Below are 53,624 nucleotides of genomic sequence, written 5' to 3' on the forward strand. Positions count from 1 at the left end.
TTATTATACATATGCAAATATTTGAAACTAAATTTAATTAATCCCTCTCTATTCTCGATACATTGAAAAATATATAAAAATATATAATGGATGAAAAGAAAAGTGATGTAGACAGTGTATGGTTGAGTGGATATAATTGGAAAAAAAAAAAAAAAAGAATGCTGGCCAATCATTTGTGAAACAGTACATAGATATATAAATCAGAGTTGCAGCATTGATATATGGAGAAACTATAATATATATATATATATATAGATTATGCATGACATGAAAATTAAATAAAATTAAGAATTGGGCAAATGGAAGGTGACAAATGAATTAATATTTGATGAGGAGATACTTGACTTCAATTCACTGCCAACCCTCACTCTACCATTTATTATTATTATTATTATTATTATTATTATTATTATTATTATTATTATTATTATTATTATTATTATCCAATGAGAAGGAAATTGATTTAATTGATGTAAAATTTTCCAACAATGGTAATTAATGTTTTTTGCTCCATGCATGGCTAACTTAAATGAGGGTTTGGTAGGGTATAGTAGTTGTGTTCATATTTTGTGTATAGATAATTATTATATATAATATTTTAAGAAGAAATAATGTATTTCTATAGAAAACTATAATGATTGTATAATTACACTGTTACAGTACAGAAATTCATTTATTTATTTTTCTGTGGGCAATTTTGTTTTGTCCAACGGCAAGTATTTCTTATTTGACTAAATATACTTGTCATTCCGTAAATATAGATACAAATGGCAATTTTTACTCACGGTTTAGTATAAAAATGTATTAATTAAAAATTAAAATTACATTGAATGCAATATACTACTTTGTTTTTCACCAATGCATCCACCATATATATTATTCGATGGGATCTATAAAATATTATTGTTGATCTGGAAAATTTTGTTTTTTTGAAAAAAAAGACAGAATAAACTAATTAAAAAGTAATATTAGTCAAGAAGGGGTTGGTTGCTTCAGGCCTAAGATGTGCAAAATATTGCATGTGCCCTGTGTCTGCCCGCTCTTTTACCAATACAACAACAACAACAACATTAACAAGCCACATTATTAAATTAATTAATTAACTTTATAAAAGTAAAATAAATAAATATATATATATATATATGTGTGTGCAATGTCCAAAAAGGTAATAATCACTTGCAAATATATGTAGCAATTCTGATTTCTGCCTAGCTATATATAGCTAGCCGTGACAAAGCCCCACCGTACCAATTCTGATTCCGCCGCCGTGGTGGCGGGCCACGTACGGTAGCATGTATGTCAGTCAGATTGATAGATTAATTAATGGGGACGGCGGCGCGTGCAATATTGCAGATCAGTTCCGGCGACGGGGACGTTTACTAGTTGTTGAATAATTGAGAAAGAAACAAGTTAAGGATCAATGGCGTACATGGACCCATTGGACTATTTCCAAGAGTTGTTACCAAATTAAAATTAAATTATAAATTAGATGGAACTACTTATACGACGTCGTCCTTAGGATTATTATTATTAAATTATAATTTTCCATTTGAATATTGACCACCGTTTTGTATTGAAAGCATAATTGAGAATTACGGAATCACGCCATATATCAAATGTGTTGTATGGTTTGGGGTTGGGGTTGTAAATGAGATTCCTAAATTTTACCTAAAATGGAGATGCATTTTGATTGATGATTTTATTTTTGTTTCAAAAAAAGAATAAAAATAAAAAAGATAGGTAGGGGGACAGGGTCTGAGGTATGGTGGGGCCATGTCCATAGTTTTGAGTGGGGTTGGGGGTGGGGGAGGGGGCATTCCAATTTCCCATGATAGCTAGCATAACCCACATGTGCTTGCTTACTTCCTTCTCTCTCTTGCAATTGCATGCGCCCATACGACGCCGTTTTGGCCAGCTGGGTCTCCTCAACGTGCTCGCCAATTCTCTCCACTCCATCCCGCCCCTCATCATCACCACCATCATGCCTCATATCATCTGCGTGCAAATTTACGCTTAATTCTTTTATTTTATTTTATTTTTCATAAAAAAAAACATTTAAAATTTTGTAAATTTACGAATCACTAAAAAAATCACATCATAACAAAATACCTTCTCTAATTAACCACATGTAATATGGCAAGCGATTGAGTATAAATAGACAACATAATAGTACAATATATAAATCAATACCATATGATATTACAATTATACTATATAAGAGTTTGAGTGTATTTAGGTTTAGTTATTTAATATAATTTTTTATTAAAAAAATTAATTTTAAATATGATTATATATATTTTTTTTATTGATAATATAAAATAAAAAAATTCAACGAACCACCTATAATTACATATATATCTGTAATAATAATAATAAGATAGTTTTTTTGATGAATTAATGCATAGGACTACTGCACGCACGCACGACTACCTAATTTGTATTATTATATATATACATTGATGTTATAGAAATAATTACTGCAAGAAACCGTAGGTAATTGTAGATAAAAATAAATAAAAAGCCTAAAAAGTAAAATGTTCGGGTCGGATCCGGCTGGGTAGAGAGAGAAGAGGGTTTGGGTGGGGCCCATACCCACCGCCCCACGCTGTCGTCTTCTCACATTAAACCCAACCCTCGATCTGATCTCTTTCTCCTTTCTTTCTTAGCTCTTCTTTCAAATTCCTCTCTCTCTCTCTCTCTCTCTCTCTCTTCGATTTCAATTTAAGAAAACCTAGCTAGCTTAGCTTGCTCTCTCCTCTGAATTTGATCCTCCCTCTGGACCTCCTTCCAGATTCTTCTTCTTCTTCTTCCTCATCTGCCTGCAGTCCGTCGTCAATCAACAATTGGCGCAGGCAACAGATTAATCAATCAGGCAGCTGAAGTGATCGGAGAAGGAATTGATAAAAATGGATCAGCTCACCCACGGCCGTCCTTTGCCACCGCCGTTTCACGCCAGCGACCTCCAGCTCCACCACCACCACCAGTTCCACCAGCTTAATCCGGCGGACGACGGCCAGAGTGCAGGCACCGCCACCAACCCCAACCGGGGAGCCCCCCTCAAGCGAGATCTCGACACCACTTTCGGCCTCCCGACCACCCCCACCTCCGACGGCGGCAAAGAGCTCGTCCCGGGGGACCAATCGGAGGTCACGAGGAGGCCACGTGGCCGCCCCGCCGGCTCCAAGAACAAGCCGAAGCCGCCCATCATCATCACCCGCGACAGCCCCAACGCCCTCAGATCTCACGTGATGGAAGTCGCCAATGACTGCGACATTCAGGAGAGCGTTTCGACCTTCGCCACTCGCCGCCAGAGAGGCGTCTGCATCCTCAGCGGAAACGGCGCCGTTTCAAATGTTACCCTCAAGCAGCCCTCCGCCCCCGGCGCCGTCGTCTCCCTGCACGGAAGATTCGAAATTTTGTCTCTATCGGGTTCTTTCCTCCCACCGCCGGCTCCTCCGGCGGCGTCGTCGCTGACCATATACTTGGCCGGCGGGCAAGGGCAGGTCATGGGGGGAACCGTCGTGGGCCCGCTAATGGCCTCCGGGCCGGTCGTCCTCATGACGGCGTCGTTTGGTAATGCAGCTTATGAACGGCTGCCGCTGGAGGATGAGGAAGCGGCGGTGACAGGAAGCGGGCCGCTAGGATCGCCGGGAATAGGCAGCGGCGGCGGCGGCGGCGGCGGGGGACAACAAGGTCAGCAACTTATGAGTGATCCAAACGCCGGACTATTTCATGGGATAAATCAAAATATGATGAATCCAGGATTACCAGGTGAGGCAGCGTATTGGGGGAGTACAGGTCGGCCTCCATTTTGATGAAACAACCTAAGCTGAGATTGATTATGGGGACTCGTGAAGCCATTAATTTTCTTCTGATGACATGATGATGATGATGATATTTTCAGTTGAATTCTCCTCCTTGACGTGATCCATCCATTTCTTCATGTAAGAGTAGCAGTGCTCGGTTTTTTTCCTTTTTTTTTTTTAATTAAAATAATTAGTAGTTTGTGGAGTTCTTGCTTTCTATTTAGGCTTGCTCGTGAATTCTGATTGAAAAATTTAAGGGTTTGTACAAATTGACCATCTTCTTGGATTCGTCTATGGTGATTTAATCTTAATCTAATTATATATATATAGAGAGAGAGAGAGAGGGTGATCGAGTTTGCTGTTCAACTTGGCATTCAAATGATCGATATCTATAGGCACACACAATAATCTTAATTAGCACAGCTTAATGGAAATCTTAACAATAAGTCATTAGTCCTTAGTCCATATATATATATATATATATATATACACGTCTTCTTCTTCTTCTTCTTCTTCTTCTTCTTCTTCTTCAGGTATAAATAAAGAATTAATTTGAGTAGTGTGCAGTGTAATTGATTTATGGTGTAAGTACAGTATAGTATGTAGTAGCGGTTGCTTGTCTGACAATCATATGTGTATATATGCATCACTTGCTGCTGAAGAAAGAATTGAGCCTTTAGGTGACTTTCTGTTCATTTGTATTTTAGGTTTCCTTATTCCTGTATGTATATATATATATATGTGTGTGTATTTTGCTACTGCACCATATATCCCAACCTTATCTACCTCCCTCTCTCTCTCTCCCTCTCTCTCTCTCTCTCTCTCTCTCTCTCTCTCTCTCTCTCTCTCTCTCTCTCTCTCTCTCTCTCTCTCTCTCGTGTCATAAAATGTTAGATATATATATACATAAGTTTTTTTAGAGAATATATATGTGTTATATATAATATACTCTCTATATGCATGTATATATGAATATGTGTGTATGATAATCTGGCACAGAATATTAACTAATATCCATTTTTACAGTAGTATATATGATTTGTATCTTTTTGCTGCTGCTGTTGTTGTTTGTACACTCAACTTCAAACTTTTCCCATTTCCTTCAATTTCCTTCTTTATCTTTCATTTTTATATATATAGATATATAATTTAACCTTTATTGTTACTGTACTAAAGTTAAAGATTCAACAAGCAAACATTTCTGTCTGATACTGAATGGGTGGGTGGGTGCATACGTAAGACAGTGAAAGAAACCACCATAGATATATAGCTGTATATATAAAAATAGGTTTTTGGTACTGGAAATTAAGGTTTGTTGTGCATGGAAAATGGGGTTTTGCATTGATGAGTGAGAGGGGAGGCAGAGAGGTATGGGCATAACATAGAGCCTCGATTTCTTGATTTTGACTGCAGCAGACAGGCGACACCATGAATTTCGAGGACTGTGTCACACGTGCACTGCCTCTCTCTCTCTCTCTCTCTCTCCCTCTCTCTCTATCATATCATATATATATATGTATATACCCTTTTCTCTCTCTCTAGCTACTTCTGCAGTACTCTCCAAATCTACCCACACCTTAACATACAGCATATATATGTATGTATAGGTAACCGTACAGTTGTGTGTGTTTATGGGCGGATGAAGTTGAGAGTTAGAGTTAGAGTTAGAGTGAGAGTGAGAGTGAAGGGGGATGAGTGAGAGAGGACCCACAAAGGAGGGAGCTGGGGGCTGAGGCGAGGGTTTATGTCCAGATTCATGATCAGATAGAATCGGTTCAATGAACTAATTAATTTGACATATATATATATATATATATTTTTATGTACTACTATCTTACAACCTAACATCAGTCTCTCACTCTTCTTTCTAATCCTACGCATGCTCTCTCTCTCTCTATATATATATATACATATATGTATATATGGATATGTGTTCTTTTCTTCTTACTTTCTGGGCATATATAGTTTGAAGCCCTATCTTATATGACATGTAATATGATTGCAATCTATTTATCTTCATCTTAAATTAATTAATTGATACTTTATCTCAAATGTATAGGTATGTGTTGGTAAGGAGTTTTGCATTTTATATATCTTTGTACATTATCTTGATCTTGTCTTCTTCTTATTCTTCCACAATGCATGGTCTTCTTAATGATTAAACATACCCTATATTAATTAATAGTGATATTTTGAATGTAAAATTAATATTTAAATATGATATAAATTACAAAACAAACATCTAATTTTAATTTTTTTAGACAATTTTTTAAAAAGAATAATAAAAATTAAATAAAATCGCTCAAAGGAATATAGTTTATAATAATTAATTGTTACACGTTGCTTACAATTTTCTTTTTTTTAATCATTTTACTGCTTTAATTTGTAATAGAACTTTTTGACACACACACTCATGTAGATAGATAACAACAAAGGAACTTGTTTTAATCCCACGACAAATTAGTATTGTTTTGATGAATTTTACACAGGAAAAATTCATAGAACCTGGGAAATTAAGGTGGGCCTAAATGTTCCTAGATAAAATATGTATGTGATGTGCAATTTAGTAAAGTTCCTATCTTCATTTATTTTGCCATAGAAATTTCTTACAATACATCATGAAGTGCCTTAAAATAACAGTCTTGTGTTAGAATTCTGTGCACCCAGAAAGCTGATTGTATTCTTAGGAAATAAGGGTTGAAGTATTTAAAACTTAACATGTACACTATGACAATTGACATCAAATGTATACACTCAACAAAAAGTAGACAGACATATATATATATATATATGTACCTAACAAGATTCAAAAAAGACATGAGAAAGGCAAAACCTAATCTGCAACAGATTCAGAATCTATTCGGAGTTGTATATTTTCGTCCAAGATTAGGGATTCAAATAATCTTTTATCTGATCCCTTATCTTCAACCAGTTTTTAATATTTGGACTAATATCATTTGCTGGGCTTTGTTAATTTTCATTTGGGATGTTTTATTTCATTCCCATATGTCTTCTAAATACCTTAATTGATCTATCCACCATCTCTACAAAATGAACTAATTAATGGTAGTGATCTGGTGAGGTTGAGTAATTGAGGGTTTTGCTTTTGAGGTTACAAGTGAATTTGGCAAGTGCCTTAACTAATTAAGCCATAATTAATTTGGGTACAAAGGTTGAAATTTGAAACATTTGAGGGATTACGTTAACACTTACCTCAAAAATATATATATAATCAATCAACAATGGCAGCTGCAGATTAGCTTATAGCATTGGTTTGGAGGTCATTGTGTTTGTCTGTGAATTTTAGTTTTTTTATTTAAATTTTTTAATATTAAAAAATTAAATTTGAATAATTATCTGATATTTTTTTCGTTCGGCACGGAATTTAAAGATTATTGATATTATATTGGTAGTGAGTAAAAAGTATGGATCTTGTGAGTGTATTAGTGTAAAAAGTAGTGGCAATTGTGTGTAAAAAGTAGTAGCAATTGTGTAGTAATAATAAAAAAGTAAAGGTAATTTTATAGTGATATGATTATTTATAAAAATGATACTATTGTTTTAGGACGGACAAAAATGGTAAACAAGCCTATTGTATTGGAACATAGAGGAAGTATAATATATCAAATATTTAATATGATATTTTGAATGTAAAAAAAGCAATCCAATAAAACCGACATTAAAAATTCCAGACAAATAAATTGCTTCACCAAATATTCACATCGTGGCGAGTCTTTATATACAAAACAAGAATTTGGGCAGGAGAATATAACTTAAAATCTAAGAAAGCATCATATATAACCTTTATATATACTACAGCACTCCAAACAAAGATGCTGCTGCTGCTTCTTACAAAATTTCATGTACATATCTATTCTGAACTAGTCGACTCAGAATCCTCCTGGGCATCCTCGTCGTCGCTGTGTTCACCATCAGACAACCTGTGGCTGTCAACTGCCTCAGCATCGGAGGCTTCGATGTTATCTTTATCACTGCAGTCTTCGGTGTCTGAGTTTGAGGCTGTCGCAGTGGCTGTGTCCCTCTTGTCCCAACTCCGGTTATCACTTCCAACAGCACAGCTGAACTGCTCCTTCAGCTCGGGAGCTACAATGCCTATCATCTCACTCAACGCTTCGCGCTCTCGTTTACGCCTAGCAGCAGCTTCTGAATTGGTTGATGATGGGACGTGCTGGCTCTCTGCAACCACACTGCCAGAATCATGGGCAGGTACAGTCTCACCATTGTTCTCGCCATGGACTGAGGGAGCCGTGCTGCAAGCCCAGCTACCGGCAACTTCTGAAGCCAGAAGATCGCAAGTTTTGATAGTTTTTCCATCTTCTGTGTCTTCCATTGCATCCTGAGCCTCGGGGGCGCGATTTGATTGTGAATTATGCGCTGTGTCGGGATAAAGTGGTTGAGCATCTTCCGGAGCTTTTTCCGGGGCGACAGAGTTATCATCAGCTTCCATTGTATCATCATCTCCGAACTGATGCAGTCCAAAGTTGTTGGTGTTGAGACGTACTGGGCTGGTGCTGTCGACCTGCATTTCATCCATAGCCGGAGTATCAAATTTGTTCAAATCTATAGTATTGTCGATCTTTACCCCAAGGCCTTGAGTCTCCAACACTTGTTCGGTTTCACCATCTCCTTCCAAATTCTGGGATGACACCACATCCGCGAGCAGTGACAGATGAGAATGTGATGTGGCTTCGAGTCGGGCGCCAACAACCTCTGTATCAGGCACTTGCTCGGTCCCAACAGTTTCCCCAGCCAAAATGGGTGCTGTGCCGACACCATTGACATCGGAGCCAAAGCCACCATTAAATTCTACCTCTTGTGTATCATCATTATTGTCTTGGCTTTTGGAGTTGCAGTCATGCTTCTCTGTTGCACTTGCTGCGTCGCTCGATGACTGGTTCATGTTTTGGCTGCCAGATCCGGCCTTGGCAATGCTCTTGCTTTGATGATCCTTTTCCTCACCTCTAACTGCTGACCTGTTTTGATTGTAATCAGCATTCAGATCGATGTCTATTGAGGTATTCTCATAATTCTCTTCATCCTCGAGGGTCTTTTGCATCGACTTGAGTTGTTCCTGCTGTTTGGCGAACAAAACTGATATCTCCTCTGTCGTGGAATAGAATGCGCGGAGCTGAGTTTCACTGCATCAAGATCACTGATATTTTACTGACCACCGATTCATCTAATTAAAATATGATATCCCATCTAATTCTCAGAATAAGTGGCATCCATCATATATATCTGCCCTTACCGAAGCATAATTCTTTCCCTAGCACCTTTTAGCCTGCGCCTTTCGAAATCAAGATCTCGCATTGCAGCACTGATCTCGAGCTCAAGAGCAGATACCTTTGCCCATGCTTCTTCCCTTGCAGCCTGCTACAGCAGAAATAGAAATCTCAGTTTTCAATGTAAAAACTATGCAAAGTACCATTGTCTCATTTCCAAATAAGAAGATAATATAGGGTCATCCAGGGTGAGACGAGAGTTTTGCAGAGCACTATACATACAGCATTCCTACCTTTTCATTCTCAAGTTCTTTCTCCAGCATTTTCCGTTCGTGCTCAAGTTCTTCAACCCTCTGAAAATACAAGGAATCAATGACCAGCACATCTCAAAACTAATGACAGTTGACCGCAAGTAGGGCAAGTATAAAAGACAAACTTAAAATTACTTTTCTACTACAGGTAGAAGCTTGCTGCTCCTGGTGTATTTGACCCTCCAGTAAACGGACTTTGTATTCGGAATTGACCAACTTTTGTCTTGTATCCTCCTGCCATAAAAAGAACAGGGAAACATAAAGACCATGACCAGACCACACATACCAAGAAAACAAGGATAAAGCATCATACCAATTTGGACCTCAAAACTTCGACCAGCGAACACCTTTCCTTTTCTACTTCCTACAAAACAAGTCATATTAAGTGCCTGAATATAAAAAGGATTGATGATAGACCAAAGTCATCTCATTTACCTGAAGTTTATGTATCATTTCTTGCAATTCATTCTCACGTCTTAAAGCACTATCGGAGAGCTGTTTTATTTCCTCTGCAGCCTCAGCTTGAACCCGGTGTATAGCCATTTTCATGTCTGCAGAAGCCTTGTCACGCTCTTCTCTCCTTTGATCACGCTCTTCATCTAATAAAACCTTCAGTTCAGATATAGAGGCCTTCTGGCTGATCAAGGAAAAATGCATTAATATATTTACACATCTCCAAAAAAATATGAAATCATCAAACCGGACTTATGCATACAACCCTTTACGTGCAAGCAATGCAAATTTAAATAACAACCTCAAATGACCACTCCCACTAAAAAAAAGGACAAATCAAGTCAGTTGAAATTAAGAGTTCAGCCTCAAAATGCACAGCGCTTAATTTTACCTATAGAAGGGAGTAGAGCCCAAATAATAGCAAATATTACAGTAAATCCCATCCCTCAAGAAAGAAAGAAAAAAATCCAATGCCAATATACAGAAAAGCTGATTTTGAAGAGTGCACTGCCTTAAGGGATTTGATAGAGGCAAAAATTAGTTGGTACCTATTAATTATTTCATTTGCTTCATGACATGATTGCGTTGATGCACTAAGTCTTTCTGTAAGGTCCTCGATCCCATGTTTTTGCTCAGCCAATACTCTATTGAGCTCCGATAGTTCCTTTTCTTTAGCCTCCAAAGACTGTTTCAGCTCAATGAGTTGATCATGATAAGATTTTGAAACTGATTCTTTTAACTCTCTCATTTCCTGCGGATAAAGACATCATTAATCCTCACAATAATAAGCATGTATAAATATTACAAGCTTCAGGTGTGACAGCCAACATTGGAAAGGATATTATTAACATAACCATATTCTTGATTAGAGATACTCATTAACACTTTCACTTTACAAAAATACAATGGTTATAAAAAGATCCACAAAAGCAAGCTTGTTGTTTATAATAGATGAACTACCACTTGAATTAGGTTAAATAACAAGTTAACAACTAAAATATATTATTTGTATTTTTATTCAGTCTTATTTGTTCAAGTACACTTTCTTTTCGTGCATTAATGCACTGGCAGTTCTTTGTTCTAAATCCCTTAACTCGGAATTTTGTTTAAAAAAAAAACATCGTAGTGATTTTTTCTAATATGGCAGCCCCTCTAATACCATGATTGAAATAAAAACAGCACCCTAGTATTAACTGCGTTATTACAAACCTAATTATATAGCAGGTCCAATACAATAAATTAGCCTATACAAGGAAGATGAAAATTCTGTATGCATCGCTCCCTCTCAAATGGGAGGGTGTGATGCCCTTAATTTATCCCTAGATGCGTAACAAACAGCTGTCTGGTAAGCATCAAGTGGCTACTAAACAGTAGGTCACCATTAAATCACAAGCATTTTGAACTTTGAAAAAGCCCCTTTTCATAACTATGGATCACATACAGGGTAAAAATAATGAATTTATCACATAGGAGATGCAAATGACGAACAAAAGGTAAAGCACACTTAAGAAATCATTGACATTAGAGATCTTAAGGTGTAACCATGGTAAGACAAGTTCCATGATATAGAAAAAGTGACAAGAAAGAGGACTGATGTATGACAAAAGCAATACATACAATTGCATGTTTCTCGATTGCAGCACGACTATCACTGCGCAAGGATTCAACAGTCGCAACCTGATTTTCCAGAGATTTTCTCAGTTCCTATATAAACAAAATGCGTGATGAAGAAGTTATCAAAAGATGTAAACTAAAAAGGAATCTCTAAGTAGACGATCCCAATATGTTGCAGAACTGACAGAATATTTGGTATTTACAGTATTGAGACAACCCATAAATACCTTGTTTGATCGTTGAAGGCTCCTGAAATCATCCAGAGAAATTGGACCTTCAGAAGCTCCGATGCCAATTCCTTTCAACCTCTTGCTTTCAGTGCCACCTTGTTCTGCAAGAAATGGAAAAAATTGTACACAAAAAGGTCAAATAAATCTTAACCAAAGCAAAACTTAATACACTATTCATGCACTATTTAACGAGTGCAACTAGAACTTTTTCTCAGAATTATCTAACCATCTTGAAATGTCATAAAACTTCACATATACTGAACCATTTTCCCTTCTTTAGACACAGTTTCATTTCAATGATTTTAACCCTGTATTATGAATTCAAACCTAGTATATGCAATTGCATAATCCAACCATTTATGATGTAATAGTTAACTAGGGTATAAAAAATGCAACACGTATGCAGATGCAGCAGATTTTAGTGTTTTTATCATGTAAACTTGCCATCAGGTGTATAACTGTATATCATTTTTACTTTCAAAAGATGAAAAGGAAGAGAGAGAAAGAACAATTAACCTGATTTCCTCTTTAGAGATCCATCATCAGGTATACAAGAGGACTTTTGAACTTCACGATAGACAAATGCATATGCAAGAGCTGCAAACATGGACAAGAAGACAGGTTATAACACAAGTTTGATAACTGTCATTTCCTGCAAAAGTTGCTTGCATAGTTGTACACACAATAAGCAACAAATGAACACCATAAATTGAAAATAGGAACAGCATATGACACCAATATGTCTTAATAAAATAATAATTTGTCAAAATTATTTAAACATTTGTGTTGCTTCAGTGCAATGCACTAAAAAATCGATACATCTACATAAAACAGGACATACAGTGTACGGAAGGCTAAGCTACATGAAAAAAATAAAATTTACTAAAAATAAAAATAAGAAATCAGGCACTAATTCTACCATGGTGTGGAGCATATGGTAGTGAGATAATGTCTCCATGGTTCAGCTTTTCCTCAGAGCCACTCTTGGTCAACTTTTTCCAGTTCAAAAATGACCCGTTTGTGCTGCCAAAAGAAAACCACCAACACTCCTTATATATCAAAGTCCATCACTTCACACTGAAACTCATAAACAGCTAACCTAGTATCCTTCAAAAACACAGAAAAATTGTCTGATAAAGGTTCTGCATCTTCAGTAGTAACTTTCGTCCGAAAAATTTTACAATGGCTACCACTAACTGCAGTTTCCAAAATCTGGAACCGAGAATCATCTACCAGCCGACCGATGCAGTGTTCATCTTTAGTCAAAAGCAAATGCATGCCCTGGAAATCCAATTCATAAATAAGCAAGCTTCTAATAACATGCAACATTAAATAAGTGCTTCCAGAATATCAAAGGATAATGCCTTGAAGATACTAGAATCAAACAAGCTGAACAGAGTAAACACTTTAACATTGTTCAAATCAAACAAACTAAACAAGGTAAACTAACCTATGAATTGGAGTATAGGATAACTTTTTCAATAATTTGGAAGTAAGAACTAAAACAAAAAGAGAAGTCACCCTCACCCTCAAAAAGACTAAAGGAAAAATACAACATTGATGGTTATAATTATCATTCGACAAAAAGATGCAAGAATGTAAAAATTAGTCAACAAGACATGACTGTTTAATAAATGCTCAATATTAACGCAGAAATCCAGTATTCTAAACAAATCATGGCCCACCAATTGATAGTGTAAGATACATAGACCAACTCTAAACCTTGAAGAATAGTATGATATATTTCTGAAAGACCCAGCATGATCTCAATTCTTTCACAAGGAAAACAGTTAAAAACGCCTTTTTGGCATCAAATTTTGAATTAAATGAATTCAGAATATTTGGAAGCTTATTTATCTACCAGAAGTGCATAAAAATGAAAGGATTTCAATGCCTATCAAAATCATCTACATCGAAGTTGTATTTGAAAAAAAAAAAAAAAAAAAAAAATTGAGAATCTCAAATTTAATTTGATGCAATGTTAACCTTACCGACCAATTGCAGCCCCTCCTAAGAAAAAATAAAAAATAAAAATATTTCACAAGTAACATTTCTCCAGAATTTCCATTAAAACGATGAGCGAAGCACATTATGAGAAGAGCACAAAATAAAAGCAATGGGAATTCTTGAAAAGAAAATGCTATTAATAAACTTGGGGGGGGGGGGGGGGGCGCGGCGGAAGCATTTCGCAGTGATAAACCTGGTTGCGCTTGCGTGCTTTATCCGATATAGCAGTGAGCACGCCCCAAACAAGGGGATCAGCAAACGAAATCGGCTGAGCCACCATTTTCGCGGCAACCGAGGATATGAACTTCGCTGCACCCTGCGGATTCTTTGTCGACATAGAGCTACAGTCGTCGCCCCCATTTTGGGACCCAGCGCCGGCGTTGCTAAGAGACTTTCTATCAGAAATCAAGCCGGAACTGCGGTTGGCAACCTTCGGACACTGCTCATTATCTTCTTCCTTCTCCATTCGCGCGGGATTCGTGTGAACAGGGTTCTGAAATGGCGGGGATTTCGAACCCTAGATTTAGCGAGTAGCGTGTGGAAGAAGCTGTACTCCTTGTTAATTCGTTTTACTTACAGATAAACTTTTTTAACTGAGTAATAAATTCCTTACTACGGTAATAGCAGATTCATAGGTTTAGGTCTTGGCCCATGTTAAGAGACCTGAACCGCAATTTGTGGGCCGCTGTCCGTTATAAGTGGGCCTTATGATGGGCTCGTTATAGGGGCCTTATTTATGTGGCCTTTTGTAAATGGACAATGTGTTGTTGATCTGTTCTCTGGGCCTACAATTATGGGCCGTAGTGTATGAGCCCTGGACTATTGTTATTGGGCCATTTTACTGGACTATATTTTTGGGCTTATCTGCTAACCATAATTGGGCCTATAAATGGGCTAGACATTTATAATTGGGCTTGTGTCTCATTTATAGCAATTTGGCGATTACCAGAACCAGAAGATTCATTCATTGCACAGCTTACTTCGTACACAGCTACGCTCCTACCAAATTGTGGCGGTTTATACCATGCCCTTTTGAAATACTAGAATTCTCCCTCCGTCGTTCTGCTCTAAACCCTAAATTCGGTTCAGACAACGGCGTTTTCCGGGCAATGTTTGGCGGAGGTGACCAGCGGCGAATGTCCGTGGACGGCGAATCGCCGAAGCCGGTTTGATTTTTTCCGCCCAGTCTGTTTGATTTAATTTTTCGCTCGTTTTGCCTCATGCTTTGGTGTTTTGGGGTTCGTTTAAGCTGCGTTCGCATGTGTCTTCGAGGATATGCGTGCCGTTAATTTTGTATTGAAGGCCTTAGACATAGAGCGAGACTGCAATTTGGGTAGAATTGGAAATGTATATGATGAACGTGCAATTATGATCTGTTGACAAATTATCTTGCTTTGATTCTTTGCAGCTGTGTGCTTTTGGGAATGCATTTTCATTCAATTTCTTGAAATAAGTTCAATAATTTATTTAAAAGGATTTAGGTACTAATTTTAGGGTGCTGCATGTCTATAAATTTGATAGCTTCTCTAAGATCCAGTGGAAAATATGTTTGTATGTTTCTAAACTAAAATTTTCAGTTGTTAATTTTACATCTTGCACGCCTCCATATGTGAGGCTTGTTTAAGTGTGATTAACATGGTGTTTGTCTTTTTTTACTTTAATTTGTGTATCCAATCAAGCTGACTGAAATATGGGTTATTGATGTTTAATGGATCCAAAAGTCCTATAATTAAGCTGCCAATTTTACTTTGGAATATTATCTAATTGGTTTTTGCCATAAACACGGTCTCTTTAGTTTATTAAGACTATGGAAATTGATTTGCAACGAAAATGCCTCTGACACTGTTTCATTATCTATAGCTGAAAGAAACTGTTAGACACCCACACATGCAGGTTCCTAATAAGCGTGGGCTTTTGAGAGTTCTACATTTCCTCAAGGTTGAACAGTGTTTATTTTTTGTTATGCCAGTTGCCAATCAACTATGCAAGGCCATTGGTCATTGCTGACCCCTCAGCAGGACAAAGCTCTCCTTTTTCAAGGGAGAACGTGGACCCTGAATCAATTGCAATCCACTCTAAGGTTTTTCATTACATGGCTTAGCCTCTTTTTAAGATGTATCACCCATTTTCTTGGCTCCTTTAGGATATGATTCTTCTTGTTGGAGCTGATACATTTACAGGCTTCATCTGTGAAAAATAATGACATGGGTTGGTGTAAATGTTGCAGAAACTTGAGGATGGTTTGAAGGAACTGGGTGCAAAAATTAAGCATCATGAGCAAAATGTCAAATTTCTGAAGTTTCAGATAAGCAAACTGGACGATGATATACTTGATAAACGAGGTTTCTGTATTTCCAATTTCTGCTGTCTTTTCAGCAATCTTGAAATTAAGATTCAAAAGAGTCTTCATCCTAGCCTTGTTGCTTGTTACTTGCACAATACATTATTTCCTTGTTTCATGGATCTCCTTCATATGTTTGGGATTTATCGGATTCTGAGCTGCAGAAATGTGAATGAATCATTCTTTGTTCCTATCATGGTCACATGGTGAGAAATTAATATTCATATGGCTATCCACCTGCTTTTGTCCTTTCAGCTTCTATTGGGAACTATTACACAAGTTTTTCTAAAGTGGAAAATGAAGACTCCTCATGTTTGCAGAATGAGGAAGAGACAGCTCAATCTATTCTCAAGTATGAGAAATCTGTTGCTGCCATTTTCTATAGCCTGAAAACTAAGCCTGAAGGTCAGGCTTCTAATCATCCATGGATGAAAGATGTGGTTGGTGTTGTTGCCATGCTTGGAAAGGTTAATGATGCTAACCTTAGCAGGTTAGCCTAATGCTTCTACTTTTTTCCTTTTAAACTTGACAAAATTATTACTGTCATAATATCCATGGGCATACCCTTTGCTGCCATGTATTGGGACTCCTAGATTTGCTCAAAAAATGTTTGCTATATGCAACCAATGTTTACTTTCTTCCAAGGATATAACTGCCTACATGGTGTCAGAGATCATCAAGTATATTAAATATTCTATTCTGCAAGTGATTCACTAGTTTGTGAATAATAAATTGAAGCTAAGGTGCAGAAAAGGAAAAGTAATCTAGTAACTATGGCTAAGTGTTTTGCTGTTCACTTGTGTGCTAGGCTTCTTTCAGATTATCTGGGCCTAGAGACCATGCTAGCAGTGGTCTGCAAGACTCACAAAGGTGTCAAAGCCCTAGAAGCTTATGACAAAGATGGTTCCATTAACAAAGGTTTAGGAATTCATGCTTCTGCAGCATCTATGGGCAAGTCTTTGGATGAACGATTTCTTCTTATTTGTCTTGAAAATTTAAGGTGTGTGTTCCTATGTATGAGTTCATTGTTTTTGGTTTTGATCAAGTGGCTTCTAATAATGACTTCCCTTCCATTGAAATTTTATTGTGGGTGTTGTAGACCATATGCAGGTCAGTTAATAGATGGAGATCCTCAACAACGGCTCGATCTATTAAAGCCAAAAACTATAGATGGAGAATCTCCTTTGGGGTTCCTTGGTTTTGCTGTAAATATGATCTCTATTGATCCCAGTGACTTGTATTGCTTGAACAAAACTGGACAGTGTCTACGAGAGACACTATTCTATAACCTCTTCTCAAATTTGCAAGTGTACAAAACAAGGGAAGACATGCTAAAGGCTCACCCCCTTATAACACATGGAGCTATATCTTTAGATGGAGGGGTGATCAGAAGTCCTGGGGTATTCTCCTTGGGTCATCATCGGTAAGCAGTTTGGCATCACATATTGTCAGTTGTTTTAGATGACTGGCAATCTCAATATGTCAATTAGACATCTTATTGTGTTGAGCAAAAGCATGATTTGAAATTCCTATTATTTTCATAAAACATCTGATGTTAACTTTGTTTTCTCTCACTTAGGCATATCTTATTTTGAAGTGAATATTATTATTGTTTCAGGGGAGATGTGAACGTAAAGTTTCCGTTTGACTCCAAAAAGGCTTGCCTTCCTGGGAACTATTATGAGGTTGACAATCAATGTAAAGAAATGAAATGGAAGAAGGACCGAGCAGCGGAAGATTTACAGAGAGAGCAAGAACTATTAGATCATACAAGGTTCAAGTTTGAGGCAGTAAGGCAAGAATATGTCCTGTTTCTTGCCGAAAGCTCAGCACAGTTTGCCAAGGTTATACCTTAGTCCCCTGCTTGGTCTATTTGGTGTTACTGATTATAGTTTTCTTTTCTGGTCAAGCTTCTATAGAAATTTTTGTGGCTAGAGATTATATAGTTTTGTACATTTCGTGATGTTGCTGCTTGCAAAAGGCAGTTTTCTATTTTAACAACTTGCTGCAGCTTCTTGATCCCCACAGCCTTTTGCAAAGGGAATGCAAGGCCTATGCGACCTTTTCTAAGGAAATTTTAAATTTCCGCGGCACCCCTTTTTAGTCGTCTTAACATGTTTCTACAACCTAAAGATGGTTTATGAGTTTATAATGCCTAACTTTGGACATTAGGATGTAGTCTTTGTTTCTCAATTTATGAAGCACATTCACTAGTTTCTTTTCCTATTTAACTGTCTATTCTATTGTGTGTCGTATCAGCTCCAGATGCCAGGGCGAGGTTCAACCCCAAGATGATCGTGGAAACAAATCAGTAGAGTTGGAAATATATGCATCCTTGGCTCGGCGTGTATATGGATGTATTGTTTTGACAATCTGTGAAGGTATTTGTAGATGTGTTAGCTGAGAAAAAATTGCCAGCACCGATTAGCTTTTCGAGGCGGTGTTGTGATTCAATGGATTGCTTGCAATTGTATTGCTGGTAAGTAAAACTGTAGCACAGTTATGACATTGTAGTTTGGCTGTCTTTGCTGGATTATGGGCCCTGCCCTTTCTGCTACCAAATTAATAAAATTCAATACACAAATGCAACCGGATGGATTAAGGCCTAACATGAAAATACACTTTCCTAATATATCAACATGAGAACGACAGTTATTGTGCTAATATACAAAATTTAACACAGTAGAAAGACAAGACAGACAGTAAAATAAAGACAAAACATAAATTGACAGTACACAACATAGTAATATATTGTTTAATTATGCCAACATGAGTTATTTCAGAGGAAGACTATCACAGAGCAAACATTGTGAGTTAAGGACAAAATTGGTGACAAGTTTCAGGCAAATTCTTCAGAATCGGCTGGAAAAGGCAACCAATAATGAAAGTTGACTTCATTTTTTCAATCTGAGATGATAGAAAGTTATACTCTCTGTCGGGTACCTCCCAACATGCCCAAGTGTCTGCTTGTCTCATGAATTACATCAATCTTACTTTTAGAGCAACTAGCCAGCAAGCGGGTTAGCATGTATTGTTACACGATTGATCCTGATCTCCATAAGAGGCCGGTCCCCTGGTCCTGTTTGTGCCTGGGAAAATGCAAGCAATGTCGATTAGAATCTAGTGTAATTAGGGAATATAACAGCTTAATCATCAACAATTTTGTAAATATAATAGGTACATTTGTGCTACAGAGACATATGGAGAAATCGAGAAAAACTATGGGCCAATTGAATCATAGAATTTCTTAGCTAACGACAGAATGGGGTCGAATCCATGAGGCATTACCTTCTCCATTATATCAAGAACTTCAAAGCCATGAATCACTTTGCCAAAGATGGTGTAGAGCCCATTAAGATGAGGTTGCTTTGCGTAAGTAATGAAAAACTGGCTTCCATTAGTATTAGGACCACTATTCGCCATGGACATTATACCTCTAGCATTGTGCTGGAAAAAAATCAAATTTTGAAATGAATAATCAAAATGTATACAGTACATACAAATCATTCAGCTGTGTGTTAATGAATATGATGCCAAAGTACTAAGATAAATTATCAATTTCAATATTTGGCTACAGAATCAGCTAGGAAAAATAAACATGTAGCTGCAGGTTTTTAGATCAATAAAATGTAGTTACAATATACTACGGCATTCCTGGTTTATTATGAACCATATACAAACATATACATATATCTTATTAAAGTGGATGTTGCAAGACACAATATCCTCTTTGTAGCCAATTTTGGTGGCTCTATTCGCTCTTTCTTAACGGGGAAGAATGCATATCAATACAATGTAGGCACAATCAATGAAGATATTCCTGGTCTATTCACCCTTTTTAGATCAATACAATGTAGTTACAATCAATGAAGATATTCCTGGTCTATTATGAACCATATACAAACACATATATATCTTATTAAACTAGGTGTTGCAAATTCACTCTTTCTTAATGGGGAAGAGAGAAGGTGGATGTATATAAGCTGAATTACAGTCATTTGAGCTACCATCCAAGTAGCAGAATTTAAATATGATGCCATAAAGTTTTTAAAATGAAAGAAAGATATGAAATAAAAGATCAAACTACCTTAAGTGACTCTCGTATCTCATCATTGAACTTCTTACCCCATATACTCGTTCCACCCTTGCCTGAGTTAGTTGGATCACCGCCTTGTATCATGAATCCCTTAATATTTCGATGAAATAAGGTTCCATCATAATAACCACTTGCACATAGTGCCAGGAAGTTCTGCAAAACAATTGTAGCAGTTCAAAGTCTAGCACTGACTATGTAATGTAAATAAGCTTATTTTCCAAGAACATCATCCAAATTGGCATTGCAATTCGCAAATTGCTAGGACTAGCAATAAAAGTAAGAACACGCATTTAGAATGATAATGCACACGAAAGTAATAGTAAAACGAAATAAACAGCGTTCCCCTCCTCGGTTAGCAAATGGCGAACCGAGAGAGCTTTCCTTGAATTAACGCACTAACTGCCAGAAATTTAAATAGAACAGAACGGAAGAATTCCTCCCCCAAAATAAAATTTTTTAACAAACATAAGCCATGACATAAGCACGAGCACGCACTTCAGCGGTCTTGGGAACTTCATCGCAGAAGATTTCGCACTTGATGTCTCCCAAATTTGTGTGCAACGTCACAGACTGTAAAATTCATCATCACAACAGTAACTTCACAAACTCTAGCAAATTAATACAGATAACTTAAACTGCTTAATTAAGCTCCACACCGGAGGCAACATCGAAAATTATACTCACCATTGAGTGTGTAGCTACAGATATGTCGGGAACTCAAAGAGCTCTGCAGAGATCGTGGTTGCCCTTGCGGTGAAAAGATAATCGATTCCTCGAGATTTTTTACAATTTCCTCTTCTGCAATTTCCTCTTCTGCAATTTCAAGCAAATGAATTTTTTATAGACGCGAATGTGAAAAAAGATTCGAGCTTGAGCGAGAGGGAAGCGTAATTACATTTTACTACATAAACTCTCTTTAATATCTTTTTCATCCCCTTATATGGCGAAACTTTCCATATGCTCCGTATATTTTAAGTAATTACACTTTTCACCGCATAATTTATTTAAATTACCTATTCGGTAAACTAGTTTGGTAGTGTCCAATATTTGTTCTTCCATTTCAATTTTCCAGTCAAAAGTCGTATTCATAATTTGAATATTCTCCTATAATACAGTGTATATAGCAAATAGTTTAATATTTTTGTATGCCCAATACAATAGTCTTATTTTTATAAATAACTATATCACCATAAAATTATACTTATTTTTTTATTACACAATTGTCACTACTTTTTACATTAATACACTTACAAGGCAAAAACTACCAATATAATATCAATATTTTTTAAATCTCGTGACCAATCCAATTAAAATTATATTTATGGGACGAAGGGAGTATTTCAACTTTATTTTCATTAAATAATGACATTATATTAATATATGTTTATAGTAGCAAGTTGGTATTAATATTCTATAAAATAATGTAGTATTACATTAAAATACTACCATAATAATTTAATCGAATATGCTACTTCATTTTAATATTTTTGCTTGTGTTATTTAATAATTTTCATTCTTATTTTTTATATGTAACGTAATTTTATAAATTCTATTTAAAACAAAATTTACAATAAGTATAATATATTTTAAATAAAAAATAATAATAATTTTGAGACTCTATAAAAAAATTTGAATTATTTTGTTTGAATTGAAAAGTCATTATTTGACAATGTGTTAGCTAGCAATTTCATATATTTAGTTCACTTGATTATATGTACATGTGCCTATTTGCCATAAGATGATTCAGCTTCGTGATCTTGTTTGATATTTGTCTGATGATTGTATTAATATTTTGTATGTTACCATGTTTTTTTTGTATTTTTTTTGATATATTTTATTATTATATATAGTATTATAGAGATTAAATAACTATTATATTTCGTATATATGAAAGAAATATTGAGCGTGACTATTTTATAAAAATTACTATTGAGTAAATAAATATACAAACTAAAAACAAAGACTGCCTCCGTTGTTTTATTAATAAATTGTGCACTTGTATCGTAAATATTTTATTTTATCTTTAAAACTTTAGATGAAAATAATGGTTAAATATGTAAAGCCGTAGACACAGGTAAACAAAACTGTCTTAATCCTCCCCTCCAAAATATAATCTCACCTCAAAGGAAATTTTTAGTGGAATCCATTACAACGGATAATCTGGTGGTGTAGGAAATGAACTTATAACCTTGAGGTCGTCTTAGAGGTTTATCTGTCAGTTCGTCTATTGTAATTTGTTTTATCGAACAACATATCTGCTCAGTACATTTTTTATAAAATATATATATATATATAATAGTAGGTGGGATGGAGTAACTATAATATATATATATATACACATTAATACTATATATAATATATAGTATATTTTATTAATAGACAAAAAGTCAAAAAAAAAGTTAAAAAAGATTATTTTTTTATTTCATCAACATTTCAAGATTGTAATGGTGTATATTGTAGGAATAAGCTTGTAGTATAAATTGAAAACTACAGTTTTCATGTTTGTCGGAGGGGCTTTCTTCTTATTAGCTTGATCAGCTAGTCGGTAAAGTAATAATTTACCAAGGCGATGATCAACAGTGGTGGTTCGAGAGGATGATCAGTCAATGTATTATATGTTATTTTACTTTATTTTATTTTATTTTAATTACATTGATACCAATTTTTTTTTTTTTTCTTAATATATTGTGTAGAAATTAAAAAAATAATAAATTGAAAAATATTTTTTAAAACAATAATAATTGGTCCCTCCATATACCTGTTGTGTCTGCATAGCCTTTCGTTTTACCTTTATCCGATAAGGAAACTGTTCTGATCAGAGCTGCTAGGTTCCATTCCATGGCCGCCGTGCGTAAATCCATCACCGTCCTGGAAACCTGTCTCGTCTCACCGCCGGCACACGGCCCCACGGCGGCGGAGCAAATTCTGCACCTCACATATTTGGACCTGCCATGGCTGCACTTCCACCCCACCCAGCGTCTCCTATTCTACCAATTCCCATCTTCCACAGCACATTTCCAGGAAAACATCGTTCCAGGTTTCACAAAATCTCTCGCCCTGGCGCTCAAACATTTCTATCCTCTCGCCGGGAATTTGATCTATCCAGAAAACTCAGACCGGATTCCTTATATCCGGTATGCTCCCGGCGACTCGGTTCCGGTCACCGTCGCGGAGTATAATGGTCAGAGTTCGGATTTCGATTACCTGACGGAGAATTATCCCCGAGATGCCGATGAATTCCACGCTTTCTTCACTGATTTGTCGCCTCCGAGGACTGAACCTGAATCTGGATTCCTGGCATGTCCTCTGTTCACTGCGCAAATCACTCTGTTTCGTGATGCTGGAATTTGCCTCGGATTTAATAATAGTCACACTGCCGGCGATGCTAGCTCGATCGTCGGATTTTTGAAGGCGTGGAGCTTGATTGCTAGGGTTGGGAACGATGGCGTGTTCTTCTCGGAGGATCGTCATCCGCTTCTCCCTGTGTATGATAGATCTCTGGTTAGTGATCCTTCTGGCCGTCTGTTGAACATTTTATGGAATCAAATGAAGGATTTCAGGATCGAAGTCCTGCCGGAGAATTTTCCGACGAACAGAGTGCGAGCTACGTTTATTTTGAGAAGAGAGGATATTCAGAAGCTCAGAAGTATGGTTCAATCGAACAAACCTAATTTGATCCACCTCTCATCTTTCACAATCACCACCGCGTACGTCTGGAGTTGCTTTGCCAAATCCGCCGCGGAGGCAGGGGAGGCGGTCGGAGACGACGAAGTGGAGTACTTCGGCTTCGCCGTCGACGCGCGGCTAAGGACGAAACCGCCTATTCCGGCGGCCTATTTCGGCAACTGCGTCGGCCTCGTCGTGACAGAATCGACGCACTCGGAGTTGAAAGGAGAGCAAGGGTTTCTGATCGCGGTGGAGCTGATCGGAGAGTTAATCCAGAAGAAGGTGAACAAGGAGGATGAGTTGTTGAAGGACGCGGAGGAGTGGTTAGCGAGATTCGGCGGGATCATCGGAAAACGCGCGCTTGGGGTCGCCGGCTCGCCGAGATTCGACCTCTACGACGCCGACTTTGGGTGGGGAAAACCGAAGAAGTATGAAGCGGTGGCCATCGACGGCGAGAGATCGATGTCACTCTGCAAATCCAGAGAATTCGACGGCGGCTTGGAGATCGGCTTATCAATGTCCAAGACGAATATGGAGGCTTTCGCCGCCGTATTCCCTTCCCTATTGAATTAATTATTATTATTTAATATAATATAAAAAAAATAGTAGTAAATAGTACTTATATATATATGTATCATTGTTTTCCGGCATTGCAGCGCCGCCGGGGATGCGGCGGAGCAGATTCTTCCATGGCAGTTCTTCAATCCAAATCCACCTGAAACGTCCTGGAAATTAACCAGTGTATAGAATTTCAGGGAATCTCTTTTCGGCCGGCGTTACCTTCATCGTGCCGGGAAACTTATTCAGGCATGCCTGAATTGCCGTCCCGGAGACCATGGGTTAATTTTTCGCCGCCGTGGGACGTCTGGAAGATGCATTCTTTGCCGGAGAAAAAAATTGACTCGTTTGCGGAGGTCTTCTACGCCGGAAAATGAGTGCAGATAAGAAAATGCATCCCCGCCGATAGGATTTGCTGCTTTTTTCTATTTATGGGTGATTTTCTTGTACGTGTGTGTATTTTTTTTTTAAAAATAATAGATATTTAAATATTTAAAAATTATATTTTAATAAAATATATACCATAGGAATGTTAGTTTAAAATATAAAATTTTATATAATATTAATAAAAAAATATTTCTTATTAGTATATATTAATTTTATAAAAAAAATGAAAAAATTATAAGTATAAAAGAAAATTGTTTGTTAAAAAGAAATATAAATAAAGAGAATTTGAGGGTGTGTTTGTCCGGGAATTGAATTTTAAATATACTATTTATTTTATTTTTTTCTCAAAAAAATATCAAATCAAATACTTATTTTTTATTTTTTATATTATATTAAAAATTAATTTTATATTCAAAACATCACATCATATAACTATTGAAATTCAAAATATTTCCTATTCAAATCTTAATTCAAAATTTAAACCCCAAAAAAATACACCGTGAATGATCATGTGTAAGAGATTTAGGGTGTGTTATTGGTTTGAGAAAAAGTTTGGGGTAATTTTAATACTCCGTTCAAGTAAAAAGTATACATTTATTTTTATTGCAGAGTTTAAGAAATAATAATATTTTAATTACAGTGGACATGTGGATAGGTAAAAATAGTGTAATGATATTTTTGTTTTACTTTTTTAGGTATAAAAGTAATAAAGTGACGTAAAATAGAGATATTTGTGGAAAAAATAAGATATTTAATGAAATTGTTACTTTTTCAACGTCCCAAGATAAGAATATTTATACTTTTTAGCCGGATAGAGAAAATATTAAAATAACATTTGACTTGATATTTTGTGACAAAAAAAACATTTTATTCGTTTTAATTCAAAGTAACGGATTGAGTTATTGTAAGATATTAAAAAAATAATAATATTTTATTGTCTCCGTTCTAATTGAAAATATTTTTTCTATATTCAAAAATATTATTTATTTTTTATTATAGACAAAATAATTACATATACTATTAAAATATCATCTACTAAATTTATATAAATTACAAATATATCATTCTAAATACAATTAATTTATAAAAAATATAAATAATAAAAATATTAAAATTATTAACATATGATTATTTTATTACAATAAAAAATAAATATTTTTAAATACAACTGATAAAAATAATAAAATAATATATTTTTGTTGGGACGAAAAAGAGTATTAAAAAATACCAAAGATAAGTATAAATAATTTTTTTTTTTTTAATTAGTGTTTTTTCTATATTTTACCAGACACCAAATATCCAACCAACCAACAAATAATTATTGCTGATAGTAGCTGCCAACTTTCCCACAAACTCCCTTGTCTCTTTGTTAGCAGCGATTCCAGAAGGATCTATTATCTATACGACTGCACATTTGGGCCTGATGGGCCATAACATCGAAATCTTATGGGCTCAAAGGCCCAATTCATTTTTTAGCATAGCAATGGATCAATAAATGTAAACCAGAGACCAACACAACTTACAAACAGGAGGGGGGCAAAGTGAAAATTTAGGTTGAAAAGTATGGGCAAAAGTGGAATTTAGTGAAGGTGGCAGGACTCTACTGAATTGGTGCCAAAATAAAGCTGACATGACAAAACACTTAAAGCCACTGCTGCTGAATCATCTTCAACAATTTTTGTTTTCTTCTCTTTCTCTCTTACACACACAACGCCAGTAAGAATGGCAGCATGCGCGTAATGAGTGATGAAATTTTAACTTTTAATTTAAATTTTTTTTTTTGTTCTCAAATTTTAGGCGGTTTGATTTTGGCTTTTTCTTGATTTCTGTTGAGTTCACGTACATCATCATACATCATTCATCTCTGTAATCTGTATCTCACCAGCCTTTATTTATCACATTATTAATTATGCATACAACTACAAGAAAAGAAAAGAAATACATACTCCATTTCTGTATCTCTCTTTCTTTCTCTATATAATCAAAGAAACAAAGAATCAGAATTGCTTTACACCTGTTTCGACAGTGGGGGGTTTTCAGACAGGCTGCTGCAGGTCAGACTCTCAGAGCATTACTGTTTGAATTGACCACCATCTCCTTCTCCTCTATTCACTTCATCTTCTTCTTCTCTGCCTTTTTTTTTCTCTCTCGGAATTGAAGAAAATACCCACCCCCACCCCACCTCGCCCCACCCACCCCGCCCATCAAATGTTAAATTAATTGCCAATGCATTCCCAACCACTCAACCCCACCACTGCACTTGCACCTCTTCCTCCTCCAGGTTCCTCTCTGCTCTGCAACTGCATCTGCTTCTGCAACACACACCCAAATACTATTTAATAAACAAATCAATGCACCGTGTCTTGTTTTAATGTTGTTTTGATTGATATAAGGGTTTTTCTTTTATGTGTTATTTGGGAAGATTGCGCTGCTGCTGCTGCTGCTACTGCGCCGGAGATCAATCTTGATCTGGGGATTGGGAGGAGTGGACATGGAGATAACGATAACAATGACGATAATGTGAAGAGGGATGGTAGAAGATCATTTGGAGAAGCTAAGAAGAAGGAGCCCAGTTTCAGTGCCTTGCAGTTTCATCAGTTCTTCAACCAAATCCTTGTTTACAATTGGATAGCTCGTGGTTTGCCTGCTCTGCCCTTTGCCCTCTTTTTCCCCACCTGTAAGCCCTCTCTCTCTCTATATATACAGATGATGATATATGCTCATGGGATTCTTATGAGTTTTTGCTTTCTGGGCACTTTTTCGTGTTTTAGTTTTGATAAAAATGGCTTTTTTGAGCAAAAGATTCAATTTTTTTCATCCTTCTTTTGTGAAATACTCTCTTTATTTGTATAGCAATCAACAAAGGTTCTTCTTTTTCGAGACTATCATCATTTGTGTTCTTGATTGAATTAATGTTTTCATAGATATATGTCGATCAATATATTGAATGATATTGTGTACTTGTGATTTTTTGGTGTTGATTTGGATTGGGTCAATAGGTTTTATGAATCCTCAGAACTGTGATCAACCTGCGAAGATGGATTTTGAGCCGGGAAGGTGCCGGAGGACCGACGGCCGGAAGTGGCGGTGCGGCCGGAGTGTAGTCCCCGGCCAGAAGTACTGTGAGCGTCACGTGCACCGCGGCCGTCAAGGTTCAAGAAAGCATGTGGAACCTACTCCTACCCCTACCCCTACTACTCAACGTGTTGCCAAATCCAATCACAATAACTGCCCGCCCAATGATTCTCCGATGCCGCCGCCGCCACCGGAGATTGCTCCGGCCACAATCACCATCGATAATAAATGCGATGTTAGCAACAAGCGCGACAGCAATCCAGATGCAGCCGTGCAATGCAGAACCAATGGCATTCCAGTAATCGATGAGAAAAGGCACGACGATACAATTCTGAGTTTGGAAATTAAGACGACGAACAATGACAATGGCAGTGGCAATCGTGCTTTGAAGAGTTCTGTGAATTTGGGAAACAATGGATCTGATGATTATACTGATGGCGAGAAGTCCGGATTAGGGAATGTAAATCCTGCCAAGAGTAGCCGAAGAAAGCAAAGCGTGGCTAGAAACAGCTACCATGGATTCGTCGCCCCTGTATTTGGGTTGTCCCCCAAGAGTGTTCTTCAGCCCGGCGCAGGTTTGCTAACTAAACGCCGAATGAATTATGTTATAAAGTTTTGTTGTGTACTGAGTTTGATCTTCATAGTTGTAGGAAAAGTTGGTCTTAATTTGGACAGCAAGGTTGCGGAAACTGAACAGCTGCAGCGATGCCGGAGGACGGATGGCAAGAAATGGCAATGCCGTCGAGACACAATTCCGGGCCAGAAGTATTGCGAATCACACATGCATAGAGGGGCCAAAAGGATCATGTTGAATCCGGAGTCTGCTCGAGGCGTTTCTGGAAGCAATGCACGGCGTCATACCGGAGATCACATCAATTTGAACACAACGCCGGCGAGCCCTCAGTGTACAACTGCCAATAACTCTGCGAGCTCCAGCGACGCCACTACCGTCACCGACGAACATGTTAGCTTCTGTCTTAAACAGCAAAAGGGGTAATTGATTATTACATGTAATTTAGAAGTCACATTGAGTTGTGGAGGTTGGCCTAAATATGAGAATCAGCAACTATAGCTTAAATGTAACTTTTGTGTGGGCAGATGTGGTTAATATGACTTGCAATATCCTGTTGTCAATAACTGTACTATTGTCTATTAGATGCACCAGTTCTTACATGGGATGAAATCCTAAATCAAGACTTGAGAAATTTAGCAATTAAAGATACAATACCTAGTAAATGTCACAAGAATTTAGTTAGAAAAGGGATTTGTATTATGCAATTTGGAGCAGCTGCCCATGGGGTCAGCATTCTGAACTATCCAAGGATGTTCCATGATCTTTTGTAAAGACAACCTTTTGGAGGAATCCTTCACAAGAAGCTGCACAAAGGGACAGGCAATTATGTGTCTAAGAAATAATTTATTTATTTTTTCCCAACAACATTCCAGAATGGTAAAATCTAGTATAATGTGTAACCTGGCTAATGAGATTTTTAGCTTCTGTAGAAACAGCAGGTTTGGAAGGAAAACTCAAGTCAACCTTCATAATTCTGTATGGCAAAATGCAGAACATTATTAGATTGTGATTCAATAATGTGGTACATGAAGTATAAGAGTTGATGACAATGTAACATTACTTCTTACCTTCTAAATGTGTCTCTTTGGCTTTCAGCCTCAAATGGAGGAACACCATACAAAAACTCATAGCACAGTACACCCAATGTCCAATTATCCACTGAGTAGTCATGTTCTTTGTTCTCCACCATTTCTGGAGCTAGATAGTCCAAAGTTCCACACATAGTGCGTCTTTTGCTTTCAGATTGTACAGACCAACCAAAGTCTGCAATTTTAAGCCGACCCTATATGTAAAGAATAAATTGTAACTGCTCTTTTCAAGAGCTTGGACAGCAAATTTCTTTTGTTTTCATCACATAACTCGTCACCCTTAATATTTATGGCTCAGTTACATGTATTATTCACATAGTTCATGACAGATGAACAATGAAATTTCACCTAACAAGCCAATAATTGCCCCCTGAGGAAATTTTAGCAATAACTGTGGCAGCTACTATTATCATTTATAATAGTCTTGTTAGCTGTTCAATTAAGAACCTCAGCTAGGTTGGATTCATAGTAATTGCAGCAGATAAATGAGTGATAAAATTCGAGGATTGAAATTTTTGCTCCGAAATGTAAATCTATATAAACAGGTCTTTTCAATGGACTGAGGCTCAATAAGAATTCACACAGATGAAGAACTGACAAACTACCTCATGATCCAGTAACAAATTTTCTGGCTTGATGTCTCTATGAATCACATGCTTCCCGTGACAATACGCCAGAGCCTGCGCGAGGCTTGCTATGTACTAATTTTCAAGACAAAGAATTCACCATTCAAAATTAGTCAGTTCATAAATCAAATACGAAATGCAACTCAAGAAATTTTTAACAGATGCAGTAGCAAACAGCGTTAGAACGCGTTGAGACAAGGACTGCAGAAGCATAAACAAACACAGGGAAAAGCGGGAGTTACTGTGGCGGCTTGTCTTTCGGAGAAACGATGAGATTTGCTGAGTTCTTTGTAGAGCTCACCACCATGTGCGTACTCCAAAATTAAGAAAATCCGCGTAGCGTCGTGAAACCACCCGAACAGCCTCAGAACATTGGGGTGCCGGAGGTCTGTTTGGATCTCCATTTCTCTCCGCAACTGGTGGTGCAATCTGTACTTCTCGATTTGCTGCTTGAATATCACCTTCAACGCCACTACATACTTACTCTACCAAAACACAAGAAAAAACAAAAGATTCAGACTTTCCAGCGCAAAACACAGCTCGAAACGATATGAGGAAGCATGCCTTAATCTCGCGGGCGAGGTACACTCGCCCGAATTTCCCCTTCCCAAGCGGCTTCCCGATCTCGAAATCATCAATCGACCACTGCTTCGTGGAGATCCTCGGAGCCGGTTCGGGAGGCCGTGGTGGGTGAGCAGACATGAATTTCCTGTGATTTTGCGAATTAGGTCTAATTCGGAATCGGAATTTAGAATTTTGGGGGAAACCGACTCAGCCATATTTCAAAATTCAAACAATCTATATTTAACGTTCAAACCAGAAACCGGGCCTCCGATCCATCAAACCCGGATCCGGACCCGGACCCGAAAAGTGATTGGATCTTCATTCCTAGTGGCTAGTTCTTCTTCTCAGCTTAGAAAGCTGCCTACTGTTAGATAAGAACAATGTCGCCATGGCCCATCCACCTCAAGAGAAACTTGGCATCGTCACCGCCATCGCCATCCTCATCATCAAAGCAGAGGGAAACAGCACAACCACTCCAATATGAATAATGAATGAATCAATCATTTATGGAATCATAATCAGAGAAGATATGATTTTGGCATATATAATGACAGGTAACTTTATTAAGTGTCTCTGTTAACTAACCTTGTCTGTTCTTCATTCTTAATTAAAGTTTCTTTTCTTTCATCCCCCTTTCAAGATTCATACCAATCTGTGAGCTGAGCTGCAGCTTGATTGGCAGAAGATGCAGAAGGCTTGGTTGTATGAAGAGCATGGCCCCAAGGAAGTCCTCAAGCTTGAAGACATTCCAATCCCTTCTCCTAAGGCTAATCAGCTGCTAATCCGAGTCCATGCTGCGGCGTTGAATCCATTCGACGTCAAGCTTCGATGGAATCTGGTGGCCTGTCTGGATCTTCCAGTGAGTACTCTATTAGTAATGAATGTTAAGATATATGTACAGGTCTGATCATGATAACCGTTTCTGACAGGTTGTTCCGGGCTGCGACATGGCTGGAGTGGTGGTGGCGAAGGGGGGCGAGGTTTTGAAATTCGATGTAGGCGATGAAGTCTATGGAAGCATCCATGATTTCAGTGCACAAGATGGTCTCAAATGGCTCGGAACCTTGGCTGAGTTCATTGTCGTGGAGGAAGATTTGGTGGCGACGAAGCCAAGAAACCTGTCGTTCGAGGAAGCGGCTAGTTTGCCCCTGGCAATTCAGACAGCTATTGAAGGATTCAGGGTTGCAGATTTCAGACAAGGGCAGTCAGTCTTTGTGGTCGGAGGGGCTGGCGGCGTTGGAACGTTGGTGGTTCAGCTAGCCAAGCATGTCTACAAAGCTTCTAAGGTCGCGGCCACAACGAGCACGAAGAAGGTGGAGTTTGTGAAGAGTTTGGGAGCAGACTACGTCGTGGATTACACGAAAATAAGATACGAGGAAGTTGTGGAGAAATACGATCTCGTGTATGACACCATTGGTAACAACACTGAACTATAACCGTGTGCTCGGTTTTTTATATATCCATCTGCTGCTTTCGACGCTTTCTTTCAGGTGACTCGAGGGAGTCGTGTGTGGTGGCTAAGGAGAGTGCCCCGGTGATCGACATTACATGGCCGCCGTCAAATGCAAGAGCCAGACACTCAGGGCTGACTGTTTCAGGGGAAATCTTGGAGAAGATTAGGCCATGTTTGGAGAATGGGAAAGTGAAGGCAGTGATTGATCCCAAAGGGCCATTTCCAGTGTGGGATGTTATAAGGGCTTTTGGGTATTTGGAAACAGGGAGAGCCAGGGGAAAGATTGTCATATCCAGTTTTCCATTTTCATGGAAAAACAGCAGTGTTGGTGGATTTTGCAACACTGTAGAGGATGGTGGCTGTCCAAACAAGAAGTAATGTCTGAAAAATTCAAATTTGAGACATAAATTATACTCCCAATCTGTATTTGATCACAGAACTTGAAAGTTCATGGAATTTACACAAAAGCTTCTACTAAACAATCCTTTCCTTGTGTACATGGTGTATGTTATTACTAGCAGCTTTCTGAATGAACATGACAAAGTCTTTTTATACATAGAATGGTGCATCTATCTATATATATATATGGATATATAGTGTTGTAGCAGAAGCCGTGGCAACCCCTTTCGTGGAAAAACAAAATCACTCGAAGGTGCGAGGGTTTCTCCACGAACAGGCCGTCGTTTCATAGTTAGTGTCTGAAAGAATTTGAGGGAAGAGTATGAGATTGGAGAGGATAACCATGAGAAAGTCTGCAGTGTCGACTCTGCCGGAAGTCTTGCTAGAAGGGAACTTGGATGCATCATCTTTGAATTCTCACTCCCAGCCCAGTTTGTGCATGTTGTGATCTACGATTTTTAAGCTCAGCTGCATGGAGCAGAGATGAATGAAGTGAAGAACACAACGATGAATACAAGTTTCAGGAATGGATCATGATAGAAACCATGTAAGAAAAGATAATTTGCAGTAACAGTAACAGACAAGAAAACTCAACAGGCAAAAAGATAATCCATTTATTTGTATTTGTTGTTGACAAATATGTGCAAATTCAACTTACAGAAGGGTCTGTGAATATGATCAACTGCTTATTTGCCGTCGACACCAAAAGATTTGTGTTATCCTTATCCAAGGCAATAGTGGTAATATCTTGTCCCTCTGCAAGTTCCAACTTATGAATGACCTGTATGAAGATCCCAAAGTCAGATATGCATATCAAGAAGATGATGAGTTCAGCCTTTTGTGCAGAGTACCTTTAGGTTATGAAGATCGAAGAACCAAATGGAAGGTAGGGGCAAACCCTGTACAACATTCATTAGTTCATGGTCATGCCCAGAGTCTAACTTCACATGCTGGATTTGGTCCAAACCGGCATTGTTTTCTGAGGAAGGATTCAATCCAACCAAAGCATTCCGACCATTAAGAGAAACCTCCATGCAACTAACGCTCGATGAAGGTGGGAGTTGCATCTTAGAAATTAGAATTCCATTAAGAGTGAAGGTGCTGAGAGTGCAGAAATACTTGTTCCAGGCAATCACAAGTCCACTGGATGAGAGGCACAAGAAATGAGCTTCGACGCCACCAAGTCTTCTGACCAACCGTCCTCGTCTTATCGTATGAAGTAGGACATCTGAAGAATCTGAACAAGAAGCAACCATTCCAAGGTCCGAACTGACAGCACAGCACGTTATTTCCCGTAGATGACCACGGAGAATGTGAATGGGTCCCTCGATTCGACACCTTTTGCTCTTGTTACCTGGTGCATCACTGCCAGCAGATGAAGGCGTCCCTGAGCTACTGGCAGCCGTTGATTGATGTATTCTCCAGAGTAAAACTATTGCATCCCTTGATCCGGTCACAAGATAGCTGCTATCAGAAGATAGAGACAGGCATGTCACAGGAGCACAATGCCCTCTGGCTATTTCCAATGTTTTGGCCCCATCAGCTGAAACCAGCCTTACACTGTTATCTACATGCCCTCCTGAATAAGAAGTAAACAATTTGAAGTTAATAACTGCGTACTGCAGAGCCACAATATAAACGATAATGAACAAAAGAAGTGAAAAAACAATACGATGGATCAGTAATAACCCGCAATTAATGTGATATCAATCAAGGCGCGATTTAAAATACGGGACACAAAAAAAAAACTGTAAATACTTTGTGCAGAATCACTAATAATATGTATATAGTAATTAGGATAAGAACATCTTCAAATCACTTCAATCTGGAAATCAGACTGAAACTCAATCATTAGAACCAAGCCAAAGATATCTGAATAGGCAGGTGTTTAACGGGGAAATTTAGAAAACTTATGTAGATAGTCAAATGCATCAAAGTACCAATAAATAAAAACTTGAAATAGCTGGTCCATTTATTTAGCTAGAATGGATATCTGCAACAGATTTCCTATCATTAATACTAAATCTCAAGTCCAAGCAGGCTCAGAAAGATGCATGCAATGCAAGACTATGTTCCACAAATCACAAGCTTCATTAGTATTACATGAAGCACAAGCATAAAACCTCACCGGTAATAATATCTTTGTCACAAGTGATTGAAACTATTCTCGTGCTTCGAATTCCAGAACTGGTAAACGCTGACACTCGCGGGAAATTCCACTCTTCTGATTCAGAGGGAGCTGGTCCTTTGAACATTCGCATAAAATTTCCACCAGCAGCGCCTGCATCTGGTTTTCCATGATTAAATAGGAAAGGCAGACCCTGGCCATCAGGCGTGTTTGGTTGCCACTTATGTCTAGCCACATGAGCTGCCGGTGCATTTATGTCGACAATGATAAGAGAATCAGTGGACGCATGAATGGCAGCAGCAGGCAGATTGCAGTGTTCAGGGAAGGGAACCATATATGGCTTGAGCTCTGTGGGATTTCGGAAAATTGTCTAGATCCAAGAATATAATCAGAGCCACAGTACTTGTTTGGAACATCTAAAATGATTAATTGTGCAAACAAGTTGAGAAACAGTTGGAATACAAGTTGATTTCAATGCTGTTATAAAACTTAGACGAAGGAAAACTTTTTTATTCAAAATTTATACTAAGCTGGACTACATTTCACCAATTAGAAATTGAAAGTACTTTTGACCTGAAGTAAATTTGAATAATAATTAGCATCTAAAACATTTCCATAAACTAAAACCAAAACAAAATGCCATGTCCATTGTCTAAATTTATATTTTTCAGTATTTACGCTAGAACAAATTAAAGTGCAAAACTTTAAAGGCTACTCAACCATTTGTGATGTAAATGACATGGAACTTGAAATGGCCTGACCAGAAAACTGTGTTTCCCCAAATAACTCAGTTAATGACTGGAACTGTTTTGCGAAATTTGGGCTTGATCTCAGGGATTCGATTTGGGACGAAACAAAGGCAAGTCAGATCCGACGACCATGTTAGAAATGCAAATGGAGCAGTGATCTAAATGACATTTCGAGCTAAATTCAAACTCTAGAGAAGTTGCAGAAGTCAAGATTGTAACTTAATTGCTACCTGCATGTGAAGCACTTCAGTTAGTGACTTCCGTTCCATGTGAGGTACAGTTAGAAGCTGTGATGGGGTTTGGCCAAAGTAAGCAATCTGATCTTGGGTAGCACGTTGTTGAACCTTCAAAATATTTAGAAAAGTATTAGAATAGTAACCCACAGTGCAAGAATATTCAATGGAAGGGTACTTGGGGAAAAAAAGAACTTTAGAAAACAAACTCACAGGATCTGATATTTTATCGATATCTACAGCTCCTTCATACGTGGTATGGAAGAAAACATTACTTGCCAATACAGCTTCCTTTCCACGTTGCTTGTAACTAAATATGCAAAAATTGCAGGAATAAGCTTCTGATAATTCAGCACATATGTTTCACCTTTATTCAAACTCTATAGTACTTGACAAAGAGAGGGTGGAAAAAGGTGCAAATAGAAAGCATAATTAAAAACTGAGCCACAAAAACCAATCAAAGAAATGAAAATTCATAATACCCAAATATGAGATCAATCCATTCATGCAAATGTTTGGAGACGTGCTCACTCTCAAGTGCCATCTGATGCTTATGTACAAAGTCAACTGGGCTTTCAGCCCAAGGAGGAAGCCGAACTGAGTCTGGTACAAGGAATAAAATAACGATAAAATTCAAAATATTGCCTTATTTACATCCCAAGAAACCACTCTACTACATATGGAATGTAAGTTACAAATGCATACCAAGCTTTTCACCAAGTTGAGTTGTACCAAAGTCAATTGAGTTCTCGTTGGTCAAAACCTCTGGAAGATAAAATAGCTCAGGAACCTGACAGTAATAAAGCAAAGGATGAAGAACATCACATCGGAAGAATAGTGCAAGTGCACTTGCAGATAGACTTGCAGCCGAGGATTTGAAAAAAGCAATATAAGAAATGCTTAATACAGTTGGAACAATATTACAAAAAAGATGAGGAAACATTTCTGAAACTGCAGAAACTTATATTAGAATAGAATATCATAAAGAAAAATTAAGAACAAGTCGTTGAGACTGTTTTTTTTTTTCATACCAGTTCTTTTACGTCACTCATGTCTTCAAGAACTCCATTCCAAGTTGCATTAATGTCAGAGAACATTCTGTCAGCATGATCAAATTTTCCACCCTGAAGTTGAATAGAAAGGGTGGTAAAAGGTTCTACTCTTGTGAGGTAATACAAAACCTGCAGCACCAGAGTAGAAATCAGCCTACTATACAACTCAGAGCCGTCAAGTCACCATGCGAAATTGAGTTGACAGATTAAAAATCAAGAGGGAGGCATGGATGGAAATAAGTAATTTCACTTGTTATCCCTGAGCAGGCAATATAATAGTACCTGGAGATCAAACCACATTCCATTAGTTTTTAGCTTGTGAAAGCCCTATTCAGATCCACCAATACGTGGATTCACTGTACTCTTAACTTCTCAGTTATTCCTGACACACAGTGCGGCAACAGTAGACATAACCAGAAATAGAAATCCATGGGCATCCCCCTTGGATCATTACCTTTTACCAGTGACTGAATCACACATTCACTCGCCGACTGATCACTATTTCATATGATATTTTTTCATTGTGAATACTGCAGTCCACTCCTTGAAAAGTTTAAACTATATCGCTTGATATGTACTTATTTTAATACAACCCTTCACAGGTGAAAACTAATTTCTTATGTGAACTCATAGTTCCGAAGTTATATTCTATGAAAATCTAGTTTTAATCAATAATATAAACTCATAGAAAGTGCTGATCTATTTATGATCACACCTCACAAAGTACATAAAAATATGACACTAATATTGGTCTAGGAGTTATCCTCCAGGCTGGTGGCTTTGGCACTAGCAAGAATGGTAAAAAACATATTGTTACACCAAACTTCAAGAACAGGTATTTACTTCATGTTCACACCACAGGTATAGCACTAAAAGTTTCTTTAAAAAGGAAGAATTGTAGGTTCTATTATGCATATAGGCTATACTCTCAATTTTGACCATAATGTTGTTTTGGAAAAAAACAGTTCTAACTTTAATGACAATGAAATATTTTCAAATTAAGTCCTTCTGTAACATTGAAAGTTTAACGGATATGGACGAAACTTGGCTACTTACACAATTAAAACTATGATTTTCCTGCAATAAAACTGTCATGAACATAAAAAGAGAATATATGTGGAGAAAGAACTTACAGTCCCAGCTGTTGAATAATGTGATCCATAGTGGAATTTGGGGATGACTGGATCTTGAAAGGTGGAATATCTTTCTTGGATTTTCAGTAGTCTCTCAGGATTGAGGCCACCAATTGGCTGTCAAGTGTTACATTAGATGAAAAATGATAACAAGCATAATCTTTGCTATAATTCCAGATCATCCCACCTTTGAGAGATCTCGAAAGGAAGAAGGATTTGAAAGGTCCAAATTCTGTGAGCTGTAATCAGAAAGAATCCATGGGAACACCGGATACTGTACACAGACACAAATGAGCATTAAAAACGTCAACAATCTTCTGTCTGAGATTCTATAATGTATCACGATCAGAACTTCTATACCTGTGTAATATCATTGTAACTACGTCCAGCCAATGTATTAAGCTGCATCAAATACTCAAAATTGCTGATCTGTAAAATATTCCCTAATCAGTAACCTATTACATATACCAATTCAATTGAAAAAAGAAACATTAAACCATTAGGATAGTTAGCAGGTTGGTTTTCACAAACATACCTCCCACCTAGCCCAACGTTCCATAAGCTGAGTTCTTTTCAGAAGCTGTTCAGGTTTCTTTAACACAGAATATGAGCATAAGGTTCAATATATTACTTGCTACATGAAATCAAATCACACACAATAACAATCATAGTGTGCACTACTCCTTGGTTTACAGGTTAAGTCTGATTCATTGCAAGAAAATGTGGAAACTGTGTGCTTCACATTATTGATCATCACTAACTTCTCATCTAATGTAACAGTCTGAGACGGTAAAAATTCCACACCTGAGTTGCTAAGTAGATATTGTTCAAATGAGGAGGGCGGGCCTGAACAATGGCTCGATATGCATTTTTCCGTCCCTCAATGCTCTGCAATAGATGATAAATTTAAATCTTAAATCAAAATGGAAAATAGCATGTGAAGGCTTAACAAAGCCATTAAGTGCAAACCCTGCAAATTATAATTTTTTTTTTTAAAAGCATACCCCAAAGTCAAAAAAGAAATTTGAACGGTCAACCATGAACAGCTCCAATGCACTTCTTCTCAAAAGATATCTGCACAAATATGCATCTAATAATTCAAATTTTTTGAAAGAGGGGTTTATGAGAAACACCCTAACCAATAGAAAATCAGGCCAACAGTGTTATGAATTGGAAATATTATGTACAGTGAGGGATATGTCAAATATATATCCAATGCTGATACTATGTATTCCGTAGACAACGCGAGTAGGCACCAGGGATTTATAGACTTAAGACAAGTTAAATTTTAGTTAACAGGCACTTTAAAGGTTGTGAATCACATAGGATACAGAACTTACCAACTAGTATCACTAATTTGAAGTGTTATATCCCATTAAGGATCACCTATTTTTGTATATTACTCATAGATAAGCATTACAGCATGAAATGTTTGCAAGAAGTAGTCCTTTCAAGCAAGGAAGCAACTAGACTTTGGCATGTGATTGCAGCTATACACTAGTGAGCTTCAGCATCTAAATAAATTTGTATATATGAGTCAACGAATACATGTAAATTTAAAGAAAATGCAAGATGAAATATGTATGAGAAAAAGAAAGGGAAATAAGATCATACCATAAGGAAATATAAAGAAAAAAGTAATAAAAAAAAGAAAAAGAGCATGAGCACAACCATTGTTACAAATGGCCAACAAACAACAAAAAATTGCAGATGTTAGAATAGTGGGGAAAGGGAAAAAGGATACAATGCATTTTGAAAAGTGAATAAAATATATGAATGATCACCTTCTGCTGTATACTTGGTGAACTGATGAAATCAACCAGGTCTGGTCCTTTTCTCGCACATCACTATTATTTATGCCCTCTACATTTTCCGTGCCATTATTATCCATAGGGTCAATAATAAAGTTGATTCTTTTAGTAGTTACCTGACAAAGAAATAATTTGATGCATTTACAAACAGGGTCAAGTAGTGCGCATCACAAATCTATAACAAGCATACAGCCAGAAGGGAATGGTGAGTTGGAAAAGAAGAAAACATTTGTAGTGGTTCTCGTTTTTTTGCAGGAAAGTTCCCATATTGTGAAATATATGTATTTCTCAATTAAGTGGTTAATTTAGCACTTTTATCAGTTTTGAGTCTTCTGACCAAAGGAAATAAAACCAATGACTGTGAAGGTATATTATCCAAAGCACTCGAGTAAACAAAACTTACTTGAAACGTGCCCTTCTGAACCTTCAAAAGACGAACCATTGATGATGAAAGCTCAAAAATAATTCTTTCATCATCTTCACTAGGAACATAACCAGGTGCAACAACATCTGGAGCTGGTGCTGATTCAGGGTCCCTAGTTACTGGGGTATCTGTGGACTCCGATGACATCAATGGCTGCTCACTGGGATTAGATGATATGGACTGAACTTCATTGGGATTTTCAACATTTGAGTTAACATCCATGTCCGGTTCATCCTCAAAATCTACCTTGGTTGAGATGGCTTCTGCTGCTACAATAGATGCTTTAGATGGACTAATAGCCTTATGATTATCAACCTCCTCTTTGATATGTTCTTCATAATATGCAGCAGCACCAAGATGATCAGAGCCTTCATAGTTCCTACGTAAAATCCTCCTCATCCTTGAAGAACTTTCCACAAAATCTAGCTTCCAGAACACCTAAACCCACCAAGTTCCATATTGCAGTGATTTGTCTAAAAAATCTTCAAATGAAACAGATAGAGTTCAAGGCAGAAAAATACTCGTTTAGGATTGCATAAAGCATGACTAGAAGGCCCAAGAAGACATTTCATCTCTATCAAGCAGTGGATAAGCTTGCGCCATGCATGTTTTCCAGTGTACAATCGATGCTGGGATATTGTATCTGCTTGTGACCTCCTGTCAACCTAAAGTAACAGATTATGGTTCTGGGTTCACAAGTTCTCATGTGAGCTATCAAAACAATAATACATTACCTCGGATCGCTTCATGTTCCTGGCCAATGCTAAACTTCCAACAAGGACAGCAATATACTTGTATGAAAGGGCATTGAAGTCCTTGCCATATACAGATTTTGAATCCACTGATTGCAGGCATTCGGTCCAGGCAGTTCCCATTGCTTCAGAAACATTCCATCTCTTTACACGTTCATTATCACTTTTACTCCGACGCTGAGCAGATGTGGCCATAGCTACAGCACTGAGCCCTCTTCCCGAGCCAATTTTGGCATTACGCTCAAGGTCTCTTGCAGCAGCCAATGCAGCTGCTTTTGCAGATGCTTTATCCTTTGGAATATTTGGGGATTTACTAGGAACCTCTACAGGTTTATGAAAGCTAGAAAATGTTTGAAATTTAGTTGTTTTCCGCTCCATCACCAATGATGTGTCACGCCGAAGCTGAGAGGTAGTCTGAGGAGTAGTAGTTTCTCCACCACCAGCACCAGCCGCCATCATTGCTAATGCCATAGCAGCAGGAGGTGAAGCAAAAGAAGCAGACCAGCTAGGAGATGTCATAGAAAGAGCAGCCTAAACATATTGACAAAAGCCTCAAACATAAGATCATAGGAGTGCATTAGCATCATTCAGAGTCAATGATATGATCAAAAGAGAACATTTCGTCAATGTGGTCAAACTAAATATGATTCTTGTTGCACAAGCAAAAACACGTCTATCCTCACCATGGCAATTAATCGTTTGTATAGGAGAACAATTTTGTTGTCCTATATAGAAGTGAAAAATGTTCTGGAACCAGGACAATTTTGTTGTCCTATATATTGCATGTAGTAATGTTTATAAAGATGAAAGAGCATTTTTGATTTCATAAAACAAAGCACGAGAACGGAAAAAAGACAGTTGGCTCTTCCCTTTTTCAATCCATAGTAGTCAAATTAATATTATAAAGCAAAAATCTGATTAAATGAGTTTTCACATATTTTACATGAATAACTTGTGGAGAGACTTCCAAATTCTCAACTGAAAAGTCTCATTCGGTGATTTGTTTGTTTGAATCATTAAGGGCATTTAACATTCTTCCCCATCTTAATACACAGAAAAAAGAAATAATCAATAACCAGAGACCACGTGACAATATACATAAAAGAATTGGATAGCTACCTCAACAGGCAATGCATCTGTAGCCAAGGCACGGTCATCAACAACAAGAGGATTTGTACCATCTGCAGTAGCAAGTTCATGAATCCCTGCCAAAAGAGGACGCCACCTTCTTAGAAGCGCAACAAATGGAGGTAAAATGATCTCCAGATATTTTTTTCGGAGAGGACTTCGATCACTTCCAATTGCATGCCACACCTGCAACACAAACAAAATACAAGGATAAGAGCATGGATGAATAGAACAAGCACCACCATTGATAATCATATATATTAAGAAGCATCTAATAATACCAACTTTCTGAAATGGTGCAAGAACATAGAAACACAAATAACGTAGCAACAGTTCAGGACAGACCTCAGAATATAGGACACATGATGAAACCAAAACTCGCTGCCTCTTCTTCTCAGAAATCGGCATGTTCAGTAAAGGAGATAAAACACTGTGATAATTAACCGTGATGAGCCCCATGCCAGAATACATAACAACAAACATTTTCCCAGAAAAGAGAAATGTTAGAATGCTTGCAACCATAAGATAGAATGAATTGGTATCTCCACCAATAGACATGAAACTCCTCTTATTACCCTATATATCAAGAAAGGCAAAATAGCTTCCAAGATTTATTATTTTTAGCAATTGAATTACTAAATAAAGCCACTACAGTGCTATTCAGTTCAGAACTCTCTTTATGCGGTCCTCCATTTCCCATACGATGAGAACATGAGACTGATTGGATTATGTATTAAGACAAACTTTGTTGTCAGTAGAAATATTAGCAACACCCAGTCACAAAAAGTATGATAATCAGTGAATAGAATGATAAAAAAATTAATAAAATAAATTCAATATCATGGCACAGATTCAAGCGATCCACATGCCACCAGAAAAACGTACCCATGCAGTTCATAACAATTAACATAGATGGTACCTCCAAAGCAATGCAGATCGTGGTTTTTTGGTTGGAATTCTGGTACTTGTATCAAAAGGCATGGTACTGCTAGCTTGTTGATTGAAACCCTCCAATCGATGTTCAGTACCTAGATGTGTCATCGGCATATTGTCTTCACCATAATCATCCTCTCTTAAAGAAACAAGCACCATTCGAAGCATGCAAAGGAATGGTTGGTCACTATCCAATAACTGGTAAAGAGCTGACATGGATCCCATCCCAGTACTAGAGCCCACACCAATTCCAAGACTTCCACCAAGTCCAGACTCATCCAACAGCAAAGCATAAAGCATTGAAACTGACTTCCTAAGTAATGGAAGTTCAATCCAATTTCCATCAGCATCCTTCTCCAACACAAATTTCCAAGATTCCCATCCACTGCCACCACCACCAAATTCGGATGTATTTGAAGGAAGTCCGACACCATACCACAACCGACTTCTGTACTTCCATCCCTCAGCCAAGTCTTTAACACAACTTCCATATGATGCAAAAGCACAAGAAACTGATTCATAGGGCTCTGCAGCTGCAGCAGCAGTCAGTCGCTCCATTGCAGCTGCTGAAATTTGCCCGTTAGCATCAGCCATTGAAGCAAGAACCTAATAAAATAAAATAAAAACAAACATTATAGATTGATGACTGAATATGGGATAAAAGAGGAAACTTCAATTAACATTAAAATAATAAAAATAATAATAAATCTCTTCAACCAGACAAGGTATTGTTCGGGATTGTTTTCATGGCCATAGGCAGGTAGGTTTGCAATGATACAAGATACAATCACACATTTTTTCATTTTTTTTCAAAAGAGAGAAGAGGATGCTCAAGATTGAGAATGACCTGCACATGTGGTTGGCTTCAAAGGGGGAATATGCATAATAAGTATGTTAGCAGAATTACGAATGAAAAAATACAGCATACATTAAGAGAGAGCCCTCCAGTGTCACTTGATGATGAATTACGAGATGATGTAGTTTCTCCACGTACTGTACTTGAAGATCGATCCCTAATAGGTAAAAAATTTGAAAATGGGGAAGGAGATGCGGTTGGAAAACGTGAAGCACAACAAAGCTTGCTTTGTAGTCGAAAATGGTCCTCAACAAGCATTAGAATCACAATTGCATTCTCAACCAAAGCCATTGAAAGCTGAGCAGCATTGTCTGCTTCTATCTTTGCATCCTTTGGTGGCAACCCCTCAGCTGCTACACCAGCCGCAGCTGCAGCAATAACTTGAATCTGAAGAAATGAAAAAGCTAGGATCCTTACATTAGAGTAGTAATAGAAGATTTAATAATGCTTAATTATAAAAAAAAATAGAAATAATGGTGCCACAAGGACATGAGAAAAACATTGCAGATTAAAAGGCAGCTTTGATTGAAAGTGACACAAAATTGAGTTGATCAAAGCATTATGAATTGCTTGTTTGATTTAACAGGTAATCACAATAATATCAGCCGCTACTAGTAACATTGAGACTGATTCCAGATATCTCAGTGGCTTCAGGCTTCCAAGAAAGGTGGTGGATTCATGACTATAGAAAAGAAAAGATATATGAAGGGTCTAAACATGAATGAGTGATAGCAATTACAGGTTTGGGAAAGTATGTTTGAACTTGAGCCTTTTGTTCTTGTAACTTGGAGTATTATAGCAGCAAGAACCATTCGAAAAATTGACCATGGCTACAGGCAGATGGAATATTTTGTTATTATCAACTATAATTGGATACATACATGCTCCCTGAGAACCTAGGCATCCATTAGTGGAGTGAATGACACGCAGTGTTAACGTTTCAAGGGCAGAAAAACCACTCCAACATAGAGAAGGACTATCATATTCTCAAAATAACTATGTTCTTATTCACAAATCGTCACAAGAAACAATAGTGTGTTTGTCTGTGAGTTTGGGTTTTTGGGTTTGGATTTTTGAATAGTAAAAAGTTGAATTTGAATAGTTGTTTGGTCTGATATAAATATATGTTGATGTGATGTTTTGAATGTAAAATAAGTTTGTAGTATAGTATAAAAAAGAAAAATAATTGTTCGATTTGATATATTTGGAAGGAAGAAAAGAATCTGAATAGTAAAAATATGTGGTAAAACCCACAAAAGAACACAACCCAGTGTTATACTTCCATTACAATGTGAATGACCATTTAACCCAGTATATTAGTTTTAATTATATATATATATATATATATATTGTTCTTCAATTCTTTACATAGTCATACAGCCATATCATTGTAATCATGTACCATCTGGTCAACACTAGAAGAATTGAAACCCAACTGTAACTGAACTACTTGGAATATATGCAATAGCCAAGATATAAATATCACCTGAGTCTTCAATTCTCTAGTAGCAAAGTCCAGCAAATCACCCAAAAGTCTTCTTTTGAAAATAGGCAATGCTTCTTCTCGTCTGTGAAACACAGAGTTTATCTAAATTACTGGAGTTCTCTCAGAAGATTCTTCGTTTCAATCTGTTGTTATTATATCATTAGACTCACTGTTTTAATATGTGCTTATATGTATATAACACACACACACATATAGCCAAGTTTAACCTTAATGGAGCTATTTCCACAGAAAATCCTTGAGCTAGAGGCTGTTCATGGATCACCAAGAATTGGAAACTCTACTATGAACTGCCTTTTGCTTATGCTAAAGGTTTAAAGCCATATAAGCAATACCTGATCCGCAGATCTCCAGTGCTAGAACCACCCACCATAGATAGCCATTCTGCACAATGAATTGTAGCTTCAATATCCTGTTACAGGAATGACCAAATAAATGACTGAAACTTAGAGAGGCAGTAAAAGTTTAAAAGGAACAACAGGTTAATCAAATATATAAGCAAAATGTTACAGACAGCTTCCCTTTTAAGGAAAAAGTGGTTTATTGATTCATCAGAGGTGGAATGTTTTAATTCGTACTATCTAGCACATTGTTTCTACAGTCAGCTTCTAGTACATTGTTTTCACCATTTGTAATTTGAACAAGTTTTCAGATTCTCATTCATGCTAGTTTGTTTCCTTCAGCCTGTTGCTAGATAAAAACAACATGCAGGAGTTGGTCCTGTATAAAATTTTAAGATCACAAAGTTTAGAACATCATGGTATAAGCCTGAACAATAAGCCGTTATACAATTTACTTCAACTGACCACGTTCCTCCAAGTTATGATAAAATGAAAATATAACTTTTCAGTGCTGCTCTGAGCTTCATTAGCAAGGATTGTCCTAACCATAAAGTTTTCGCACTAGTGAAAAGCAAATGAAAGCAGGAGGTCAAACTTAAATCATTTATCTTGTTTCTATTCTAACCCAAGTAAACAATTCTCAACATCTAGCACTATACGAATACAGAAGACTAGATCTACACACAAGGACAAAATCCAGCCACATGTAAAACATTGATTGAAAAATCATAATCTCCAGATTAAAGCTGAAGTCTTCTTGAAATTTTTGAGCACTAAGTTTTCCACATTCTTATAACTCCATTATCAATTTATATGTAAAACAATGAATGCAAAGGGCATGATGGAAGCACCTAATCAAACAACAGAAGGGTAAACTCACTCCAATTCTCTTCCAAAACCATCGAAATTTCTTTCCCTATTCATGGGAGTTCTTGATTTCACCACCAAAGATGAACAATATAACTGACAGTTACAGTCATGTAATTTACTCCCACCATATGGATAATATTCAATTTACTTTTTTTCATGAAACCTAGCATTGCTACTGCTTCAACCTCATCGTTTTAATATGTCAATCAGTAATATGGCAAAGATCTTAACCTGCCAACCATCCTTTTGGCGCATTGAATGCTCCAATATAATGATCAGGAAATTGTGGATAAAGTCTTCTACATCTCGCAAGCCTGACAGATTTGTCTTTTTACTTCCATACCTCTGAAAAACAGAGAGAAATGTGTAAAGTGGAAGAAATAGGAAAAAAGGCCCTAATAATTATTATTATTAGCAGGCATATAACCTCATAGTTAGAAATAAGAATCTCCAAAATCCATTCAGGCCATTCGTCCATACTTGTAAGACTGTTTCTATTTTCGGGATTGCTACAAGCCAAAATCAGAAGATCCTGAAATCAAATAGAAATTAAAGGCACAAAAAACTATAAGTGGGTGCTAACAGGAAGGCATTTAAGACATTATAATGACAGTTCCCCACAAAAGGATAAAGAAGCAGCATAATTCCTTGAACAGCAAAAATATAAACTATCTGTACATGGTCAAAGAGAGATGATGAGGAGATATAGGTGGCTCATCAGAATACACATTAGGTGTAATGTTCAAAATAATAAATAACATACATATATGTAGCATAAAAGTTCCTAAAAACTCTCAACATCGGACCATCATGAGCACCACAATGAGTGCCAAGACAGAAGAAAACAAATAACGCATACACAGAAAAAAGAATGTTTCCCAGCCCAACATTTGGAAAAGCCTTGCAAGTACAAATTGTACTCTTTAATACTGAAATACTAAGATCATCGCAATCTTAATGATGGTTTCAAATTTTCTGTGCTAACATATATAGTCAACGTCACACTCCGGGTCATTCCCACAACCACCACAATGAAAGAGAAAAAACTCAGATAAATAAGAGAGAGGATGAAACAAAAGAACCAGAAGAGAAGAAAGTGGCATGGAATTTTATACAAATAAAGCTATTTCAATAGTTGGAATAGCAAAATCCTAATCCTAATCAGTTGCAGGGCGAAACTTAAAACCTGTAGGGCTCGACTTTGCAATGGCATTGGTGCATATGGAAGAGAACGGAGAAGAATCAATAAGATCTGAAAGTGCTCAAAGTGATGGCCTGAATCGTGGAAGTTTAGTCCATCATCTGCTGAAGACTTGTTTAACTGAAACAATAAGGCTAACATTCAGATAGTTAATATAAGCAACAGTACAGACTCTGGGAATATTATCTTAGTCAATCAAGCAGCGTACACAACTTTCTCAATACTGGATCATTACAGAACTCACATTTAATAAATCCTCTTCAATCGAGAGGAGAGTGAGTTTCATATCGCCAAACAAATTTAGGATAAAGAAAAACCCTATTACGATTTCTCTTTAGTTGTGAGCAGGAAATCACACTGAACAACAAGAATCTCATAAAACATTTAATGACAAATGGAAAACAATATGATTTTACAGCATATAATTAAAACGATGTTGAAGATGTGACATTTTTAAGGAGGCTGACTTCTAGAGCTGATGAAAGAATGAATAGCCCAGCATGGCGATGACATATATAAGCCAAAAAAGTTTTAAAAAATTAACAAGAAAGAGAGACAAGGCAAAGAGGGAAAGCAGCATCTAGAAGGCACAAAGAGAGTAAAGTAGAACAACAAACCGAGGCAGCCAATAGGGCTGTGTAAGCACAGCGAGTCATTAGCCGATGAGGTGCAGCTTGGAAAGCCTTTTGTATGCCAAAGAAGAGGAGAGAAACCTTATCATCAAACATGGTACCTCCTCCTTCAAGCAAACCCAAAAGGTTGCTTGTCACATCCTGAGGAGCAGGAGGAACAAATTTCAAATGTCCAGACATCACTAAAGCACTCACTAGATTAATTATTCCAACAATCACACCATCAGTGCTTTCAACATTATATGTGTTATTCCTTGCATTGTCAGCACTTATTGAACAACTTATACCACCAAAATTTCTAGGGGAGTTATCTTCAGAGATAGAGGGCATCCTTTCCATTTTAGATGCTATATGACCAGTGGAGTTTTCACGCTTGGAAACATTTTCATGTGACAAATGTTTTCTCTCCTCAGATCCTCCATCAACATGGCCTGTTTTAGCAGAAGCTCTTTCAGCAGCATCTACATCGGGTTTGGCACTAGATAGTTTCTCGTCATTATAAGTTAACAACTCTGGGATATTGTGGTCTCCTGCTTTTGCTTCACGTTGTAACAGAACAAGAAGTGTCCCTATGCCACCAGACGAGATAAATGCCTCAGAAAAAGTTTGTGCTCTGGCAGTTTTTGGCTGGACCACCAACCTGTAAATAAGGTGTAGAACCCTGGCAACCTGGATGGATAGAATGGCACTATTAATTCCAGAAGAACGCCATTTTCAGGTCCTTGGGGTGGGTGACATAACACTTGACTTTATCAATAGCTGCCAAAGTGTACCATGTATACTATTCTGTATACTATAATAAGTTAAGGGTACATACTACTTGCAATATATTGGTCATAGTTGTTAAGGCACATGTTTTAGTTCATACTACCTGGAAGGCTAAATGTCTTTTGCTAAATAACACTGAGACTCTCAAAGAACAAGGCTTCAGGAGAAAATATATGAGAGATCAATATGATTTCAATCAAAAATTATAAACAAGTATTATCAAATATAAGCATGTACCTGATTAGGTTGGGGGCAATCAATCATGAAACCCAACAAACAGTGGAGATCAGCAGCTGCCGATGATGGTGGAGCTGCTAAAACTAACAATTCAATAACCACTAGAAGTTCATCCACTAATGCATTCACTTCACCAACAAGACGAACGTCCTCACTCATGGAAAAAGTATTGATGGAGTTGGATTCACGTACTGTCCAGTAGCATCGTCTGCAACCATCTAGGAGCACCTGGATCGCATTAGCATCTCTCATTATTGATGACTCGGAGAAAACCATATCAGCAAGTGATGATAAAAGTTTTTTCTGCAGTCCATAACTGCACACACTCCATATTTTCAGATCAAGAAGCAGTGCACTGAAAAGATGGACTTTCAATTTGTGATTAAACTTCTGGGACTGACATATTGAAGCAATAGCAGCTACAAGTTCCTCATCCGCATGCTTCTTTTCTACATCAAGCAAAGATAATGTCTGGAGGATATAAGTCAAGATTCTTGATAATATTTCAGGGCCTCTTTGACGGCAGACCTCTTCATTGTTATAAGGGTGCCTAATAGCAAGAGATATGATTCTGAATATGGGAGCTGCTAGAGCAGCAGTGGCCACAGACAAAGAAGGGTGGTTACTTTGCTCTGGCTCCAGACTATTCTCTTGCATACTGCTGACCACCAAAGGAAGTAAGAATATGGGGCCTCCATGAGCCAAGGCCCACAAAGCTTCTGCAGGCCGCATTCTTGAAGCAACATGCACTTGACCAAGAATCTCAGCAGGCCTTCGGAGAGTACCTGAAAATGACCAAGAGCACTAAGAAAATGGCATCAAACAACCTCATATACATAGAATCTAAATGCACTTAAACATCTCTAATTGAATATATATATATATATATATTCTTATTATATCATGCATAGTATCTCAACAAAATGGGATTTACTCCTATATCGGTTATAAATTTCTACGAACAGTACTGTTGGTAACCTGCAGCTCCTAAAGGAGAAGCATCCGGACAGTAACGCCCACTTAGCATGCTAGGATGATACAGCAGATGAATGAATCCAGAAATTTCAGCATCCAGAAGTGCGCTATCCTGTGCTATACTTTGCACATGATTGCTTGTTGATATCCAAGGTGATCCAGCAGCATTGCCAAATGAAGGCAGAACATCCCCTCCCCTAGAAGCCAACCTTGCCATTTTTTCTGGTCCGATGGGTTCCTTGAATATATATACAGGTCCCATCTCAGCAAACAATGGGCATTGGCGACGACGACGTTGCAATCCAGCCATTGTTGGAGGAGGATTAGTCCCAATGCAACAAAAACCAAGTGGCTTAGATATTCTTGGAAAATCAAATGGACGACTTTCATACAAGGAACCATCAATATACAACCTCAGCTCACTCTCTGATTTTCCAAGGATTCCCTGCTTACAAGTATGCTCAAGGCCAATAAAATACCAACATTGTGGCTTGAATGCGTGAGTAAAATGTAGAGAAGCTTTCCTTCCTTTCCCACTTCCACATTCAACAACTAAAAATTGAGCGTGAAAATATGCTTCCATTCCCTGATTGTCTGCAGATAAGAAACTGAACAGCCGAGGCATGTGTGCTGTGCCTTCACCTGCTAATGCACTCGCAGCTGCAGCAGCTGACATGGGGGATGCTTTCCCTGATGTGGCAGCAGCAGCCATTGCAATAGCTGCAGCAGTAGTGGCTGTACTGATATTGTCAGCAAATGATTCGATGTAGATCCAAGTTGCAAACCCAAAACCATTAGTAAAAGGCCATCTACTATCTCCTGGACCGAGAAGACCTGAACTTTCACCATCAAGCTCAAAAGTGCTCGCTGGGCCCGTGACCTCTTTTCCACTCATGGCACTCTCCAAAGAACTCAATAAACGAGATGCCCATGCTGTGCTAAGAGTTTTATTAACAACTTGAAGCCACTGGTGCAGATCACGTGGACTAAGAGAATGTCCAGCTAGATGCTGAATGCATTGACACAGAGGAGTTCCATCCCATTCAATTTCCTCTTCAGAATCAATATCCTGAACAAAAATTCTCTCAGCTGAGCGGAGAAGTACTCCCAATAAGCCAGCCATAGAACACATTGCTCGGTTCCTAGTACAAGCACGCAAAATAGCTAGCAATCCTTTCACCATCCGTGTTCTAGGAGACATGAGACCCCCAAAATCCCCAATATCAGGAAGCCAAGGAATGAGCTCACCCGCCACTATTGCAGCTCTGGAATTCAGCATCACACTGGGTGGATTATCCTCCTCTTCCAAAGATTCAACACCACCCATAGTGGCTAGAAGTGAATCAACAATTAAATAAGCCTTAGACACAGCATCATCATCTCCTCCAAAACTTTCAACACCACTAACAACGTTCTTCAGCTTTTCCAAGCTCTCTGCCTTTCCCATGATAGCTGAATCCACTACATGCAGAAGCTCTGGTGATACATTTGGTGCAACCTGTTTAGGTTTCGGCTTTTCAGGCGAGTCAAAAGAAGGATATCCAGAATCTCCATAAAATTGCAAATCACTGTCAAGACCAGCTGAAGAAGAGGACTCTCTCATATGAAAATTGGGATCACACTCAGGCCCAGGACTAGCAGAATGAAGATCTTGATGCACCTCTAAATCCGGTGGAGAATCCAACCCAAATGATTGTGCGCTGGAAAAGGAAAACTGAAATCCACTTTCAATTGATGAATGCCTTAAGTCATTGGTGCTCAAAGACTGGCTCATTTCCATACCAGTTTTATCCTCGCTATTCGATGTGACATACCCAGAAAGTTCATCATTTGGAACAGTAGTAGCGGGACCAGCTACTTCTATATCACTATCACCCCCAACCTTATCTGCATCAATACTGTCTCCTTTTCCATCATCCATACTACTGTTCTCTCCTTGCTTCTCATAATCTTTCACAGAGAGTTCTTTACAATCACTCCATTCTTCCTCTTCCATTTTCTAACAAGAGCAATGCTTATATCTCATTCTTCATCAGCAAGCTCGTAACTTTTACCTGCAAGAACCATCTAATCCACAATGTTAATCAAGAACTTCATCATACAAATGGAGAATTAAAAAATAAAATTAAAAAAAAAAAAAAAGAAAAAGAATCACTCGGAGATACGGAAGAAAAGCAGTATATCAAATGTACGTATATATAATGTGGTGGCTCTAGTCCTCCAACATGCTATTAGCCTATTATTTACTTGAAAAAAACAGAAATGTGCACGTTTGAAGAATCAATAAACGCTAAGAAAGATCAAAGATCAGTACTAAAGTGAATTTTCAACTACTAAAGCATTACTAAACCCAAGAAGCTGACGTACGGAAGAATCACAGCGTTAAAATTGTTCCTCTGATCGTAGCGTTTCCCCATGCTATAATGTCCCACGATATTTTTACGTGGGATCAAATGTATGGCCTATGCAAGCTCAAAACATAAACAACTCAGCTAGCGGAAACAAAGATCAAGGAATATATGATCTCAACGACGCAAAATATTTCCTTCTCTTCCAAACAAATACAAAAACAACAACAGAGCGACGAAGCTCGGCAGAACGGACGCAAAGTCAGAATTCGATCGAGTTAATCAAGGCATTTTATATTCCACCCCTTCCTACAACAATGCAGGTCATTGTCGAGCCTATTCTGGATCAAATAATCATCCATTCACGCCGAGCTAATCCAAATTCTCTCCGCAATCACAACTTAAGAAAACAGTGTTGATCATCATCATTTCTCACCTCACAACAGAGGCATCGAAAATAAACCCAAAAAAACGACAAAACAACAAAAAAGAACGCAAGCTACCGGATTTGATTGATCAACCTGTCATGGCGGGGGAGTATTACGTCCGGTGAAACAATGATGATAGATGCAACTTGCAAAAATGGTAAATTGAATGCGAAGCATCGAAAGTGAAGGCGACTGGAGCGCGAGAGAAGAGGCCGAGCCACCCATAATACGTGGACTAACTATCTGCTGTGGCCCACTGGGCTTTTCTCTGTTAATGGGCCTAGAAAGCCCCATAAAAATACCATGAATAAAGCCAACGTACCAACCCGACCGATGGAATGCTGTCTGTGTATATATATTAATGATCCACAATAGCCTTCAAATTTGTTTGCCAAAAAATGATCTGAAATCGACACCGCCTAGTGCAGGACGTCTTACCTATACCTATAGTATTAGTGTATAATTATAATAATAAAAAAAATTAATATTTTTTTAAGTAAAACAAACGAAAATGATAAAAAAAATTACTTTCGACTAAAACATAAAACCTGTAATTAATTAGTGTTTTTTTACATCAGTTTAATTACTTCTAATTAAGCTAATAAACTAATAATATTCATAAGAATCATT

At 37.6% G+C, this 53,624-nt stretch overlaps 9 protein-coding genes across 17 annotated transcripts; 5 read left to right on the forward strand and 4 right to left on the reverse strand.

Moving 5' to 3' along the window:
• Positions 1-2,669: 2,669 nt before the first annotated feature.
• On the forward strand, positions 2,670-4,111 carry LOC127246408 (AT-hook motif nuclear-localized protein 22-like). Its single transcript, XM_051267759.1, has one exon. The coding sequence runs from the start codon at positions 2,907-2,909 to the stop codon at positions 3,813-3,815; it is 909 nt and encodes a 302-aa protein (XP_051123716.1). The 5' UTR covers positions 2,670-2,906; the 3' UTR covers positions 3,816-4,111.
• A 3,374-nt stretch (positions 4,112-7,485) lies between these two features.
• Positions 7,486-14,212, reverse strand: LOC127245114 (uncharacterized). 2 transcript variants are annotated; one of them, XM_051265808.1, is made up of 13 exons: positions 13,858-14,212; positions 12,757-12,938; positions 12,577-12,680; positions 12,174-12,254; positions 11,655-11,758; positions 11,431-11,517; positions 10,362-10,564; positions 9,796-9,997; positions 9,674-9,724; positions 9,496-9,594; positions 9,343-9,402; positions 9,076-9,200; positions 7,486-8,965 (listed from the first exon to the last, which is right to left on the reverse strand). In XM_051265808.1, exons 1-13 carry the CDS (start codon positions 14,128-14,130, stop codon positions 7,678-7,680), a joined length of 2,859 nt encoding a protein of 952 aa, XP_051121765.1. In that variant the 5' UTR covers positions 14,131-14,212; the 3' UTR covers positions 7,486-7,677. The 2 variants fall into 2 exon arrangements, with proteins under 2 accessions (XP_051121765.1, XP_051121776.1); XM_051265819.1 differs by having other exon boundaries at positions 9,076-9,197; positions 13,858-14,211.
• A 412-nt stretch (positions 14,213-14,624) lies between these two features.
• On the forward strand, positions 14,625-18,614 carry LOC127245137 (protein DEFECTIVE IN MERISTEM SILENCING 3). The gene is made up of 8 exons (XM_051265867.1): positions 14,625-14,830; positions 15,634-15,744; positions 15,892-16,006; positions 16,261-16,495; positions 16,814-17,005; positions 17,105-17,428; positions 17,624-17,849; positions 18,265-18,614. Exons 1-8 carry the CDS (start codon positions 14,774-14,776, stop codon positions 18,298-18,300), a joined length of 1,296 nt encoding a protein of 431 aa, XP_051121824.1. The 5' UTR covers positions 14,625-14,773; the 3' UTR covers positions 18,301-18,614.
• On the reverse strand, positions 18,612-20,950 carry LOC127245147 (peptidyl-prolyl cis-trans isomerase CYP18-1). 2 transcript variants are annotated; one of them, XM_051265880.1, is made up of 5 exons: positions 20,786-20,950; positions 20,597-20,671; positions 20,093-20,254; positions 19,294-19,452; positions 18,612-19,094 (listed from the first exon to the last, which is right to left on the reverse strand). In XM_051265880.1, the coding sequence occupies exons 1-5, from the start codon at positions 20,786-20,788 to the stop codon at positions 19,011-19,013; spliced, it is 483 nt and encodes a 160-aa protein (XP_051121837.1). In that variant the 5' UTR covers positions 20,789-20,950; the 3' UTR covers positions 18,612-19,010. The 2 variants fall into 2 exon arrangements, with proteins under 2 accessions (XP_051121837.1, XP_051121846.1); XM_051265889.1 differs by lacking the exon at positions 20,597-20,671 and having other exon boundaries at positions 20,786-20,939.
• Positions 20,951-22,820: 1,870 nt separating this feature from the next.
• On the forward strand, positions 22,821-24,824 carry LOC127245365 (malonyl-coenzyme:anthocyanin 5-O-glucoside-6'''-O-malonyltransferase-like). The gene has a single exon (XM_051266200.1). The coding sequence runs from the start codon at positions 22,940-22,942 to the stop codon at positions 24,338-24,340; it is 1,401 nt and encodes a 466-aa protein (XP_051122157.1). The 5' UTR covers positions 22,821-22,939; the 3' UTR covers positions 24,341-24,824.
• Positions 24,825-26,660: 1,836 nt separating this feature from the next.
• Positions 26,661-28,932, forward strand: LOC127256027 (growth-regulating factor 9-like). Of its 2 annotated transcripts, none has more exons than XM_051281950.1 (4): positions 26,661-26,993; positions 27,135-27,389; positions 27,712-28,362; positions 28,438-28,932. In XM_051281950.1, exons 1-4 carry the CDS (start codon positions 26,939-26,941, stop codon positions 28,782-28,784), a joined length of 1,308 nt encoding a protein of 435 aa, XP_051137907.1. In that variant the 5' UTR covers positions 26,661-26,938; the 3' UTR covers positions 28,785-28,932. The 2 variants fall into 2 exon arrangements, with proteins under 2 accessions (XP_051137907.1, XP_051137846.1); XM_051281889.1 differs by having other exon boundaries at positions 26,673-26,993; positions 28,432-28,932.
• Positions 28,933-28,990: 58 nt separating this feature from the next.
• Positions 28,991-31,023, reverse strand: LOC127256281 (serine/threonine-protein kinase Aurora-3). Its single transcript, XM_051282242.1, has 7 exons — positions 30,893-31,023; positions 30,640-30,784; positions 30,318-30,560; positions 30,055-30,150; positions 29,429-29,643; positions 29,262-29,334; positions 28,991-29,164 (listed from the first exon to the last, which is right to left on the reverse strand). Exons 1-7 carry the CDS (start codon positions 30,913-30,915, stop codon positions 29,036-29,038), a joined length of 924 nt encoding a protein of 307 aa, XP_051138199.1. The 5' UTR covers positions 30,916-31,023; the 3' UTR covers positions 28,991-29,035.
• Positions 31,024-31,039: 16 nt separating this feature from the next.
• On the forward strand, positions 31,040-32,659 carry LOC127256168 (2-methylene-furan-3-one reductase-like). Of its 2 annotated transcripts, none has more exons than XM_051282060.1 (4): positions 31,040-31,193; positions 31,280-31,498; positions 31,569-32,055; positions 32,130-32,658. In XM_051282060.1, exons 2-4 carry the CDS (start codon positions 31,325-31,327, stop codon positions 32,468-32,470), a joined length of 1,002 nt encoding a protein of 333 aa, XP_051138017.1. In that variant the 5' UTR covers positions 31,040-31,193; positions 31,280-31,324; the 3' UTR covers positions 32,471-32,658. The 2 variants fall into 2 exon arrangements, with proteins under 2 accessions (XP_051138017.1, XP_051138092.1); XM_051282135.1 differs by having other exon boundaries at positions 31,046-31,193; positions 31,322-31,498; positions 32,130-32,659.
• A 2-nt stretch (positions 32,660-32,661) lies between these two features.
• On the reverse strand, positions 32,662-53,133 carry LOC127255739 (BEACH domain-containing protein C2-like). Of its 5 annotated transcripts, XM_051281704.1 has the most exons (33): positions 52,586-53,040; positions 50,222-52,272; positions 49,244-50,028; positions 48,224-48,907; positions 47,592-47,726; positions 46,833-46,937; positions 46,637-46,750; positions 45,530-45,606; positions 45,177-45,258; positions 43,763-44,077; positions 42,821-43,440; positions 42,247-42,331; positions 41,893-42,087; positions 40,756-41,304; positions 40,543-40,686; positions 40,268-40,459; positions 40,001-40,174; positions 39,571-39,713; positions 38,791-38,860; positions 38,591-38,674; positions 38,322-38,378; positions 38,147-38,215; positions 37,974-38,060; positions 37,787-37,903; positions 36,633-36,782; positions 36,307-36,391; positions 36,084-36,204; positions 35,815-35,911; positions 35,599-35,712; positions 34,620-34,989; positions 33,343-34,070; positions 33,150-33,272; positions 32,662-32,959 (listed from the first exon to the last, which is right to left on the reverse strand). In XM_051281704.1, the coding sequence occupies exons 2-33, from the start codon at positions 52,212-52,214 to the stop codon at positions 32,909-32,911; spliced, it is 8,715 nt and encodes a 2,904-aa protein (XP_051137661.1). In that variant the 5' UTR covers positions 52,215-52,272; positions 52,586-53,040; the 3' UTR covers positions 32,662-32,908. The 5 variants fall into 5 exon arrangements, with proteins under 5 accessions (XP_051137661.1, XP_051137527.1, XP_051137581.1 ...); XM_051281570.1 differs by lacking the exon at positions 52,586-53,040 and adding an exon at positions 53,088-53,133 and having other exon boundaries at positions 40,001-40,459; XM_051281624.1 differs by having other exon boundaries at positions 38,322-38,366; positions 40,001-40,459.
• Positions 53,134-53,624: the final 491 nt, after the last annotated feature.

This window comes from Andrographis paniculata, unplaced genomic scaffold (genome assembly GCF_009805555.1).
Source record: "Andrographis paniculata isolate CXL003 unplaced genomic scaffold, ASM980555v1 Contig10END, whole genome shotgun sequence".
NCBI classification, from domain to species: Eukaryota; Viridiplantae; Streptophyta; class Magnoliopsida; order Lamiales; family Acanthaceae; genus Andrographis; species Andrographis paniculata.

Bases quoted from the DNA above. Each gene is read 5' to 3' on its own strand.
- LOC127256281 (XM_051282242.1), bottom strand. From the start codon at position 30,915: ATGGATCGGAGGCCCGGTTTCTG. The intron at 30,151-30,317 runs GTAACTCCCGCT...CTTGAAAATTAG, and splicing joins CCGAAAGACAAGCCGCCACA to TACATAGCAAGCCTCGCGCA. The intron at 29,644-30,054 runs GTAGTTTGTCAG...CTTTACATATAG, and splicing joins ATTTGTTACTGGATCATGAG to GGTCGGCTTAAAATTGCAGA.
- LOC127245365 (XM_051266200.1), top strand. From the start codon at position 22,940: ATGGCCGCCGTGCGTAAATCCATCACCGTCCTGGAAACCTGTCTCGTC.
- LOC127256027 (XM_051281889.1), top strand. From the start codon at position 26,939: ATGCATTCCCAACCACTCAACCCCACCACTGCACTTGCACCTCTTCCT. The intron at 27,390-27,711 runs GTAAGCCCTCTC...TTGGGTCAATAG, and splicing joins TGCCCTCTTTTTCCCCACCT to GTTTTATGAATCCTCAGAAC. The intron at 28,363-28,431 runs GTTTGCTAACTA...TGATCTTCATAG, and splicing joins TGTTCTTCAGCCCGGCGCAG to TTGTAGGAAAAGTTGGTCTT.
- LOC127246408 (XM_051267759.1), top strand. From the start codon at position 2,907: ATGGATCAGCTCACCCACGGCCGTCCTTTGCCACCGCCGTTTCACGCC.
- LOC127256168 (XM_051282060.1), top strand. From the start codon at position 31,325: ATGCAGAAGGCTTGGTTGTATGAAGAGCATGGCCCCAAGGAAGTCCTC. The intron at 31,499-31,568 runs GTGAGTACTCTA...CGTTTCTGACAG, and splicing joins TGGCCTGTCTGGATCTTCCA to GTTGTTCCGGGCTGCGACAT. The intron at 32,056-32,129 runs GTAACAACACTG...GCTTTCTTTCAG, and splicing joins TCTCGTGTATGACACCATTG to GTGACTCGAGGGAGTCGTGT.
- LOC127245147 (XM_051265880.1), bottom strand. The intron at 19,453-20,092 runs GTAGTTTGATCT...ATTTTTTTCCAG, and splicing joins AGATACGAGAGTCACTTAAG to CACAATGCTAGAGGTATAAT. The intron at 19,095-19,293 runs GTAATGCCTCAT...GCATTTTCCCAG, and splicing joins TTCTTGATATAATGGAGAAG to GCACAAACAGGACCAGGGGA.
- LOC127245114 (XM_051265808.1), bottom strand. From the start codon at position 14,130: ATGGAGAAGGAAGAAGATAATGAGCAGTGTCCGAAGGTTGCCAACCGC. The intron at 12,681-12,756 runs GTTAGCTGTTTA...TTCTTTTGGCAG, and splicing joins GTGTTTTTGAAGGATACTAG to CACAAACGGGTCATTTTTGA. The intron at 9,725-9,795 runs GTAAATGAGATG...CTTGTTTTGTAG, and splicing joins AAATGATACATAAACTTCAG to GAAGTAGAAAAGGAAAGGTG.
- LOC127255739 (XM_051281570.1), bottom strand. From the start codon at position 52,214: ATGGAAGAGGAAGAATGGAGTGATTGTAAAGAACTCTCTGTGAAAGAT. The intron at 36,783-37,786 runs GTAAGTTCTTTC...CTGGTGCTGCAG, and splicing joins ATTATTCAACAGCTGGGACT to GTTTTGTATTACCTCACAAG. The intron at 33,273-33,342 runs GTACTCTGCACA...ATCTTCATACAG, and splicing joins TCGATCTTCATAACCTAAAG to GTCATTCATAAGTTGGAACT.
- LOC127245137 (XM_051265867.1), top strand. From the start codon at position 14,774: ATGTTTGGCGGAGGTGACCAGCGGCGAATGTCCGTGGACGGCGAATCG. The intron at 15,745-15,891 runs GTTTTTCATTAC...TAAATGTTGCAG, and splicing joins CAATTGCAATCCACTCTAAG to AAACTTGAGGATGGTTTGAA. The intron at 17,006-17,104 runs GTGTGTGTTCCT...TGGGTGTTGTAG, and splicing joins ATTTGTCTTGAAAATTTAAG to ACCATATGCAGGTCAGTTAA.